The following is a 72089-nucleotide window of genomic DNA, read 5'->3' on the forward strand; positions in this document are numbered from 1 at the left end:
GTTCATCAGCAGGATGAAAAATAAAAAGCATATACGCCTAAAGTGTAACCCATAAAAAACATTTATTCAAAAAATAACATTGAACTTGCAAAGGGAATCACACAAAGCAAATACTTGGGCAATAGGTTTAAAAAACTCTCATATAGCAATAAAAACAGATACAATTGTACTCCGTAAAGCAGCAAGCTTGGTGGCTGCACCAGATTCTGCCAGCGGTCAACAAGAATGTGTGATGACAAAGCATCATAGCCACCCTTCGTCATCACGCACTCTTGTTAGTACCACTTTAACCACTTAAGCCCCGGAAGATTTTCCCCCTTCCTGACCAGGGCCTATTTTGCGATTCGGCACTGCGTGACTTTAACGGACAATTTCGCTGTCGTGCGATACTGTACCTAAACGAATTTGACATCCTTTTTTTCCCACAAACAGAGCTTTCTTTTGGTGGTATTTGATCACCTGTGCGATTTTACTTTTTGCGTTATAAACAAAAAAATAGCGTCAATTTTGCAAAAATAACAATATTTTTCACATTTTTTTATATGAAATTCCCAAAAAAAATGTAAAAATCAAAATTTTTTAACATTTAAGGCCAATTTGTTTTATGCTTCATATTTTTGGTAAAAAAAATCCCAAAAAGCGTATTTTGATTGGTTTGCGCAAAAGTTATTGCGTTTACTAAGGGAAAGATTTTTGTCATTTTTGGTGTTTTTTTAACGCGTAATGGCGGCGATCTGCGTTTTTTTTTTGCGGTACTGCGACATTGCGGCGGACAGATCATCGGACCCTTGACTGACATTTTTGACACTTTTGGGGTTACCAGTGACATTACTACAGTAATCAGTGCTATACATATGCACTGTTACTGCAAAATGACACTGGCAGGGAAGGGGTTAACTTTATAGGGGAAGGAGGGGTTAAGTGTGTCCCTAGGGGCGTGATTCTAACTGTGATTGGACATGGCTACTGGTGTAGGAACAGTGATCAACGGTCCTACATAGTAGAACCGTATGATCACTATTCATACACAGGGGAGAATGACAGGCGGCTTGTTTACATTAGCCGCCTGCCTTTCTCCCTTCACGGCGGACGATCGCGAGTGACCGGCGGACATCGGGTCCGCTGGTCACACGCACGGACTTCCCAGGGAACGAGCCGGGGCGGGAGAGCGCCTCCATGGGCGCGCGCGCGCCCGCTATTGGCTCACAAGCAACTGACAGGCTAGTGACGTACCGGTACGTCACTTTGCCTGGCCGGGGCTGACCGCCGCAGTATATGTACTTGCGGCGGTCGGCAACCGGTTAAGCAATTATTGTAACCATGACGATGTGAGTCTCAACCAAGTCAATAGTTATGTTTGAATGGATAGACTAGAATTTACCATAAAAGAGAGACCTGGGAGAGCTGAGGCTCTTGTGCACATCGCTGGATTGAGATGGAGCTTAGCTACATTTTAGGTAGGAGGAGGGGGGAAGCTGCTGCACACGTTTTTTTACCTTTATGCATAGAACGTATGAAGGAAAAAAAAACCTTCAGCCTTCTCAGCCACATTAAGCAATTATTGTAACCATGAAGATGTGAGTCTCAACCAAGTCAATAGTTATTTTTAAATGGATAGACTAGAATTACAGTACAATAAAGACCTGGGAGAGCCGAGACTCTTGTGCACATCGCTGGATCGAGATGGAGCTTATGTAAGTTTTTTACCTTTATGCATAGAATGTATGAGGGTAAAAACCCTTCAGCCTTTACAACTACTTTAAGCAATTATTGTAGCCTGAAGATGTGAGCCTCAACCAAGTCAATCGTTATTTTTGAATAGATAGAGCTTACCGTAAAAAATAAATTGTTACACCTAAGTTAAAAAGAAATTGTAAAAAGTTGGAAGTAAGATGTTTCTGAGCTACTACAGCAACACATCAGGTTCATGGCATAATTTGTTGCCTGGAACAAAACAGATCAGATTTTCCTGATTGCCATGAGCAACATGGAAAATGTTCATACTTCCATTTTCAGAAGTCAACCCCAATATCGTAACAGCGATGTGATCACCAACAAGGAATAATAATAATTTGTCACCTGCTGTCAGGCATACATTGGAATCATATGCCTGTCTTCTTGGGTATAACAGTCACAATTTAATAGAGAAGTGTTAATGGAATTTGTTTGTATCACAGCACCTTCTATCTACCCACCTTTTTTATATTGAACGTGAAGAAAATAGAACACATTTTTCATTGGCCTGTCTTTATATGAGTAAGACAGTAGGCACATAATTAGCAGGTGCTGAAAGATAAATAGAGCTGCTGTGCTGTAGGAATACAATGTGCAGGGGACAGCCAGTTTGTGCCTTTGTATGAATCGAAGATGTTACTGTGCAATTCATAGGAGACTTTCACACATTCAAGCTATTTATTACATAGATGGCGGGGTCTGTGTACTGCCTACCCAAGGGATGCTTATAAAAAGGGTCGTTTTTACAACAAAGAGTGTTCACTGACTCCATTCAATACAAATATTCCAGAGCTAATGAGGAGGTGATACTGATGTGAATGGTTCTGATTTCTTTGAAAATTGCTGCGGAAGAACGTGTCAGTACTAAAGAATATAAATGAATACAATAGATAACTGAAATGATTATTTACTTAGTCACCATTTGGAATTATCACAGATTTAGACCTGTAGACCGGATGCTATTGGCAATGTAGACTATATTTAACACATTCACACCTAAGGCTAAAACAAGCCTAAATTCCACAAATTTGCAATTTTGACATGTGTTGGTAAAATTGTACATATCATCACAACTACTTTGTGCATCAAGGTGGATTCTACCTTGGAAAACTGGCCAAAAATAGTAAAAAAAAATCATTTTTTTTTTAATTTAGCTGTATATTTCTTGTTACTACCATAACTACCACCAAAGAACAACCCAAAATAAACTCTCCTGCTCCTGATGATCACAATGATACCATATACAGCATGTGTATGTTATTTGTTGTTTGTACCTGTAGTGCAACCCAGAAGCAATAGTACGCATTTTGCTTTTTTTTTTTTGTCCTACCTAAACCACACCGACACTAACTGACACTGATGCTAATTAAAGGAAAAAAAACTATCCTAAATATACTGACCCTGACCTTGGACCCTGACCTTTACCTGTGACCTTTACTTTACCCAAACGCTAACCCTGGCACTGAACTAGATCAAACCTTGATCTAGGTGTTTTCTTTATTTTTAAATTTTTTATTTATTTATCTTAAATTTCTTTGACTAACACTTTTTTTTTCTTTCTGCAAGGAATGAGAAATATACATTGTTTCCTTCTTCTCAGTTCACAGAAAGAAAAAACAGTAATTAGGTGACCTGGAATCGGGAGATCCGGGTCTCAATCGTTAATACAGGGCCCGGGGCTTTTGGTGAGACCCCGGTCTCCCAGCACAAAGGGAGAAACACACACTGTATTTGTGGCCCCACGTAAAAAAGTCCAGTGCAGTAAGGCCACATATATGTCTTACGTCGAAGGTGTTAAAGCCATTTCAATAAATGATAATCTTACCAAAGTGAAAACAGTTAAACTTTTCTTTTCCTCAAAAGTAATGACTCCACTATGCAGGTTTAGTGCTCACCCTGGTAGTGGCTGCTGAGAATATATCCAGGCCTCCTGTGTTAGCACAGAAACTGCACACATGCATGCCCAGTGACAATACAAGCTCAGTCTAGGGGATGTATTTTTAGAATTTTATGCTGAGTAACTTAAAACAGGAGAGGGGTTCAGGGGTTCAGGATACTGCAATAGGAGGACAAACTTTTTATAAGAATCTTTATGGATGGGAACACGTCACAATGTACCAGGAACTGACTGCCATACAACTTCCACAAGTAGTTCCTCAGTTAGGGAGATAAAAGATCATTCTCCAGATCAGGACTTCAGGACAGTGCCCTCCAGCAAAAATCCTTTCATAATCTCCAAGCCCTTAGCTCAGCACCTGCTGAGGCCCAAGCTGTAATTCTTGTCTTATTATAGCTGCCTCCCAGGGACAGCAGCCCCAGGAGAAAAGGAACCATCCCAGAGAAGAACACTCTAGAAAGGCCTCCACAAACATTTTATCACCTCCCTAGTCACCCCACTTCTAGGGATTGGCTAAGTCGTGATAAATATTGTTATTACTGAATATCTGACTCTCCCTGCCTTATATTCTGGAAGCTTCTCCCAGAAGCAGATAGGAGAAATCAAATACCTAGCTAGGAGGTCCTGACCAGGCAGAAACAATAGGTCACTACTCCGCTGACTATAATGAGGCAAAAAACTACATTTACAAAAAAAAAACCCAGCAGGGTGCAAACGCCTAGTGCATTACAATGCACAGCGAAAAGTATGTAATGTGTGTAATGTTTGTCCTTGTGTCAGTTGTGTTTGTGAAAGAAAAAATTTCCCCTGCTCCGGTGGTGTCACAATAAGAAAATAATGGAGTTGGTGGTAACATCGAAAGGAGAAAATGTACCTGCATGAGTGGTGCCACTGAGAGGGAAAAGGTTACCCTGTTTCGGTGGTTTCACTTGAAGGAGAAAAATGCCCCAGTGCTGGAGATGTCACGGAAAGAAAAAAATATATTCCTGCATCAGTGTTATTGCAATTATTAAAAAAAGTTGCTACATTGCTGGTATTAGTCTGAGAAGCACTAAATTGCATTTATATTAGTGGGATAAAAGAGGGGAAGATAAATAGGAGGTGGGCTCTGTGGGGTTCAGGGAGATAAAGGGTTCCAGGAGAGCTCTGAGGCAGTAGGGTACTCCTCATTCTGGGCTCCCACCTGCTTCATCTGGACTAGCCTGGCACCTGCCCATCTACCCACTACCCACCCACCAATTGGTGGGCTCCTCTCAATTGGAATATTCATTGGCAGAAATTTGCAAGCACCTCTTCTTCTGCCATAGGGGTGCCCCCCCCCCCTGTATTTGGGAAAGTGTGTACCTATAATGCCAGACATGTATTGTGGCTCCTGTCTGTGTACAATTACATGTGCATTACTGTCAGGACATGCCAGTGCTAGTAGAACACTAAAGTGTGTTCACAGTCTTCGCACTTGCTGTCCCACAGCTGGCTGCTGTTCCTTCTGACAGGTGATGCTGTAGTCATTCACCCCTGTCAGGGAAGAGCAGGACAAGTAATCGAATGTCCAGAGAACCTCTCCTCAGCACAGCACCTGGGGCACCTACTCTTTCTGCCTCCACCCTTTGCTTCCACCCCTCTCCTGCTGGTAAGTTGGAATGTTTTCTTTTGGGTTTAAATACATTTTAAGGGGTGTATTTAAAAAGCAGGGAATCTGACATTCAGAAAAAATGTGCTGCAGGTGAGCCTTACAGGTGCATGTGCTTTAAATTACAGTGATTGATTCACCATTAAGGTCCCTTTCACACTTGTGCGACCTACAACTTGCGCAATTTTCCTGCTATTTTTGTTCCTGCTATTTTGCTGTGATTTTGACTGGACTTGAAGCAATGCCTGTGTAATTCTGAGGTCTATAGACCTCAAAATGCATCAAAGTCAGACCAAAGTAGTTCAGGGACTACTTTGAAGTCGTTGCGACTTGAAGTTGCACAGATATTAACGGCACTCATTGGAAATCATTGAGTACTACTTGTCTTGCGACTTTGCAGTCCCAAGTCACAGGACAAGTCACACAAGTGTGAAAGGGGCCTAAAGAATGTTTGTAGAAAGTCATATTCACTGCTTTATAAACAGCAGCAGGATTTGGTCTCATTAAAACTACAACCCAATTCCAAAAAAGTTGGGAGACTGTACAAATTGTGAGTATAAAAGGAATGGACTAATTTAGAAATCTCATACACTTATATTTTATTCACAATATAATATAGATAACATATCAAATGTTGAAAGTGAGACATTTTGAAATGTCATGCCAAATATTGGCTCATTTTGGATTTCATGAGAGCTACACATTCCAAAAAAGTTGAGACAGGTAGCAATAAGAGGCCAGAAAAGTTAAATGTACATATAAGGAAGAGCTGGAGGACCAATTTGTAACTTATTAGGTCAATTTTTGTTCTGGCTGAACCTCTTTTCATAGAAACAAATAAAGCTTCTCTGTAGCCAGCTTTAGCATTGATTATTAAGATGTAAAAAATATCTTCACCCAAATGTACATATTATCAAAAACGATCACTGATAACTCAAACTGTGTTTTCAGGGCTTGATTTGGCTTTACATACATTTCTTGATTCAATAAAATCATACTTATGTTTGATTATCCTTTGGTGTGTTCGAACTAAAGGTCACGAAAATTCAATTTTGCAAAAGCAATGATTAATGTAAAACACCTCCTGGCAACAGAAACTATTATCTTTATTGTATGCATTGACCATGTAGAGGCAAATCTGCTGTTGAATCCTATCTATAGCTTAAAATGATATTACAGGAATGTGCCGAATGTATATTGACCTTAGCATGCCATGCTACAACCATTATAAAAATGTAGTAGTACAAAGATACAAATGTCACATTACCACTATACACATTTTTGGTATAAGTATATTTTTAGTTTTAAGGGTGAGGAGTTCTGACTCACTAGGACTTCACTTGCTGCATGCTTGTTCCAGGTCAGTGACTCAAACTTTGCTGAGAAATCAGGTGCAGATCATTTCAATTTCATTTCATTCTCATTTTTATGGTTTCACTTTAAGCATCAGTAAATCACTGCTCATTTACAAATTATGCTTTTACAACTTATTTTCATTGATACATGTCCCCCAGGGAAGTACCCAGACCACCATAACCATTGTATGCCCAATTACTTGCATATAAGCTTTCAAAATTGGCACTTTAGATTTTTCCAGTTTGGGTCCCTTATACTTCAATGGGGTTCGTTATTCAGTTCTGAACGTTTGCGATGTTCAAACGTTCTGCCGTGAACCGAATAGTGGGTTGTTTGGCCCATCTCTATTCTAGTATTAGTCTTTACTGATCACACAATACAAGAGGCAAAACCTGTAAAAAAAGAGGCCCCATCCTTCAGGTGCACCTAGGACAGAATAACGTTTAAATAGCATCCTGCATATATATACTTTAACACTTCTTAAATAAAAAGAATCCTTCATATGTGATATTTTATCCATATAGAACTTTTTACTGCTAAGCCAGAAACATAATGTGAAAGGATTATAGAAAATTTTCATTCAAATTGGGCCCGCCTTGTTTTAACATTAATCTTTCTTTTCAGTGGAAAGTGTCATATTTAATATTCTCATCTGTCACTCTTTCAATCTCCAAGCTTTGCATTTTTATTGTTCTTTTATTTTTATCCCTTGGCTAAGCACTGGGTACAATTTAGAAATGGTAATAAGTAGCCTAAATTTTACTACCCACACACAGATTCATTTCACACATTATAATGCAGTTCTCTAACCACTCTAAATAGAAAAATCATTTAGATCCTGCAAATTAATATTTTATATTTTCCATTTACTGTAATCATGTCTTAGCTGACATTTTCTGCAACATTATTTTACATTTGTAAGCTGTCACTTTTTATATTAGATGTAAAATTTGTTTACATCCATCGTAACTGTTGCACTCAAAATTTTTTTGAATGTATTTTTAATTTACTATTTTTGCTCTTGGGTTCTTTGTATTCCCAGCCAAAACTTTTTCCCTTTTGGTTTGAAAAGAGAAGGAAAGGGGTACAACTTCTGAAGCTGTACAATCCTGATTTTTTTTTTTTAGACAGCAGAACAAGAAATGAGAGGTATGGAACAACAAGACAAATACAGCAATTAATACCTAATGCAGTTTATAACCACCTAACTAAAACATTTGTTTTTGTTGCTTTTTCTGTCTAATTCATGATTTTTTTTTCCAATCACTTCCTGTTCTTTTGACCCCTGATCCCAAAACAGCAAGTGAGGAGAAAACATCCTACTGAAGAAAAAAGACATGGCTGTCCATGGGGATGAGGCAGCCATGGAGAAAAGGATGTCTTCAGGGACTGAGGAGGGGGGCAAATGGGGGGGGGGTTGGAGGATTAAAAATCAGAGAGGGGAGATGGGGTGGTCAGAGAGAGTTGTGTGTTGGGTACAGGGGGGTGTGGTGGCTTGGTAAGGATGGATGTCAGTGCCAGTTAAGGTGACCAGGGATAGATGGATGCCAGTGGGGTGTTGGACAGCCAGGAGTAAGATGGATGTCAGTGGGGAGGAGTGAGATAGCTAAGGAGGAAATAGCCTCTCTTGTCTATGCCTTGGCCCAAAATTGTTCCCACCTGCAAACGATCTGGGTCTTTATTTTTGCTCTTCCTACACAATTTGTGCATTTGTGTTGGTGAAATATTGTTCTATGTACTTACAGATCACCCAGTTTGGATCTGTACACCTAGAACTGAATGACAAGCAGAATAGGGAAACGGTTTGCCTAAACTAGTAGGTATTGATTTTCAACCTTTCTGACCCAGCCCCAGCATGCCTTTTGTGGCTATGACATCTAGTTTGCTAATAGTGTTTGCTAAAGGTATCAAGCTGAGTGGGGTTAGAGGGGGCAGCACAAGAGAGTTGGCCTAAGGCAGTAGAAAATGGAAATCTGGTCATGCATAAAGATATTCTAATGTCCATCACTGGTCATTTTACAACAATATTTTTCAAAATGGACAGTCCTTGACAATACATGAAGCACTTATCCCCAAAGGAGCTGCTGTCATGTTCCCTGTTCCTGTGCCCACAACTCTGCAAATAGCACAACATACTCTGACACACCTGGCTGGGTGCGGAATATTTATTGCAGATGTATATGCAGTACCCCATTTGCAAAATATATGGACAACTGAAATGACACAGCAAACAATTAAATAATAACAGGAAATCTACTGCAAATGGGTGACCGGTAGCAAGAAATATATTGTAAAAACAAACAAATGGTAAAGAGAGCAAACCCTCCTAAACGCTTTTCAGATTAATCCAAACTTAGGAAAGTTACACCACCACAACAGTTCAGCATCCTGCAATAAACCCTCTATCTTCTGCGGTCCAACTTGTTGGGTCCCACCTCTTATATCAGAACGCTCAGGATAATGTCCCTTTAAGCTCTTATATAGGCCCTAGCTCTGTGATACCTGCAGGCAACACTGTTCCTCTTTTGTCAAACTATAGTGGGTTCTGGCCAGCTGCCTCTCACAAACTCCTGTGGCAGTAGGTGATCTCCCTCTGTTTCCTGATGGCAGCACAGCTTGTAAGTGTCATTGGCATCCTTCCCTCCTATCAGGCCACTTTCCAGTCTTCCATGATGTCTTTCCAGTCTTCCAGTCTTCTCCCTCTCCGCTGCGTTGGTGTACGATCTGCTGGCAGTCTGAAGCACTCAGTCCCTTTCAACGTCCTTCGCACTCTCCTTTTCCTCTGCCCAGGAACAACAACACTCCTCCTTTTTCTTTGGTCAAAGAGCCAATGAATATGATATCTATAGTTTCCTTGTTCAGTCTTCACAACCAGCTCATTCTGTAAAGAATCACACGTCCCACAATCCCCCATTCCTCCTAGAATTCCTAGTAGTTCACATCCTCTTCCTCTGTGTATAACTATTGGGTAGAGGGAGGGATTAACACTGGTTGTACACAATTCTATAATAGCCTCATTCTATAGCTGTGCCTGTGAATAGTCTTCAGAAGAAGCTTTTGTCCACTATATCCATCTGCAAACATGAACAAGGGCAGCATCAGACATAATGAAACTGCAGCCGGTCCTCTGTGCCAACATTGTGGACTGGGGGCTACATACATTAGTCAATCAGGTGGTAATATAGTATAACTCTGTGCATGGGAAGCAGAGATTAGGTTTTCATATTTTCTTCTGGTCCCTTCAACATGCTGCCACCTGCCTGTTACCCTAACTGAGAATACTGCAAAAAAAAAAAAAAAATGGCTTGGCTTTCTTGCATCCAGTATGTTACTGCTCAGTTATCCAACACTGTCAGAGAATCATCACTGAATTCTGATTTTTCTTAGCAGACGTCTCCTGTGAAGAGTTGTGTCTGCTAATTGCTAATTGACATCTTTAGTTGACATTAAAAAAGGTATAATGGTTAGCTAATCTTTGTACTGAAGATACACAATGCTATACAAACTAGCTTAGTGTTAGTGATCTGATAGGATCACTTTAACTCTTTGCAATTTAAAGTGACTCTGTTGCTAAAATATAATTTTAGAAATAAACTGTTCCCTGCAAGAAAGACATGGAATACTCAACTTTTCTAGTACCCACATCATTGCTCTCCGCAATATTGAATAAAAAGTGCATGCTGAAGATTCTGCAAAATCTGGCACTTCCGAGAGTGTCAGATTTCTGGTCCCCCATTGGGCTCAAAGGTGCAATCCGCAGAGACATTGAGGCCTTTTTAGTCACTACTGCATTTTCTAGTAAGGTAAGGATCTGTAGGAGGAAATCTCTCCAAAATGAGGCATTGACAGGTATAAACAGAGCATGTACCCCTATATTGTAAAATGTCCTTTCTATTCTTGTATCAGGAACAACAAAAAATGTAGGATTTTTGCTCAATTTTAATCTGGGTGGCAATAGCCCCAGGAAAAAAAAAGGGCTGAATCTCCACAGTGGAGAAGGCAATAAGACATGATGTATGTTATAAATCCTTCTCTACTCAAACCAGAACCAAAAAAAAAAAAACTTTTTGGCTTTAGATACATTTTAAAGCTGAACTCCAGGAAAAAGGAAAAAATGTGTAAATACAATGTACTCTTACTTAAAGCTTGGTGTGCTTTGGGTATTTCTGCAATAATCCACCATTAAACGTTGCCTTTGCACAGCTGCTGGTAATAAAAGATACCAGTCAGTTTTACACTTTTATCTAGTGAAGGGTAATTATTCTTTTATATGCCCCCTCCTGTAGTTTTCCGCAGGCAACCCGTTGTAGGTACATCTGCAAAAATCATGCTGCTACCCCAAATTAGTTTGTATATGTGTATGGCAACTGACAGTGATACATTTTCATTCATTAGATGAGAGAGGCTAATGCAGCTGGAAAACCATTGAAGGGTTAATTTACCTGGTCTGAAGACTGCCTTGTCCATGCCTCCTCCTTGCACCTGTGAATTTTAGTATTTAAAACCTGCTTTTATGTTGCAATTTTATTATGACTAAGGCCTATGTAAGAGGCTGAAACACGTCAATAATTACAGATATTGATTCCTTTTTTATGTTTTATTTTTGAGACATCGTGGTGTCGGATTGTTCTCTCTTTGACCCCGTTATGGGTAGGCCTAGTGGGTCCCTCCTACAGCTCTCTTCTCTGCACAGATTATTTGAAGTAATAATGAAGTCATTACTAATTTTTCAAGGTGATATCTTGGTTTGAAAAGGCATTTGGTGCACACATAATGTATTTATATCTTTTGTGACTACTAAGGAATATATTTTAAATTATTATTTTTGTACTCTTGAGCCTTATGTGTAGTGCTACACATTTCATAAACATCAATCGTTTTTCCATTACCAGTGTAATGTTATTTACTGTGATAGGATGGTGTTTTACAGTCAATTGGTAGTGCTAAAGGTAAAATTAAAAAGCAGATACCAAAAACAATAGCAATCAGTGTTTTATTTTTGTTCAACATTTTTAAAGGGCAAGTTTATTTTTTAGAAAAAAAATAATAAATGAACATTTTGTTTGCAAGTAAAAAAATGTGCATTTATTTATTTATTTTGAGCTTGTAAAGCATTGTACAGCAATCAGCATATCGTTGGTGCCATGCAGGTCTCCAGCAGATCTGCTAGTGTATATGTGCGCCCGTACATCCTATACGGGCAAGCAGATACAATCTGACAGGAAGAGAGAATGAACTACTATGGCACTCCACGGCACTAGCTGTCAGATCGGGGAATCGGGGAGGTGCGGGGGCCGGTGCATTCGTAACATTACATGTTACACCCTAAATATGGGTGTAACATGTAACATGTTACGAAAGGTGAACTTATCCTTTAAGTTAAAGCCCAACTTCTCTCAAAATGTATACTTTCTCCATCTCTACCCCCGACCTCCTTCTAACCCATCTTGCCATCTGTTCAATTTTCCTTACCTGATGAAATCAGTTATACTTACATGACTCCCCCCATCCCAAGTCCCTTGCTCACACCATTTCCGTCTACAGAAAATGCTAATCAAGCAGCTATTGCTTCTGGATCCTAAGAGAACTCCTCCACTGGCCAGCCAGTGGGAATTGTCCAAGTCACTCAGACAATGATGTAGATACCCAGAAGAAGGCTTCCATTAGAAAATAAACAGAAAGGAGAAGGACTTGGCACTGCATGTGTAGGTGACTGTGACCTGTAAGTTCAGGTAAATGAAAAAGGGGACATAGAAATATTATTTTTTCTCAAAATTGGACTTTAAAAAGTTATTTGTTACTTCACTTTGCACATTCTTCTTTATGAAAATAGAAATATTAAATGCAGTGTCACCCATCATTTTCAACATAATGTCACACTGAACTCAACAAATTTGAATAAAATATATGGTGCCAAATTAAAGTACTCAAAGAAGTTATTGAAAAGTTCAACACATTTAGAAAATATAAAGTCTTTTAACTAGATAACTTTATAGAATGCCACTTAAAAAGATCTATTTGTGTATATTCCCAAGGTCACAAAGATATGACAAACATTACAACCCAACTTGAAATGCTATGCCAAATGCAATATACTCCATTATGGTGATTTCCTATAGGACAGCTCACCTTCCTTTTGTAAATCCTCTAGCTGCATACATGCCAAATAAAGGTTTAAATATATTATCAGGGAATGCTATTTGTAATGCTGTAAGATCAAATATTCAGATGTTCAGTCAAAATGAAGAATTGTTATTTATTATGTATTCCGATTAAAATTACAAAACCTTCAAAATGGCTCCCATAATTTAAAACTTTTTTAGATTGATCTCTAACATAAAACAATACAAGTATTGCTATACTTAGAGTCCCACAGCAGCTATATCCTAAGACTACAACTCCGTGCCTTCTGGTTGCTGGCTGCGCAATGGCCAGCATATTGGACTAGTTTACAGTGCCAAGAAGACGAACAACAGTTCCTATCTTTTGAAGAGGATAGTAATAATCCTTCTAACTGATTTTTTGTAGCATAAAAATACATTTTGAAGATTGTGCTCCTGCAACACTTTCCTAGGTTGTCAGATGTAACATAGTACAATAATAACCTTCAGACTTCCCAGACTATTGATGATTGATCTAGCTACTAGCAGAGGTCTTCTTCATCATATAAACACTAGCAAAAAATAGAATTGCTAGGCTTATTGAATGTGATGTCTAGCCTGTATGTCTATAGTTGTGAATGGTTGCCTGCATACTGAATAATGATTGACCAGTAATCTATTTCTTTTTTGTTGTTCCACTCCTCATTCTTACACAGGCCATACTAATTCTTGAACCTCATTTTGGAATTTAAATACACCATTCCTCTTTATTTAAAGCAGAATTTCAGCAAATTGCAGAAAGAGTTAAATGATTGTAAACCTGTCAGCTTTTAATGCTGTCTAGTCCCAGAGACAATGGCCACCACAACAGAAATTAAAGAGAATATCTATTACAGAAACAGCAATTAAAACACATTTTTAGTAGAGTAAGGAGGATTGGATTATTTGCCAGTGTTTTTTATTGTCTTTGCCCAATTACTGGGATTTTCTTCACTTCCTATGGCACTATTGACTAGACATGAAGTAAATGGAAAAGGTACCAACAAGGAAAGCCATTTATGCTCTATTGTGCTGTCACTCTCACTCTCCATATTACTAATTAACAATGCCAAACACAAGAGAGGGGTGCAACAGATGGGCTGCATGCAATCACTCTACCTTCAACTATGGTGGAAGCTCCCATGTGGACAATGTAATCTGCCGAAATGTGATAGATAAAGAATAAACCTAAAGGACTGGGCAAAGAGAATTATAAATACCATATGGGCATACAACTTTCCTTATAAGGCAAATTAGGAAGTGATACTCTATGCAACAAAAAGAACAGCTCAAAGGATTGTTCTTAATCAACCAATATACAAGGCAGCTGCTCTGGACAGTCATCAGGATTATGCTGAATATACAGTTTGTAGAGGTTTGGGATTACCAGACTTTTTTTAACAACCATCTTATCAACAAGTACAAGATTGCTGGTGGCAATCCGGGAAGAAAAAGGATGCACCACACCCCATGATAACAACATCAGTGTGTATGGGCACAAATCCCTGTTCCTTTAAATATTTTGATCCCTGGTATCAGGCCATACCACAGGGTAACAAAGAATTTTTTTAACAGTATGGCCCAATAGTGGACTCATAGGCCAATGGCCCATTGTTTATTGCTGCCTAGTAGTCCATACCCTATACTGTCTCCTAAAATTGTAACTATATATGATTATTTTATGAATTCTGAGGGAAGGTATTCAGTAGAAAACTGTTGGTGTAATGTGTAGCCTGTTCCTGTGCATGGTGTATAAATAGAAAGAGTGGCGCTTCTAAGACCCAAGTGCAGTAACACTCTCAGAAAAGTAGTGTAAAACAAGCTCATCATCCCACACAGATATGACAGTCAGTCTGCTGTCATGGTTCTCCTGGATCATCACTAGCTGACCAGCAGCAGAGGGAAAGACAGATGCCGGAAGCAGGATGGCTGACCGACTTCCAGGACCGTGTTGGAGCACATGTGCGGGACGGGACATCAGAAGGGGAAGGTTAAATGTTTCAGGGCATGTGCAGAAGCTTGTTTATCAAACCTGAGCCACAGGACAGGAGAGCTTAAATAAATAGGGAAAATGGATGGGCATTGGGTGGCATAACATGATAAAGAATAATTAAAACGCAACAAAATTAATATGGGGCAATATCAGTGAGAAATATAAAGGGGATCTCACAGAGATATCACAGCCAATATACAATCAATTAGTAAGTTAATCAATAGGTAAATATACACTCAAATGATAAATTATGAAATATATAAGCAGATATGGGAACTATACAGTGTTAAAGACAGGGGAAGAACTACAAGTCCCTACATAATTACAAATATATTCCAAAAACGAAAAAGTATATATATGAATACATGGAATAATACAGTGGGTAAAAAACCAATAACACATCAGAAGCATATAATAAGGCATACAATATATGAAAAAAGACATATAATAGCCCTTTACAACCCTTTACAATTTACATTCAGTGTACAAAAGTACACTTCACTCATGTCAATGCACAGCAGTGCGCTGCGCTGTGAATGCATTAGTTAAACCCTCATCAAAGCGTTACAGACATATAAACTAGAATACCAAGTGCCCTGTGCAAAAGTCGTTGCAAATATTCAATCACAGTTTAGGGAGACCTTATGGTTCTCTGTGCCCATTCCTAAATCAGAATATTCAGCAAGCCATTGGTTATAGGCCTGATTGTGGCATTACGCCTTCTTCAACCTAGTGACACCCTACTAACACTCAGAGTTGTTAGGTTGCATATTTCCTGGCCCTGAGAAAGATACTGCTAGGCCCTGACTAGGGCTAATGCCTAGTATACATGGACCGAATGTCGGCCGGCATTAGTTGGTTCAATAGAAACCAGCTGACATTTGGCCGATGTATATGACAGCAGCTGGTCCGAGAAAATCTGGCTTCTGTCGAAGGTTTATGACAGCAAAAGGTCTGCTGACCGGCTCCCGATCAGTGCTCTCAGCCAATGGCTGGGAATACTGACAGGACTGTTGTGGCGGGGGGCCACCCCCCTGTCGGAAAAAAATAGAACAGCAGGGGAATTGCTGCACTAACATTGGATTGTTCATACAGCAGCTCTGACTGGAGCTCTCAGTTTTTTTAGTTCAATCTGCTGAATTGAATGAAAAAACTAGTGGTGTGTACTATGCTTAAGTGGGGCACTATTGGGGTGATATACTGTAACCTGTATTTTTAGTTGCACAAAAAAAAATTGAGTTGTGTTATTTAAAATAAATTTATTTTATTGCGAACTAGCGTATATAAGTATATAAATATGTCTTAAAGAGTTAGTAGACCCAGGACCCTGAAAAAGGTATGAGAATCCGCTAAGGTGCTATAAAAAAAAGTGCTTGCTATCTGTGTCCGTTTTATAAACCCAAAATATTTTTTGAAGCTGCTGCTATAAAAAGGTATAATACCTTATGTAAAAATAACAAAAGTTAGAATAAACTAGCGCTGCTTCCACATATAAATAACGTATAGTAAGTATTGCATAAACAGTGCTGAATAAAAAGTGCCAGTGCATTAAATAAAGTCCATAAGTGCCATGAAAGTGTCAGTGCTTGATGAGTTCTTCTGGTGAATTCAGAGTGCCACTCCGTGCTCCCCTCCTGAAATCCTCACTCCCCAACAGTATGATTCATATAGTTACATAGTTAGTCAGGTTGAAAAAACACACAAGTCCATCTGGCTCAACCAATAAAACAAAAAACAGTAAAGAAAACCCAACCATACAATCCCATATACACAATCCTATAGCCCCAGTTGATCCAGAGGAAGGCGAAAAACACAAGCAAAGCATGATCCAATTTGCTACAGCAGCGGAAAGAATTCCTTCCTGATCCCCCGAGAGGCAATTGGATATTCCCTGGATCAACTTTAACTACCGTATAAATATATAATTATTATCATTTATATAATGTAATTCAGGCTTTTTTTAAACACTTCGCGCCCGCCCTATAGGCAATTGACAGTGGGAAGGTGGTTACATTATCCTAACCAGACGTCATATGACGGCGGCAGGATTATGCGCTCTGCGCGCCCCCGGGAGGCACATAGAGCGGCCATCGGTGCTGTGGTGTGTCACTCTGACACACCGCATCTCCGATCTCGGTAAAGAGCCTACTTACGTAGGCTCTTTACCATGTGACCAGCTGTGTCCAATCACAGCTGGTCACATAGTAAACAGGAAGAGCCGTTGATCGGCTTTCCTCAGTTCGTGCCTGAAAGGCACGAGTAGAGGAGAGCCGATCTGCGGCTCTCCTGACAGGGGGGGGGGTCTGTGCTGGTAATCAGTGCCCATCAGTGCCACCTATCAGTGCCCATCAGTGCCGCCTATCAGTGTCCACCAGTGTCGCCTATCAGTGCCCACCAATGCTGCATATCAGTGCTACCTATCAGTGCTGAATATCAGTGCCTATCAGTGCTGAATATCAGTGCTGCCTATCAGTGCCCATCAGTGCTGCATATTAGTGCCACCCCATCAGTGCCACCCCATCAGTGCCTCCTCATCAGTGCCTGTCAGTGCGGCCTCATCAGTGCTCATCAGTGCAAGAAAAACCATATCTATTTACCACATTTTATAACATAAACAAAAAACTTTTTTTTTTAAACTTTTCATTTTTTTTATTTGTGTAGCAAAAAAGAAAAATCCTTGTAGTGATCAAATACCACCAAAAGAAAGCTATATTTGTGGGAAACAAATTACATAAATTTGGTGTAGGTACAGTGTTGCATGACCACGCAATTGTCATTCAAAATGCAACAGCTCTAAAAGCTGAAAATTGGCCTGGGCGGGAAGGTCCATCTGTTGCTTTTAATATTTTACTCATCTATGTGGTCTTTTATTAAACTCTCCAGTATCTTCCTGACTATAGAAGTTAAACTAACAGGTCTGTCGTTACTTGGCAAAGACTTTGATCCCTTTTTAAATATAGGCACCACATTGGCCCTACGCCAATCCAGTGGTACTATTCCAGTCCTTAACGAGTCCCTAAACATTAGAAACAAAGGCTTGGAAATTACAGAGCTCAATAATTTTAGGATGCGTGGGTGGATGCCATCTGATACAGGTGCTTTGTCCACCTTTATTCTGTCTAAATATTTCTGGACCATGTCACTTTTGAGCCATTGTGGATCATTTGGGTCTGTGTCAATACCATCCTCATTATTGTTATATTCTCCGTGTAGTGAGAGACACAGGACTCTGGTCTGGAACAACGGATGTTTATTCAGGACTCGCTGTACAGCATTACAGGACAGCTCTGCATATCAATGCATCTCTACATGTGTCTAAAGATGGCCACTCTGCCCCTTGACCCTTGTCATCACTCCTGGGTGGAGCCAGCCTTAAAGTGACAGTACATGTGAAACCCTTCAGGTATAACAATTATGGTCATGCGCTCCCCCATGCTCCTTTGTGTACACAGAGCTGAAGAAAGTATTTAATAAATTTGCCTTCTCTTTGTCCCCAGTCTGCCACTCCTGATTATTTTTTAAAGGGCCTACATGCTCAGACCCAACCTTTTTACTGATAATATATTTGAATATTCAAGAGGGCATAAAATGCTTCCTAAAGCAAAATGTATGGATATGACTCCCCTCCTTCTCCTTCAATCACAAGGCTCTCAGCAAGGTTATATTATAAATTTAGAGAGAGATTTCCATAGTGTAATATTGTTTTATTTATTGAAAGTTAAAAGGCAAGTACATTTACAAATTTAAAAGCACTTCCAAGCATGGATAGGTGTTGTGACCGCCGCTGAGACACTCTGACATAAAGAATAAGCATTAAAAGCCATTCAGGGCTTAAGCATATGTCAGCCTTCCTTCCTACAGGGGAGGAAAGGGGGAGAAAGAACATGAGTGGTTTTATTTATAATGTTATTCTTTCTTCTTTGTTTTGTAATAGGCATTGTGTGGGTCTGGGACAATTCTGTGTTGCTTAACTGCTGTGTAATATACAAAGAACTCCAAAATCTGGCTATACTGTCTGACAGGGTTACCTGAATTACAAGAATGGCTAACTAAAATAACAACCTCTTTACAAACAGTTTACATGCACTGTATGTATTTCAATGTACCTTTAGCTGTTAATCTTTATTTCAGCTTTAACTACTACAGCACAGGGAGTATGTTGCTTTTAAACTCCACCCCCTATTTTCAGTCTTGATCAGGGTCGAGAAAACCCATTGTAAAGGAAAAATACAGCCACTTTTCTGCTATAGATCCCACAAAGAGGGACCATTGGCTACCAAAGAGGATCCTGTTCTTTAACATCAAGGGAGATGTCAGGTAACCTAAACCCAATGGCGACTGGTGCTCCATGGGCCGGGGGGGGGGCTTCAGGTGGACCACATACCCCACCAGACCACAACCAGCCCGCACAACCAGCCCGCACAACATACCCCCCACCCCGTCACCGGCTCACTCACTGTAAACATTTGGAGGGCAGGCAGGCAACAGCAACGGCTTCTCCTCAGTCTCCTGCATCTCCTCCCTCCTCCTCTTCCTTGGCCAATGGCATGGTTTCTCCTTTCGGCCAATCTGGAAACGGGTCTCAGGACCCGCTTCCTGATTGGCCAGGAGCAGGATCCGTGTGACAATAGCGAATTATTATTCGCTATTGCCACACAACTTGGTGGGCTCAGGGCGCAGTACTCTGCGCCCCGAGCCCACCCTTTTTTAAGCCTATTAGAGCCTCTGGCTCATATCAGGTGCTTAAAAAAAAAAAAAAAAACCTCATTGGAATCCATGTGTCCGGCGCCCTGCATGTAGATTAGGGGGCCGGACGCATGGATGGGGGGGGCGGCACTTCTGCGCCCCCAATGGACAGGCCGCCACTGCCTAAACCCCTTCAAGCGAGATTACCATTATGTTGTAATGAAGACTGCAACACCAAGGTAAACACAGCCCCCCTTCACTAGGGAAGTAAAGTGTTCTCGTGTTGTAATCTTACACTATTTGACTATTTACAGTCCTACATAGCTACATTTTGTCAGATTAGTGGATAGATACAGTGCTGTTTAAAAGGAGAGGACCTACTTGAATGGAACCTCACATGTTCAGTTGAGTGATAGCAGCTCTGTTTCAGACAACACACTGTTTTTCATCTCATTGTGGCAAATAGAATGCATGGCTCTGTGACCTTCCTGGTCTCACCAAGCACTTGGGATCACTACACTTAGCTGTTCCCCATTTATAGCTCTCCTACTATGTATATACAGAATATACTTACACACTCTGCAAATACACAAACTAAAAATCTATATCAAAGTTCCTGTATTGCACCTAATTTATGCCCCTGACATGTAGAACATCTTCCACTGTAGAATATTTGGTGAGATCATCCAGAGCTGTAAATTTGAAACGTGTAGTATAATTGGAAAGAAATAAATATACTGCAGTTTTCACATACAGATTCATGATACGTTTTATTTGAGCTCACATGATGCATTAATTCATCCTCCTGTCTGAGAAAGTAGATATGTCATTTCTTGTAGGAAATGTCACCTAGTCAGTTCCTCTTAAACAGAAGCAGTTGAGGCTGCAGTTGAATAGTAATCAGTCTTAGGAATTCACATCATTTTTATCCTGAATAATATAGTAGCTGACAATGGAGCATGGTAAAACAGGAATTTTATTTTGCGCAGAATTGTGAATATATGATATGCGTTAATGTTGAATGTTATTAGCATTTAGATTTAATGCAGGACAGATTAGCTGGAAAGAAATTGCTACAGGGTAGGAAAGACTTTGAAAAAATGATGCTGTGATTTACAGGGCATTTGTTGCTCAGATAAGCAGGATGTCAGGATCGGGGGGGGGGGGGGATTGCAGCTTTGGAGTCGTACCTAAACCAAGGGGGTTCATTTGACCCATACCTATTTATGTTAGATCACCCACTGAAACTTCCCTAAAGCGTAACTCCACTTTTGTTGAGAAAAAAACATTCCCCTCTAAGTAATTTATGTACATTGCAAAGATTATAACAACCTTTGTTGCAGATTCCTACCTTTTGTTATTCTGGAGAAATCCCTGTTTGTTCCTCTGTGCCGAGTGAGTCTAATGGGAGTGGTTTCATAATTATCAATCAGCTGTGCAGCTGCGGAGTACTAATGAGGAAAGCTGCTGGGCCTGCATCCCTTTAGACGTGTTCCTATTGGGAGTATCTCACCAAAAATGACATTTTTGTTCAAGGGGATGCCAGAAATCTGACTTGTATCTTAGTGCAGGCTTCTGGGAAAATAAGTGAGCCAATAGCACAATAGCACAAGCAGGAAATGATGTTTATTGGGGGGCGTTCTGTACACATTCTGTGTACAGAACAACTCCAGGTAGCCATATTGCATTGCATTTTCAGAAAATGACAGCAGCTGCAGACTGAAAAGGAAAGGTCTTTGTTAATAACATTCAATTACAATATGACTTGTGGCGCAATTGTATACACTATATTATTTTTTCTTTATTTGCTTTTTTTTTCCCCACGAAAGTGGACTTACCCTTTAAAGGAAACCTGTCATGAAAGCAGCAGAGACTGTCATTGATAACCTCTTTCCCTAATTGCCCATTTCCTGACTGGTATGCTGACCCTGTGGCCGCAGTTACTGCTAAGAAGCACGTGTTAGACATTAAAAATGTAAGTAGCATTACAGCTAGACATGAATTAATAAATACAAACAAAGAAATCTAAACATGGGCCAAATTACTAAAAATTTTCCATGCTAGTCACAGGTATAGTGCCCTAAACAAAACTCACAATAGCCTAAATATCTGTTTTAAGTGGGAGGGCTGGACTGGCATTTGACCAACCTGAGAACCCACTTAAAGCGGAACTCCACCCAAAAGGGGAAGTTCCTTTTTAAGGACTCGTCCCCCGCTCCTCTTGCACAATTAGCACTTTTGAGGAGCGGGTGGAGCAGGTACCCGATATTAACAGGTACCTACTGCCACTCCTGTTCTGAGCACCGCAACGCTCAGGAACAGAAGTTCTCCTCCCTCCCTCCCTCCCCATGCAGTCTTCTGGGACATTGACAGGTCCCAGAAGACTGCATCCACCAATCCAGGATGCGCCGCGCCACGCATGCGCAGTGGGCACCCGGCTGTGAAGCCGCAAGCTGTCACAGCCAGATGCCCATAGTGAAGATGCCAGTGCCGCCGAGGGAGGAAGGAGGATAAAGACAGCTGGGGTGAGCTCACCACTGGACCATGGGACAGGGGAGTGGCTGTTTTTTAATAGTTAGCAGCTACACATTTTTGCAGCTGCTGACTTTTATTTATTTTTTTAAAGGTGCCTGGAGCTCCTCTTTAAGGAGATAAAATATTATCAACCAAATGCTGGCAAGGTACCAAAAGCCAGTAAAGTTGTGATGATCAAAAAGAAAATCAGGGTGGATTGAAAGGGGACCTATCAGACAATAGTTCTCTTGAAAATCAGTGCCTGTACCCAAGCCTACATAAATAGACCCCCAAGCCCATCCCCATATCACCTAACACATTTGGGTTATCTGGAAATCTGCACAGCCACTTAAAGTGCCAGGTTCCCAGCATCCAATCTCCCTTTATCAAGTGCTCAAAGAGCCATCAAAGGTTCTGGCTTCACTTGCTGCATAGTTGAATGAATAAAAAGGTTATATACTGTAGTTCCAACCAAAGCCGAAGAGGCAGAATTTGATACATCATTGTTAAGAAAATGGCCCTTTTTTTTAAATTGGGGTTGTAGGTATTATTATCAAAAATACAACGTTTAATATAACAAAATGTTTTTTTTTGTTTTTTTATGTTGGTCTTAAATGAGTTTCTTTAGATTTAGTTCAGATGCATCTAAATTTTATATATTTGTAAGTAATCTCCTTCACTCTTATTTTTACCTTACTATGCAGTGGCAAGAAAAATCTTAAGCTGACAAATGTCTTTTCATCCTTTCCCTTTGGTGTAAACTATAGCCTTTAATTAGGAACATAGTCATGCGAAGACATTTAGAACCTGTAACCTTCCTGAGAATGAAGGAATTTTAGAAGTTACAGTACTTCAATTTTAGTTGTTCTAATTGGGTGCATGATAAACTGCATAAAAGAATACATAATGAGGGTTTTACTATACACAATAACTCAAAAGAATTTTTATTTTTACTTCAGTATTCCTACTGCCACACCATGGAACCTTGCGAACAGTATACATAAATAATCAATGTGTTTTTTTTTTTTTTTCTTTTTTTTTACTAGGTTATATGATAATTGTTAAACTATTATATGTAAATATAAACAACTTTTATTGAAAATCATGAAGAACAGTTATGACCATAAGTGCATTTTCAAATATTAAACCGTAAATGCATATAATTTGTTACTATAAAAGTTTTCCAATCATTTTTATACATTGGTAGAAACATTTCCTGAAGATGAAAGCCTAAATCCAGGTTTTGAAGACTGCCACCCTTATTTTTTTTAAATTCACATCATGCATGTCTTAAATCCTGCATCCCCCTAGCTAGTCCGGTGATGTCACTGGTCCATTCTGTACCCCTCTGAAATGTGTGTTGTGCTGTCAAGGAGTACTGTGAGCCCAGACCAATGTAAGGAAATTGGTGTGTCCATGGCACTACAGCAGTCTCTAAAAGTAAAATCCACAGTGGATCACTTTTCAGAGGACAGAAGTCAGCATGAAACAACATTTTCACAGGTTTGTGATCACTAAAATTCTGAATAACATTGCACACACTTACGCAAGGGTTTGATGCTCACATAGTAAAGATAAATGTCATCCAGATCATTCAATGCATTTGTTGTGACATGGGAATTAATGCGGATATGATATTTTTTTAAATTATTTTAATAATTCATTACATTTTAATAATTTTTCTTTCTTCTGGATCTAGTCAGTGTAGACCAGATCCAGCTCCTTCCTATACTGCTCTTCAGCAAGAGATCTTTTTTGTTGCAATATTTTGTTATTTAGGAAAAATCAGTACAAGGTATTTACATACTCATTTAATCAACATTTTCAATTAAAAAAAGGTTGCATTTCCTCTTAAGTCACTGGGTACATAAAAGATATACAAATATGTTCCAGGTTTCTTACACGAACAACTCATTGGGGTGCATTTACTAAAGCCCAGTTGCTTCAGAGCTTAGTAAATGAGGGGAAGCTCTTCTGTCCTCCACCATATGATCCTCCACCATATGATCATGTACAAGCAAAAATGCTGTTTTTTTATTTCTTATTATTTACCTTGCAAAGTTAAGCTTCATCTATTTTACTAAGCTCTGGAGCAACTGCACTTGCAAAGTGCACAGTCTTTTTGCCTTTAGTAAATCCACCCTATTGGGTTAATCAAGATCATGGCCGTGTTTTACAATAGGAATATATCATATTGAGCTGAATTAAGAACAAATATACACATGGGATAGAGGAAGTACCTTATTGTACTTTATTATTACAGTTTACAGATTAGTATTCTCGTAATATCTATGTAATCCTATGCAAGACTTATTTGGGTATAGAATACATGTATCTATATTAGAAATATAAGAGAAGATTTTTTATAAAGATCTGGAGTAGTAAAACTAAATAGAAATGAAGGGTCTTTTCCACATGTTGCACAGTACACAGAATGGAACCAAAGAGCGAGAGTAAAGATTAGTACACATGGGCCGAGTGCTGGGCAACATCGGCTGGTTCAATAAAAACCGGCCAACAGCCCACTTGGCTCAACTTTCAAAGGTTTACAGGAAATCAGGCATTCCGGACTGGATAAACCTAGAAAGGTAGTCTGTGCCCGGCCATACATTAGATTAATAATGGCCCCTACCCTCTCTCACTCCTTTACGTTATGGGACACTCTGAGGAACCACACCGGGCTAGTATCCCCTTTGAAATCCTTGGCCCATATCTTCCGGAATCCCCGGTTTCCTCCCGGACTAAATATCCAATCCTTCAAATGGTGGCTAAAACAAGGGCTCTATAGAATCGGCCACTTCCTTTTCCCGTTCTGCCCAATATCGGAATCTTACTGCAAAAATAAGTTAGGTATGCCTAACACAGAGAAATATAGATTCACTCAAATGTCACACTTTCTTCACACACTATGTGGCCCTTGTTCTCAAACTCCAAGTATCTCTCCATATGAAAGCTGGTGTGGCCGGGATGGGGAATGGAGAGGTGGAATCTTGGTCATTTACAACTCTCTTTCAGTGGACCAGTCTAAAACTCAATACATGTTAGCATGGGAGACTGATTTGTCTTTCAATTGACGAGTGGCACAGAGCGGTTAGTAAAAGCCACTAAAGGTATGCTAAATGTGACATTAGCCAAAGCAAATTTAAAAGTCCTGATGCAATGATACCTTGTTCCAGCCAGACTTGCCAAAATGTATCCTTCCTCTAATCCAGTATGCTTAAGAGGTTGCGAGCTGATGGGAGACATGCCTCATATATGGTGGAGCTGCCCCAAATTGAGAAGCTTGCGGAACAAAACTTTTCACATGATCCGTAAAGTCACAGGCATTACCATCACTATGTCTCCGCAAACAGCTCTACTTAATGCTCCGGTTAGCCAAGCTCCCAAAAATACTCAAAGGCTAATCTAGTTTATGTTGACGGGTGTTAAATTAACCATTGCTAGCTCATGGAAAAAAACATATGTATCATTCGTCGGGGCTAAGAGAAAGATATCTTGGATCATGACACAAAAATCGATGGTGTGTAAACTGAAGAACTCCTCAGAGAAATTTGAAGCGATTTGGGAACATCGGGCTACATTTATGAACATCCCAATCTCAGATTGAGTACCTGTTCTCCCCCCCCCCCTAGCGGGTAGGTTGTCCACCCTGGTCTCTATTCTATTATTCTATTATAATTCTTGCTCCCGCCTCATTCAGTGCTATCAAACCTAATTAGTACTCTTTTTCTTTTCCACCCTTTCCTCTTTTCTCTCCTTCCACTGCTGCTTCTCCTCTTCTTCCCCCTTCTCTATCTCTCCAATAAATATGCTACAATATTGATCCATTTTAAACCTTCCATGGGGAGTGACCTCTTCCCCAATTCGTTTATTTTCCTTTCCTCACGCATAAGTATAAGATGTCAACATTGTTATTACTAAAAATTGTTCTTCGCATTCCGAACTTTAACCTAGTTAAATCTATCAGTTTACGCTGTTTAGTTCTCCTGTACCTTGGAGTGTAACTGCAGAACCGACATTCACTTTCTAGATGCATTATGTTCCCATTAGGGGCGTCTGCTGGCGATAGTTGGTTCTCAATTCTATTAAATGACGTCTCTCCAGGCTTGTTATTCCAATCAAGCTAATGATTCATTTCGAATGTCATTGCTGCATGTTATAATTCTCATCTATTGTCGAAATCTGGATTAATCTTGCTACATTTCATGCTCTCATGTATGTTATATTGTTATGTTTAATATTTTGAAAATTTGCTTAATAAAAACCTATTGAAAGGAAAAAAATTCGGGCCATGTGTATCGCAGCTGGTCTGACAGAAGCCGACAATATTTCTTTATTTAAGAAAAATCAGTACAAGGTATTAACATACTCATTTAACCAACATTTTCAATTAAAAAAAGGCTACATTTTCCTCTTAAGTCACTGGGGTACATAAAAGATATACAAATTTATTCCAGGTTTCTTACACGAACAACTCATTGGGGTGCATTTACTAAAGGTCAGTTGCTTCAGAGCTTAGTAAATGAGGGGAAGCTCTTCTGTCTTCCACCATATATTCATGTGCAAAGTACACAGAATGGAACCAGAGAGGGAGAATAAAGATTAGTACACATGGGCTGTGTGCCCGGCGACATCAGCCGGTTCAATAAAAAATGACCAACAATTGACCCCTGTGTATGGCAGCTGGTCTGACAAAAGCCGCCCGTTTGTCTGGATTTTGTCGGACAAGTATGGAAAACCAGCAGCCGACTGGCTCCTGATCAGCACTCTCAGTCAATGGCTGAGAGCGCTGACTGGATTTTTCTGGTCGGGGGGGGGGGGACCCCCTGTCAGAACACAATAGCTCAGCAGGGGAGATTACTGTACTAGGGTTGGATCGTTAGTACAACTTGCTGGGTTGAACAAAAAAACCTGATAGTGTGTACTAGGCTTAACGCAAGGTAACTAGAATTTAGAGAAAGAGATTCAGAAAAATTGTATAGCTGGATAAAAGTAATTAAAGCGGAGTTCCGGGCACAGAGGTCATTTTTTACTAAACATACCCCCGGGACAGTCAGGGCTAGCACATTCCACAATGGCTAGCCTCTGATCTGTCCCGGTTCGCACTTACCTTTTAGAAGAAATACTTACTTATAAAATTTCTTCCACAGCGTTGCCATCTCTCTTGTGGGCAGCTGAAGCCGGAGCAGTCCTCTTCTGTGTCTTCTTCTGCGTCTTCTTGTCCCAGAATGCGCCTGCACCGGCCCCTCTCGTCACTTCCGGCGCGGCGCCGCATTCCTAAACAGCTTCTGGGCATGCCCAGAAGCTGTTTAGCAGGGGAATGCGGCGTCGCCTGGAAATGACGAGCGGGGCCGGTGCCGTCGCATTGATTCCTGGGAGCTATGACGTTCAGCTCCCAGGAATCATAGCGAGACAGGAAGTGACGGGGTGAGCCGCGGCTCCGAGGGAGGAAGTACTCTGAGGTGAGTATCTTCGATCTTCAATTACAAGGTAAGTAAACAAAAAAAAAATAACTATCCAATTCCTTTTCAGGTGAGGTGTACCTAGCGGAAGGGCACAAAAAAAAAAATATAGTTTTTGTGCCCGGAAATCCGCTTTAAGGTAAAATAAAGTTAATGAATAAGTAAAATAAGGTAAAGTTTAACAAGATGAGAAAAGCATAAAAGCTATAAAGTAGGAGAACGGGCCAATTTTCTAAATGAATGTTACTGCATTCAGATAGGCATTAGTTAACTTTTTGTATTCTGCTGAATTTTGAATATGTATCAGCATGTCCAGGTCTTATGAATTTGGGATGCTGCATCTGAAGCAATTCATTTTGTATCCTCCATTCAATAGATAAATAGTTAAAGAGTTTTTATAGTGTTTTATATGAGTACTGTGCAAAAGGCAGCATTCCATAGTTAGAGCAATATTTGTATTTGTAATAGAAATAATTAAAAATTTCATTTGTTTCCAGTATGGGGTAATCTATGGACATTGCCACCAAATATGAAAAAAGCAGCCACCTTCTTGATAGCATCTCGAGCAAATGTCAAATGGGTTACATTTTTTAATATTTGTGGGCCACTGAGTAGGTAGTTTGTAAGAGGTTTCTTGTATTCTGCTATTTATGGAGCATTGAGGTGCAAAGGCATAAGGTGCTGATCATGGCTTTTCATTAATGAGGCCTCACATTGTATGTAATGAGGCCTCACATTGGACCATATGTTTATTCCTTACTACATGGGTTACATAGTTAGTAAGGTTGAAAAAAGACACAAGTCCATCTGGTTCAACCAACAAAAAACAGTATTGAAATCCCAACCATACAATCCCATATGCACAATCCTATACCCGTTGTTGATCCAGAGGAAGTAAATAAACCCCAGCAAAGCATGATCCAATTTGCTACAGCAGGGGAAAAAAATGTGTTCCTGATCTCCCGAGAAGCAATTGGATATTCCCTGTATCAACTTTAGCTAAAAAAAATGTTAATACCAATTTATATTATGTACACCTAGGAAAGAATCCAGAACTTTTTAAAAGCAATCTAGTGAGCTAGATAGAACCACCTCTGGAGGGAGTCTATTCCACATTTTCACAGCTCTTACGGTGAAGAAACCTTTCCATATTTGGAGACAAAATCTGTTTTCCTCTAGACCTAAAGAGTGCCCCCTTGTCCTCTGTGTTGGCCTTAAAGTGAACAACTCAACACCAAGTTAACTATATGGACCCCTTATGTATTTATACATGTTGATCATATCCCCCCTTAATCTCCTCTTCTCAAGAGAGAATAAATTCAGTTCCTCTAATCTTTTCTCATAGCTGAGGTCCTCCATGCCTCTTATCAGTTTGGTTGCCCTTCTCTGCACTTTCTCCAGTTCCCCGATATCCTTTTTAAGAACTGGTGCCCAAAACTGAACTGCATATTCCAGATGAGGTCTTACTAATGATTTGTACAGGGGCACAATGATATCTCTCTCTCTGGAGTCCATGCCTCTGTTAATACAAGAAAGGACTTTGCTTGCTTTGGAAACAGCAGCTTGGCATTGCATGCTATTATTAAGCTTATGATCTACCACAACACCCAGATCCTTCTCCGCTATGGATTCCCCCAGTTCTACTCCACCTAGTATGTATGATGCATGCATATTCTTAGCCCCCAAGTGCATAACTTTACATTTATCAACATTAAACCTCATTTGCCACATAGTTGCCCAATGAAAGAGTGCATTGAAGTCAGCTTGTAAGTTGGAGACATCCTGTAAAGAAGTTATTCCATTGCAAAGCTTGGTGTCATCTGCAAAGACTGAAATGCTACTTTTAATCCCAGACCCTATATCATTTATAAAGATATTAAAAAGCAAGGGTCCCAACACTGAACCTTGGGGTACACCACTAATAACTTTAGACCATTCAGAGTAAGAATCATTAACCACTACTCTCTGAATTCTATCTTTTAGCCAATTTTCTATCCAATTACAAACTGATCTTTCAAAGCCAGTAGACTTTACCTTACACATTAGCCCTGTGTGGGGAACTGTGTCAAACGCTTTTTCAAAATCCAAGTATACTACGTCCACAGCCACCCCTCTGTCCAAGGTTTTACTTACCTCCTCATAAAAAGAAATCAGGTTTGTTTGACAACTTCTGTCTCTCATGAATCCATGCTGTCTGTTGCTTAAAATATTTTTTTCCAGCAAGAACTCATCTATGTGGTCTTTTATTAAACTCTCCAATATCTTCCCGACTATAGAAGTTAAACTAACAGGTCTATAGTTACTTGGCAAAGACTTTGATCCCTTTTTAAATAAAGGCACCACATTGGCCCTACGCCAATCCAGTGGTACTATTCCAGTCCTTAACGAGTCCCTAAAAATTAGAAACAAAGGCTTAGAAATTACAGCTTTTTACAGTTCTTTTAGGATGCATGGGTGGATGCCATCTGGTCAAGGGCTTTATCCACCCTTATTCTGTCTAAATATTTCTGGACCATATCACTTTTGAGCCATTGTGGATCATTTGGGGCTGTGCCAATACCGTCCTCATGGTCATGAGCTCCCCCATGCTCCTTTGTATATACAGAGCTGAAGAAAGTATTTAATAAATTTGCCTTCTCTTTGTCCCCAGTCACCCACTCCTGATTATTTTGTAAAGGGCCTACAACAATCTCCTCCTCACACAGGATCAGTGTGTGAGGAGGAGAACACGGTGACAGCTAGTTACCCTGTTCTCTGTTGACATCCTGTGATTGCCGCGCTGCGCACCCCCGGGGGCGCACAGTAGCGGCCAGACCAGGCCGCCGTCATATGACATTGGCCCGGATCGACAAAAGCTTCCTGCTGCAATCATTTTACAATGACGTGGTATGGAAGTGGTTAAAAAGGACCTGCCCGGCTTATTTCTATTACAATGGATGTTTACATTCCTTGTAATATGAATAAAAGTGATCAAACATTTTTTTTTTTAAAGGGACAGTGTAAAAATAAAAGGTAAAATAAATCAGAAAAAAAAAAAATTAAAGGCGCCCGTCCCTCCGAGCTTGCGTGCAGAAGTGAAAGCATACGCATGGTCCTTAAAGAGGAAGTAAACCCTCCGCTGCAAGTTGTACCTATAGGTAAGCCTATGATAAAGCTTACCTATAGGTACTGTAAATACCTCCTAAACATGTACTGTTTAGGAGATATTTACCTTAAATGCAGCCAGTGACATCACTGGCCGCTGGTGCCATTCCTTCAGAGCTCCGTGCCCTGACCGTCGGCTCCCACGCGCATGCGCGGGAGTGACGTAATCGCGGCTCCAGCCAATCAGATGTCTGGATGCCGCAAACCCGGAAGAAGGGTGACAGAACATGTCAACCATGAGAGAGGTGAGCGGTCGGCACTTCTGGGCTTAGTTTTAAGGTAAGTATTTCCTTACTAGCATACAAGCTCATTGTGTGTTTGTCTTTCAGGTGTTTTTTTTTTCAAAAAAAAAATTCGGAGGTTTACAACCTCTTTAAGTGGTTAAACATGTTCCAATCAAACCCAGTCTTTCGAATGGTAATGTAGTAAATTTATTTTATGAGGTGAGTTGCCATATGGTAATTTCAGAACTCAGGAAGTCCCATAACACCCTGTGATTTGGGTTTAGTGATAAATTTATATTTTATTATTGGTTTGATATTTTTGAATACAAAACATTGTTTTGTAGGGATTGTAGGCTTTTAAAAAACATGATGGTAATTATTGCTAGAATCACCATTCTGATTATTGCTTCTCTAATGAACCAATGAGATATTTTTCAAATGTAATTTCTTCAAATCTGCTTCAATGTCTTTTAGTAAGAGTAAAACGTCTTTTGAAAGATATTTGTTGAAGTAGGTGTTTGCCAGATACTTACATATTTTATTGCCTGTGAGACCTATTTGAAAGGGCATGTGCTGCTGTGAATGGATGCTAGCATGTCCTCCGGAGTAAAAGGTTAAGAGCCTTGGATTTGGTGTAATTTATTTTGAGATTAGAAATATAACCAAGATGATTGATAGCAGAGAGCAAATTTGGAATAGAGACCTGGGGTTAAAATATAAAAATAGCAAGTCATCTGCATAAGCTGCAGTTTTAAATTTCAACCCCTTACTACTAGGCTTTTTACTGAGTTTGTCAGATTAAGTCCTAGTTCACACCAATGCGGCTTTGAAATCGCACAACTTCAGCATGATTTCAAATCCGCACATCAGTGCCATTTGCATTGACAATTTTACTGCAGATTGCAACTTCATTTAACAGAAGGCTATGCAAGCAGTAATTAAATTGTCAAAAAGTAGTGCAGAAACCTTTTACATAATCGCAGCGACATGAGTCACGAGAACGGTTCTATTGCTGAAAATAGGCTGCGACTGGTCATGCGATTTGGAACTGTCAAATCACATGACAAGTCACACCTGTGTATACCGGGACTTACTGTTCTGAGGAATGGTTCTAATATAAGGATGAACAATAATGGTGACAGCAGACAGCCTTGTCTTCTGCCGTTATTAAAAGCCACAGAATCTGAAAATGAGCCATTGATTTTAATTTTGGCTGTGGGATGTTGATATAAAGATGTGATCCAAGACATGATTTTGTTCTGTAAGCCAATAAAGGATAGAGACCTTCGAGTAATCTCACAGGACCCTATTAAAGGCTTTCTCCACATCCATAGACAGGAGAAGGCCTTCAAGACCGAATGTGAATTAAATTTAGGGCTTTTCTGATATTGTCCCTTGTTTCCCCTCCAGGCATAAATCCTACCTGTTCAGGGCTTATTTGTGTTTCAGCAAAAGAGGGTGTAGGCGATTTGCTAAGATTTTTGCTAGTAATTGAGATCAATATGTAATAATCTATTTGGTCTGTAACTTCAGGTCTTCTTAATCTAAAGGGTTGGTCTAATTTCTTCCTTCCTCTAAAGCTGATAGTGTAGCCATTTGACTGTGTTTTTAAATATGAATCAATAGTTTGAACTCTGTCCTCTTTTGCCCTTTTTTCATGGGAGCAGGGGGGTATTGTATACATTTATATAGTAGTGATAGAATTATTCTGCTATTTTCTCAGAGGCATGTTGAATTTTGTCTTTTTTTTTTTTAATTACTTGGATTTCAAGGAACTGCCTATTCCTTTATTTTGGGGGGGGATTAGTGCTTAAACTAACACATTACCCCCTTATCGTGCATTTATGGGTCTCCCAGACAGTCGTGGGAGAAACACCTTCTCGTACATTTTCTTTAAAGTACACAGAGATAGTGTTCTCGATATATCGGTTGGATCAGTAAACAGGTCAGGGTTTAATTTCCAATTCCAAGTTTTTTCATGTTTAGTCCCAAAGAGTAAGGTAAGTGAAACAGGTGCATGGTCTGAAATGGACTGTAGGCCTATTTTGGCCTTTTGCAAGTAAGGTCTCTTTGAGAGCCAAACGTAATCAATTGTCATATGTTGAGTAGAACATAACGTTTTTTACCCTCACATTTGGTGTACGTCAAGAGTCCACTAAGGTTAAGAGTGAAGTAAGAGTTTCAGTTTTTTAAGGACATGGTGAAATGGTGAATTTACATGTGGGATTGTCCTGTAATGGGTCCAAAGTAAGGTTAAAATCCCCTCCTAGGGTCAGGAAGCCTGGTGCAAACCCTTTTAATTTTTCCATTAGGGTTTGACAAAAAGTGATGTGTTTTAAATTTGGAAAATACATGTGGGCTAACATCATCATGGACACAGCATCAGGCTCCTCACAGCATAGATCGGGACAGGCAAGTAACCATGTCTCCCCTTCCCAGAGCCCACAGAAATCCAGGCCCAGACTAGATCCTGCGTTGCAAGCAGCAGAGGGAGAGGCAGATGAAGAAAGCCTCATCTGTTATAAGTGTAATTGGAAAGAGATCCTGGATCACAGTTATAGTCTCATCACTAAGAGTGATTTTCATTGTCCCTTGCTTAAAGTAGGTTTTTCCTTCAGTGGCAAGTTTTCAGGTAGCATATGATGTCCCTGGGGTGTTTCTCTGTCATAGCACCCTAAGCACTCTATCAAATTCAGTGGGGGATTCTGCAGTTCTTTCAAGCAAGTTATTGAAGATTGTTGGTAAAGCTTGTCTTATCTGGTCAGTGGTAACTGTTCCAGTGACTCCACACACTTTTATGTTATTCTTCCTGCTTCTCTTATCTAGATCTTCTATCTCTCTATTAGACATGATAAGATGCTTGCAATGTGTGCCAGCAGCTTTTTTAATCTGGCTATGGCTTTATCTCTCCTCTTCCCTGCTTGTACAGTGTTAGTCAGTTGTTCTGAAAGGGTTAACAGGTTGATTTTTAGGTCATTTTTAATGTCTAAAGCAATAAGGTTCAAATCATCAAGGGTCAGTGGGTGATTTGTGTTTTCAGTATGTCCTACAATGTCCTTTGGGATAGGCTGTGATTTTTCACTAAAGTCCTCCTCATGATGAATAGCGCCATCTTGCCCAGAGACAGAGTGGTCTGGGTGGGGTGGTGTATCTTGAAGATAATTGAGATGTTTCTTAAAGCAGAGGAGTTAGATCTGCATGGGTTTTTGTGCAGTGATGAACCCTAAGTGATTCTGCCCATATTTATTGCTTCAGAGACATAAAAGAGTAAAGAGCTACGGGTGCCTCAGAACTCCCTCAGTGTGCTGTGCTACTCACCTAGCCATGTCCCCAAGAGATCACTACTAATTGAGATCTGTGCATCATGTCTATTCTAGATATTAACTTTTTTTTCTTTTTTTCCCCTGCAAAGAAGCCCGCATTGTCCCTGCTGCCGGCCGCATCCATCTTCACCCGTCTTCCTCTGGGTCTGCGGACTCCAGCTGTATTACTAACCGGAGCCGCGTGACGTCACTCCCGCGCCAGTCATGGCACAGGGCTCTGAAAAAACGGCACAGGCGGCCGTTTCTTCAGAGTGCATGCTCCGATGACGTTATCGGCTGCATAAATATCTCCTAATCGGTGCAAGTTTAGGAGATATTTACAGCACCTATAGGTAAGCCTTAATATAGGCTTACCTATAGGTAAAAGTAATTAAAGTGGGTTTACAGCCACTTGAACTCAAAAAGTGAATAATTGTTTTGTTTTCTTGAACATCTAGAAATGTTAATTGTGCCTAAGATGTATCCCAAAAAGTTACCTTTTTTCTAAAATTCCTTTCCAAACATAGCAGTGCATGTCCTGGTATGCGAGTGTGCCTAGGAGCTTTTGTGCCAACAACCTTATAGCTGTATAACTTCATTCTAAGATAAAAGGCACTGTTGCCTTTGACTGCTGGTCTTGGCAGATTTGGAATGAGATTTGGTGATTTCACTGTTGTGCTGCTCTTTTTTTCCTGCAGACTGTGACATGAGGAAGCAAAGTTCCCTCTACCAAGATGTCTACCCCCATATAGAAGCACAGTGCAGAACAGGGCATGGGGAAAGTTTCAAAGATGGGGAGAGTGTCAAAGATGGGGAAAATGTCAGCTCCTGGCAGACCACAGGCAACACTGGTAAATAGCCTTTTGTCCTCTGCTTGCCTTTTTGGGTACAGCTTCCAGAGTTAGTTTCCTCTTTAAGTATTCAACTGCACCAAAAAATAAAGATTACTCCTTTAAACTCCACCATTACAGCCACCACAACCATTAACAGGTCTACATTTGTTGAAAAGGAATAAAGATAAATTGATAGAAAAAATTGCATTGACTTACATTTTTGAACAAATCAAAGTACTAGCAGTTATACGGTTTATACAGTATTTAGCACATATATCAACCCCCCATGAATGTACAGAAAAACATTTGTTTTTATTAGTAGTTTGAGAATTATGTCGTTTCTTTAGAGCTACCACTGCACAAAAGTTTTTGCCTGGTAAAGAAATCACTTGCTTTTTAAAAAAAAAAAAAATTGAACATTGTCTTTGTTGTTCTGAATTCATTTGAAGATCCATTATTTATTTGTGGTGGATAATGTTAGGTTTACTGTGATGTTATTGCAACACATCTTACACAATATTATTCCTAGAAATGAGTTTATGAAAAATGAAATTCTTAAGTTGGTATGTCAGTGGTTATATTAGATGTTAATCTGCATCTTAGAGCAGATGGTGCACACTTCTTGTCTTTGTGGGTTTTACAATTTAGGTATTTTTTTAAGGGAAACTTGTACTGGGAAAATATGTAAAACACAACTGCAAATGGGAGACAAATAGCGCACAGCCGACCTCGAGTAGTACCGTTTATTAAGAGACACACAGCACAAGACTATACAATTGCACTCACATATTCCATCTCAAAGACAGGCGCATCTGCAAAAGCCTTCTCCTCCTCTCCCTCCCAGGTGGCCTACGGTCTGCCCTGTAGCTTACATCCAGCTCGGGACACCGCTGCTGCCAACTCATCCGTCTGCATCTTCCTCCGGTCTCCCCGCCGAGTTCCTGTGTGCCGGACCACAGTGCGCCTGCGCACTGGTCCGCCAACTGATCTCACCTGTGAAAGTGCGCCAGAGCCTCGGCCGAGGTGGCGCTCGGTAGTAGACGGGAGTGTGAATGACGTATGAAGGGATTCAGCAATGCAACGTGGCTGCCATGATGACGCATTTTGGAGGCGGAGCCTCCTTCAGGTCCTTGAACCAGGGGACCTGAAGAAGGAGGCTCCGCCTCCGAAACACATCGGCCAAGGCTCTGGCACACTTGCGCAGTTGAGATCAGTTGGCGGACCGGTGCGCACTGTGGTCCGGCACGCAGGAACTCGGCGGGTAGACCGGAGGAAGACGCAGACAGATGAGTTGGCAGCAGCGGTGTCCCGAGCTGGATGTAAGCTGCAGGGCGGACCATAGGCCACCCGGGAGGGAGAGAAGGAGAAGGCTTTTGCAGATGCGCCTGTCTTTGAGATGGAATATGTGAGTGCAATTGTATAGTCTTCTGCTGTGTGTCTCTTAATAAACGGTACTACTTGAGGTCGGCTGTGCGCTATTTGTCTCCCATTTGCAGTTGTGTTTTTTGATCAAGTCCGCCACCTAGTGGATAATAGGAGGAGCTGCAACGACCACGAATTGATAGACGCACACCACAGCAAGCTGGGACTGTATAGTGGATCAGCGCCTTTTCTGGTGATATTTCACATATTATGTGTGAATTGATGTTTGTGGGAAAATATGTAGGCTGCCATTTCTGAACTCCCCTTTTGGAAATATTTCTGCTTGCCATGCTGTAGGGGGGATCCAATACCTTCCATACAGTATGTAGGGATCTGCTGCCCTCTACTGTCTGAATTTGTAAGTAGCTTTTGTTTGTTACCACAGAGTCATTTAGTTATGAACAGATGCTTCCTGTCCCTGCTAGGTGTGTCAGAAACCACCAATGGAGGACTGTGATGCTATATAAAGGGGAGTTTTCAGGAAGTGACACAGAGAACTGGGACACATGACCTTATACACACAGGAGGTGCTGTTTTATTTTACATAGGTCAGAAGTAGAGACTATTTGGCAAGTATTCCTACTTTCTAGGAGTTTAACTGCATCTGCCCATAGCTTCTTGAGTGTGTATCTAAATCCTTGTGACAGACATATCTCTGCCTTTTGTTATTATCCCACATGTGCAGTGCCAGATAGCCAGGTCTGTGCTCCTGTATTTGTGGCGGTCACCTTCCAGTGTATTAGTAGGGGAACCTGTTTATTTCAATATAGGTTATATGCATCACCTATTGTTTTAGGTAACCCTGTCTATTCTGGTCTGGGATTCTATATCTAGTTTTAGAATAGGGTTCAATAACCATCATAGGCTAGAGCCAAATTAGACATCTGACAGGCACTTCTGGTAGTTAGAGTTCCAGTTGCATAAAATATTAGAGACTACTAGGTACTAACAGGAGAAGATAAGCGACTCTGAGTTCCAGTGCCACACAATAGTTTCTGCCAGTGAGAAGCTGTGTTTCAGGCTAGTTGGACAATGATTGGAGGCTCTCCTCATCACAGTTGATCTTGTCTTCAGGTCTCTGACACAAAGACAGACGCCAGATCATGATCATCCCAGTAGTTCCTCTCCTCCCAATTACTGACTCCATTACTGGTTAATTTCCTAGGAATGGAATTCCCTCTGTTCACAGAGGCCCTGTCCTGGGTGGAGGCACTACCAATTTTATTATCAAATTCACTCTTCCACCAGAAGGTTTTTGTTCTCCTATTTACCTACAAGTTTACGTAATATCCAATTTGGGGAAAGTTATTTCTCATAACCCCCTCAAAAGAAGGCTACACTTACTTACACATAAAAATAGAAGGATTTGGTCACTATTTTGACTTGCGGAACGGATCCTGTCTGCCAATAGTTTCCTATAAGAGTTTGCCCCTGTATTTCTCTTAGGGCAAGTTTATTTTAAAATTATCACAGTCAGAAATCATAAATGTGATTTAATTTTACAAAGCTAAAGGTGAACCCTCATGAAAACATAGTTTTCCTGGCCACCACATGTCGCTCCTGACCCTAATAAGGACAACACTTTCATAGCATTAAAAAAAGGCAAGACCCCCATCCCCTTTTGCTTTCCTTTCACAGTATCACTCAGGGCCTTTCTAGAGGAAGTTTCCCCCCTACCATTTGCCCGCTGGATTTGGCTCACCTTGTGAAAAATTCTGCTGTTAGGGGTAAATCCCTGATTCTGTGTGCCCTTTTGTGCTGGGGCCCAGTTACTTTGTCTGGCTTAAAAATCTGGTCTATTACTTAGGGTACTTATGGTGGGGCTTGGCGTTGGGATGCTTTTCTGGCCTTCAAGCATTCTTTCTTCTTTCTTGCAGGGCAGAATGGCATTCTGGCTTTCCACACACCATTACCATTTTTTTCTGTGTGGTGTCTGTATATAGCGTAAATAGCGTACCTGCACCTGTCACAGAGAGGGGGTGTGTCAGTGAGTCTGAGATACACTCTTGAGTGAAGGGCTGCAATCTTGGAAGCTGAGTGAGTATGAATGGAAAGAGAGGTTGACAACAGCAAGCAACTGGCCAAAGCACAAGCACCTAGAGGGTTGCTATGGCAACATGTTTCGGGGCAGTTCCCCCTTTGTCAGGCCAAAAATAGATTCCCAGGATGAGCAGCAATATATAGGTACTGGTGTGGCAGAAGCTGTTAACACCCTAAAGATAGTTAAAAAGTGAATGCAAGTACAAACACTGATGTAAACAAGCGAACAAAAAAAAAAATTAAAAATATATAAAAATGATCTGAATAACCCTGAAAGTGTGTTTAAATATAAAAAACACACACACATATATATACATATATATATATATATATATATATATATATATATATATATATATATATATATATATATAGTACACCCCTCACATTTTTGTAAATATTTTATTATACCATTTCATGTGACAAAACTGAAGAAATTATACTTTGCTACACTGTAATGTAGTGAGTGTACAGCTTGTACAACAGTGTAAATTTGCTGCCCCCCCCCCCTCCAAAATAACTCAACACACAGCCTAATGGCTAAACCGCTGGCAACAAAAGTGAGTACACCCCTAAGTGAAAATGTCCAAATTTGGCCCAATTAGCCAATTTCCATCTCTGGTGCCATGTGTTACAAGGCTTCAGGTGTGAATGGGGTACAGGTATATTAAATTTGGTGTTATGGCTCTCATTCTCTCATACTGATCACTGGAAGTTCAACATGGCATCTCATGGCAAAGAATACTCTGGGAATCACAAAAAGAATTGTTGCTCTACACAAAGATGACCTAGGTTATAAGAAGATTGCCAAGACCCTGAAACTGAGCTGCAGCACGGTGGCCAAGACCATACAGCTGTTTAACAGGAAAGGTTTAACTCAGAACAGGCCTCACCATGGTCAACCAAAGAAGTTTAGTGCACATGCTCAGTGTCATATCCACAGATGGTCTTTGGGAAATAGACGTATGAGTGCTTCCAGCATTGCTGCAGAGATTGAAGGGTTGGGGGGGGGGGGTCAGCCTGTGAGTACTCAGACCATACACCGCACACTGCATCAAATTGGTCTGCATGGCTGTCGTCCCAGAAAGAAGCCTCTTCTAACGATGATGCACAAGAAAGCCCGCAAACAGTTTGCAGAAGACAAGCAGGCTAAGGACATGGATTACTGGAACCATGCCCTGCGGTCTGATGAGACCAAGATAAACTTATTTGGTTTAGATGCTGTCAAGCATGTGTGGCGGCAACCAGGTGAGAAGTACAAAGACAACTGTGTCTTGTCTACAGTCAAGCATGATGGTGGGAGTGTCATGGTCTGGGGCTGCATGAGTGCTGCAGGTACTGGGGAGCTACAGTTCATTAAGGGAACCATGAATGCCAACATGTACTGTGACATACTGAATCAGAGAATGATCCTCTCCCTTCGGAGACTGGGCCACGCATGTCTCCAGACCTAAAGCCTAGTAAGCATCTGTTGGGCATCCTCAAACGGAAGGTGGAGGAGCGCAAGGTCTCTAATATCCACCAGCTCCATGATGTTGTCATGGAGGAGTGGAAGAGGACTCCAGTGGCAACCTGTGAAGGTCTGGTGAACGCCATGCCCAAGAGGGTTAAGGCAGTGCTAGAAAATAATGGTGGTCACACAAAATATTGACACCTTGGGCCCAATTTGGACATGTTCACTTAGGGGTGTAATCACTTTTGTTGCCAGCTGTTTAGACATGTGTTGTCACATGAAAAGATATAATAAAATATTTACAAAAATGTGAGGGGCGTACTCACGTTTGTGAAATACTGTATATATATATATATGATAAGTATTTGATCCCCTGCAGATTTTGTTGTTTTGAATATAATTTTGGTTAAATGAATTAATATGTAATTGGTCCCTTTATGATTCGCATTTTTTAGTACTTAGAAGACATCCTACTTCTTGCCAGTTTGTGAGATAATCTTTGTCATCACAGAGATTACAGTAAGTTCCAAACGATCAGAAAAATAATCCCCAGATGACTTAGTCTCGCCGCTATCTGGCTATTCAATAAAAAATTATTCAATACAAAAAGAACCAGGGTTTTGCTCCCTCAGAAGAAGAACTATCAGGTTCAGAAACAAGCTTGACAGATGATGCAGAGGAACTTATAGGAAGCCAGGGAGTCAGTTTAATGGGAACCATGAATTCAATCGTTTGAAGTTAATGGTGCCCTTCAAAGCTTTGAAAGTATTCTAGCTGATAACCAGAGGGTGGCATGTCAAGATGTTTCTGGACATCTTGAACAGAACAGCAGTGGCATACTGCCATTGAGGTACAAAGAGTTTTTTTCTCTTGCAAATTTTATCCATGAAATTCCAGTGGGCAGAAAAAAATGTACAGTATTTCATGGGGGCTTACTTCCCATAGGTATGCTGACATAAGTAGTCTAGTAATTCGGAAAATATCAGCATTGCTTTGCCCCCACTGAGTATCCTAATATGGTGAGGGGAATGGTTATTCTCTCCTTTTTTATGTGCTAGGAAAAGGCTGTCTTGAAGGATCAGGAGTGGAGCTAACCTCTAGGTATGTTGACATGTGGAGATGCAAGGAAAGGAAAACTACAATAAGTAGACAATTTTCCATAATGGCTTCAAAATTTGCTCAATCAGTTTTTAAACAAACCCTTCTTTCCCCAAAACATGCAGCTTTAAGCCTTGTACACATGGGCCAAATTTCGGTTGGCATTGGCTGGTTCAATAGAAACCGGCTGACATTCAGCCCATGTGTACTGGAGTCAGTCCGACAGAAGCTGATCTATTCGGCTGACTTCTGTCTAAGGGGCATGACCGAAAATGGTCTGCCGATCAGCTCCCGATCAGCACTGACCAGAGTGTTCTGGGGGGGGGCGGCGTCCCCTTGTCAGAACACAAAAGAATATTAGGGTAGATTGCTGTACTAAAGTTGGATATTTAGTACAGCGGCTCCTCATGAGCTGTCAGTTTTGTTTTTGTTCAGCCTTGCTGGGTTGAATGAAGAAAAACTACTATTGTGTACTAGTCTAAATAAAACTAAACAGTGCTGTTATTAACATGCAAATGTTTACTTTGCGTTAAAAGTAAAAAAGCCAAGAAGCCCTTATCTCTCTAACCACTCCCCAGACATTGATGTATACAGATAGCAGGGACACATGACTGTCATTGGAAGTACAGAGATGTCATATCACAGATAGGCTGTGATAAACTAGCTGGCTTCACCTTCTTTATGCTATTGAGATGCAAGGTGGCTGCATCCAAAAAAGGATTAAGTGGGTCTCGGGCACAGACTAGGCCAGAATTATTGTTCACTAAAAATGCACTGATGAGTTGTTTATAAGATTGATTGTTCACATTTGGCAGCACTTTCTGCAAACACTGCAAAGAAAAAGGTTGCTTTAAAAATCTATTTCTTTTCTCCCTCTGACCTTGACTTTCCTAATCATATACTGACAATGACAATGAGGGTCATAAAATGCCCTGTGTTTTATATCCTCTGGGACATGTTGGTAGCAAAATTTTACTTTGCTTTCTTGGCAGCTTTACCATTAAAACAGCTTGTCTTATTGTTTTTGGAGTCTTGAGTTACTGTAAAATGCTGTTTTGATTTCAATTTTATTTACAACAAAATGTGTTCCGCACCAACAATTTTCTACTTTAAAAAGGTTTTGAAATATGTAGTTCATTATAAAAAATCTAGGTCCACATTTGTCACAAGGAAAACACCTGTATTCTGCATTCATCTGGATACTCATTATTAGGGAGAAAATTTGTTTTCATAGCATCACTATGAATAAAATAGTAATGTTTTAAATTATGAATGCTATCTTCTTGGCTCACAGAATCACAATGCCACATTATTTTAAAATGTATATATCTGCATTTTTATATGTAAGAAAGTAGTACCAGGGCAATTTATTACTAATATTGACTATTTATAGTGATCCTTTATAGTATGAAGCATTTTACTAGGGGTATTTAATTATTGGCATCACTCCCTGGCAAATAGAACACAAGATAACTGTACCTTTAGAGTACATTTTTCAAACAGCCTTCCACTGCCCTCCTAACCACCAGTCTTGGTATACAATACACACACTGTAGATGCAGGTTAAGTAATGTTGCTCCCCAAGGCTTGCACGCTCCATAACAGAGTTCCCCCCCTTGTTTTTTCTCTAGCCCTGGCTGTCTGCTATTAATATACACCCCATACTGATCAACCATAGAGACTGCTATCCCAGGATGGCCAACATTCGAAAAACATTACCAGGGAAGCCATTGTTAACAGTGAATGCACTTTATTTATGGGTGGGAGGTTCATTTAAAATGAGTGTGGTTCTACAAGGGACATATCATTAACCTTTTGAACAATTTAATTTCAAAATACTGTATAGACAGAAACATTTTTCATATAAAAGATATACTGTATATAAAAAAGTATTGTTCATTAGTCAAAAATGATTTATATATTTATTTATTTAGCTAAAACCTTAAGACCCCGTTCACACAGGGGTGACCCGACTTGCTGGGGCGACCTGTGAAGTCACGGTGCACAGCGTGCACCGCGACCTCGGCGCGACATGCACGGACTTCATATAATTGAAGTCAATGCAGGTCGCCTCCAGGTCGCCCCAAAGTAGTACAGGACCCTTTTTCTAAGTCGGAGCGACTTGTGACGCTCCTATTAGAATGGGTCCTGTGCTGATCTATGGCAGGCGACCCACCGCGACTTGTCAGGCGACCAAGTCGCCTGACAAGTCGCGCTAGTGTGAATGGGGACTTAGGCTGGCCATATAAGACTCCTTCCCATTTGGCTCAAATTTGAGGAATTGGTGGCCCTGTTGGTACCATCCAGCTCAACAAAAGCCAGCTTCAAAAACAAAGGAGCCATTTGGAGATCAGCCAAACACGGCTGCTGCGGCTGTCTAAATACAACTAGTTGGAGGCAGTACACTGTGGCAAATTCTGAATCATGTAAGACAAACCCGGAAATCTTTTGCATGTATTTATTGGGGGATTCTACACTGACCACCATTTTAACATGTTTTTTTTACACTGACTGCCAATTTAATGGGGAATTTACGCAGACCACCAATGTAATAGGAGCATTTACACTGATCACCAATGTAAGGAGACATTTACAACCACTGCCATGTAGGGGGAATTTACACTGACAACCACTGTAGAGTGGATTTTTTTCTGCTCACCAATGTAATGGGGCATTTCTACACTGACCACCAAAGTAATGGGGAATTTGGACTGACTGCTAGGGATGGGCAGAACACCCCACCTGTTCAGTTCCAACCTTAACAGCAAACCCCAATGAAGTCTATGGGAGCCGAACAGGAAAAATAAATCAAAAGTGCCCATTTTGAGGGCTTATATGCAAGTAATTGGCCATAAAGTGGTATGGGGGTCTGGGTACTGTCCTGGGGGACATGTAACAATAAAAAAAAATGTAAAAACAATCATTTTTTTTAGAAGCAGTGATTTTAATGATGCTTAAAGTGCAACAATAAAAATGAAAAATTCCTTTAGATATAGTGCCTGGGGGGGTCCCTTAAGGTGCGTGTAAAGTGGCGCATCTGTAGCATGTATAGATCCTACTACAGCAAAAAAAAAAATTTCTAAAGGAAAAAAAAAAAAACAAGTCAAATCCCATTTAAAATGGCTTGCGGTCACAATTGCCAGGCTCCCAGCTTTTAAAAAATTCAGGAAAAAACTGTGTGCAGTTCTCCCCCAGTCCATAACAGGCCCAAAAAAAAAGTTATGTGGGGTTCCCCCCAAAATCCATACCAGACCCTTATCCTGGCAGGTCAGGAAAGGGGAGTAGGGATGAGCGAATGCCCCCCCCCCTTCTGAACCATACCAGGCCACATGCCCTCAACATGGGGGGGTGCACCTTGTCCCCATGTTGATGGCAACAAGGGCCTCTTCCTGACAACGCTAGGCTGTGGTTGTCGGGGTCTGGGACACATGGGGGGCTTATCATAATCTGGAAGCCCCCTTTAACCCCTACCTATTCACCCAAAAAGTGTACAAAAAAAGGCCAGTTTTTGACATGTCCATTATTAAAAATAAATAAAAAATGCCCCCCCCCCCCCATGTAAATCGATCATCAATCATGCCGCCCTCTGCCCCGCCAACCCCCAAAAAAAAGCTTCGCTCTCGTTGAACGCTTCCCGCGGTCTGCCTGTTCTGTGGTTTGACAGTTCTTATATATGGAATGGGCGGGGCCACACCGGTGACGTCACTGGGTTGTCCCACCCCTCATGACACCTGGACTGATGCATACTGGGTTGGTGATGTCACGAAAGGTGCCACCAGGTGGTGTCACCGGTGTGGCCCTGCCCATTCCCAGAACTGTCAAACTGCAGAACAGGCAGACCGCGGAAAACATTTAACCAGAGTGGAGCTTTTTTTTTTATTTTTTCAGGTCGGCGGGTGGAGTGATTGATAATGGATTTACATCAGGGGACACGTTTTTTTCATTTTTGTTTTTGAATAAAGGACTGTGTGCGTGTTTATTTTTTTTGTACACTTTTTTTGGTAAATCGGTAGGGGTACGGTGTACCCGATACCCATTCACATGGAGGAGGGCGGGGTCTGGTTGCCCCCTTGCACCAGAGCATTCCCACATATTTAGGGGGGACTGCACGCTGTTTTTTTTCTTTAATTTTTTATTAGCCGGGAGTCTGCAAATGTAACCGCGGGTCATTTTAAATGTGATTTGACTGTTTTTTTTTTCCTTTAGAAATTTAATTTTTGCTGTAGCATGTTTAATGCATGCTAAAGATGTGCTACCTTACAGGCAGAGTAAGAAGACCCCCTAGGCACTATATTTTAAGGAATTTTTATTTTTTTTTGACAGCTGATAACTCATCGGTTGTTAAGGACATCACAGCCAGCTTCTCAGCCCCGCTCCTTAACAACTAGCTTATACTGCGCCCTGATTAAGCAAAGCATGGCCTAATCAGGGTGCAGCATTGCAGGGTGCTCGTAGGGGCAAACACCTGGGAAAACACCTTGCAAATTTGGGTGTTCGGCAAATGCCCGAACAGGCAAATGTTCGGCTGGAACTCATGCTTGGGTTGAATTGTTCGCCTATCCCTACTGTTTGCCAATATAAGGGGAGACCATACACTGACCATCAATGTAAAGGGGAATTCACACTGACCATTATGTAATGGGGGATTTTATACCAACCACCAATATAAGGGGGATTTCTACACTGGTCACCAATGTAAGAGCCACCAATGTAGAGCCACCCAGATCACTTTTACTGAACAGACAAATTCCAGCTGTGAAAAAAATATTTACCAAGACCATGGTTGCAGCTGCAGCCACGAGTTTGTTATAACCACTTGCATCCATTGTACACATTCATTGGACAGCAAGTGATTAATATAGCTAGTCTCTGGACTTTTAATTAAAAATTATTTAAAGGAATTTTACTTGCAGATTGCCTATGTACTTGAATCTTTCTTAATATCAATATCCTGCTATATCCAGCAGAGCTATAGACCAGAATATAGTGAGATTCAGCATTCTGAGCCAATTAGGACTCTAATGCAATAGGCAGTGCTCTCACTTACTCATTAAGTCATTACTCAGAATATGTTTATAGGCATCAAATTGTGCTGTTACTCCTAATTGTCCAAATAACGGGCCTGAGGCATGCTGGTGACTAAGCTACACTGCTTTAAGCGGAGATCCACCCAAAAGTGGAAGCTCCACTTATCTGACTCCTTCCCCCTCCAGTGCCACATTTGGCACCTTTTGGGGGGGGTGCAAGTTTTTGACAGGTACCTGTCCCAACTTCCAGATCAATCAAACATTCGGCCCCCCTATTCCATCCCCCGCCTCCGGGCCATTCAGAAAGCACAGCGCACGTTGCGCATGTGCAGTAGAAAACTGGCAGTAAAGCCTCAAGGCTTCACTGCTGGTTTCCCTTACAGTCAATGGTGGCAACAGCAACTGAAAGCCGATTGAAGTATCAGCTGCGTTGCCAACATTGCTAAATTCCAGGACAGGTAAGTGTCCTAATATTAAAGGTCAGCAGCTACAGTATGTGTACCTGCTAACTTTTATTTTTTTGCTGGGGAGAGGCAGAACTCTGCTATTACTTAGATACTTAGATTCTCTGGCAGGAATGGCTCTATCACAGGGGTAGATGAACAGAAAAGTGTCACTTTTTCATCCCAATGTTGGGAGATATGGAGCACGCATGCAGCAAACTAGCAATTGTCCTCTTTGTTTCTTTCCAAGTGCTTTTTTCACTCTATTGTCCCAGTCTCACTATGCAATGAATGAGCATTATGTAGGGGGTTGATGGTGAAACCTGATTGGTTGGCTTTGGCTAAAAGTAAAAAAGAAGCACTTGCAAAGCATATGCAAGAATCACCAAAATTATGTAAACTTGTGAGAAGCCCCAAATTTTTCAGATGGCAAATTGATGAATCCAGAGTGGATACAGGCGAAACAAATGTTCATTCAGCGCTAATGTGTGCCAAAGTATTTTAAAGGATTTGGATGCTTGAAAAATACATTTTATTCAGTATTATCAGTTGAAAAAGTATACACCCAGTAAATGACAAAAAGTTACACTGGATTATTGAATTTTCTCCCTTGCCATAAAAACACAGAATAGGTCTGCTGGATAATTACATTCTACTGGCAAATAATGTTATGAGAATAACCTTTCCACTTGGTCCTCATATATAGAGGTGATGCCACTCACTATTAATAATGCCCATGATTCGATACGCTCAGCGCAAGCCAATTAAAATTATCCAGAGAGGCTGTCTGGGTGGCTTCTTCCTTAATGAGGTCATTTGTTTTATAGATGTTTGCATATTCTGCGGTCTTAATATGAAAAAAGTGTTCAATAATTTAATTTTGTTCACAAACTTTAAATTGCGTTAATAACACTTTGGAAAATCTATCATACACAATAAGCCTGACAAGCTCTTGTCATCCAAAAGCATACAAAGTCATTTTGCACTCTTGATGAAGATGCATATTAACAGGCCACCATGATACAATGTAGCACATAGTCTGCTAGGATCTTATTAGAATTCTGGAGAACTTCAGTGTTTATAATGAATAAATAATGAATTAAAGATTGGACAAGGCTCTAGCCTTGATAGATTTATACATGTGTCATGCCGCCTGTGAAGTTCTGCTATTTAAGCTACATGCATAGTGTATGAGGGCCAGAAATACAATGTGAATAAATATCCTTTCCCAATTTTTATTGGAATAAATATCACGTTTATTGCTTTAGACAGAATTCAGGAAGATCCCCGATTAGGGGGCTGGAACAAAAAAATCCTACAACGCAAATCCAGATGGATTCACTGGTTATCTGCAACTATACCACCTTGACTCAATGAAATCAACAGTGCATGAAGTGGCACAGGTGTCTTCCAAGTCGCACCTGAAGTAGCAGTGAATTGCTGTGATCAAGTAAGTAGTGTGATTTCAATGTGGTGATCTTTGTGACCACGGTGTAAAGGTATATGTGCAATATATGTGACAAATGAAGTCCACCTTTTGAATGTTTTTTTTAATACATATGGACTTTTGATATTTATACTCCTCACATTCCTATAGGGGATCCTCTGAGTCTACCCTTTGTGTGCATCCCTGCTGCCACTAATTGGGTGGGGTAAATCCTGGAGAGCAGTAAAGGCCCGTACACACGTAGCGATTGTCGGCCGTAAATATTCGGCCGCCAAACGATCGGCTGATTGTCAGCTTGTTAGTATGATGCTTCCGACAACCGACTGCGACTTTTTGGCCGAACAGAATCGGGTGTGCAGGCTATAAAATTTTTGTTGGCCGTCACCAGAACGGCCTATTGTTCGCCAGTCAGTACAGAATTCGGCCAACTAACAGCAGATGAGCAAGACTGGGCATGCTCAGAGAAGAAAAAACACACGGAAAGTTAACCATCACATGGCATCACTTCTGCAGTCGGCTGTTGTTGGCCTACAAAATTCGTGTGCAGTCTTTAGCACTTTTCAACCGACAGGACAGCACTGGACAAAAGACGGCCGATCGTTCGGCCGACATTCGGTACGTGTGTACAGGGCTTTAGTGTTTTTAGTGTGTGGCTGACTTAGTCTACAAATTGGTACTCTTTGTATTTACTTACCGTAAAGTCTTGAATTATTGGATGACATATATAAGTTATAACTAAAAAGTTTATATACTTAGGATGTTCTCTATATGAAAAAAAATGCTTCGAAACACGTTGGTTTTTCCATAAGAAAAATGCCACATGCCTTATTATATAAAGATATATTAGCATTATGATGTTTAATGCAACAGAGGGTGTGTAACTTTATCCTCTTGTATGAGGAATGTGCAACAATTGTTTGGGTGGGGATTTTACATGTAATTTGTTTTTGTACAATAAAAATGGAAAAATTTAAGATGTGTTTGTTTTTTTATAACCTACAGTCTGTGTTCGAAATGTTGGTATGCATGGTTCCGAATTAATCACTTACACGGACCTGTGCAAACTTCATACTAGAATTTTTGACCTACATGAAAATTCAGAGTATACTGCCCACACCCATTCAAACCCACATAGAGACACCTGAACCTATAGCAACTTTCTGCTTTTCGATGAAGTCGAATCGCGGGGGTATTAGCCTCTTTTACTCTAACATGCAGGATAGACTAAAATTTGTAAAAGCAAGCCTGTGCCTGAAATGGGAAAGGGACCTGGGCCAAACATTCACTGAGGCACAGTGGAAATCTGCAGTCAAACTAAACTACTCCCTTACTTGTTGCTCCAATTTCAGAGAAGGCTCGCAGAAAATTCACTTGAGATGGTACAGAACACCTTATATTTTAGCCAAATTTCACGATAAATATTCCAATCTTTGTTGGAGAGGTTTTGGCCAAATTAGCACCCTCCCCCACATCCTATGGTGCTGCAAATCCCTAGGAAGCTTTTGGGCCTCGATAAATCGTCTAATTGCTGAAGTGACAGGTATTCTAAACAAACTGAGAGTAGAACAGGCTCTGTTAGGTATAGGGGTGGATTGGTATCCTCCTTCATGCAGAGTGGTAGTTCAACATATCCTATATGCAGCAAGATTAGCCATAGCCCGTAAATGGAAAGATACATCTCCCCCATCTAGGAGGGAGGTGACACAACTAGTGAAAGAATCCTACCAATACGAAAAAGCCTCAGCCAATTTTTGTCCAATACCAAAACATTTGAATCTAGGTGGCTTACTTGGGAACTATTCACAGCTCAGAGGACTTAATGATGACCGTGCATATGGCTTGGTGACCGGTGACCACCGGTCCCCTTGGGAAGTAAAAGTGCTCCCAGTTGGGTATCCCGGGGGGAGTTGGCTATGTGGCCATGACTGTACTCTGTATGATATTCCTTTTTTTTTTCATATTACCTCTATAACGTATATCGAAGTACACGATTACCTTTATGCTGATGCTTCTCAACTGGTTAAACTTGTTCTTTACCCTCTTTACATATGTATCCGTATGAACAACCCAGAAATGTAAATAGTTATTTTGTATACTGTATGTATTTTCATACCGTATTACTGTTATTCCTGTTTAAAAACTAATAAAAATATTTTTAATAGAAATGTTGGTATGCATTGGTGCCTGAAATCCCACCACAAAAATGAAGTTCCTAAATAATGTTATTAATAGGTATGTTGGCACAAGTTCCTATACCCAAGTCATTATAAAGGCTGTGTGCAACTGCACTCACAGCTTGCTGGTCTCCTGCAAGACCTAGACACTGGGTTTGAGATTTTTTCCTCCCTAAACTCTTCAAAATCTCCAAACTCCGGAACCCAATCCAATCCAAGAAACACCAGTTTTCTCCTCTCATAACTGATACTCTGGATATTTGCAAACCTTCCCTCTTTCTCCCTCTTTTTCTCCCCTCTCTCTTTCTCTTTTCCTCTCCCCTCTCTCTTTATCATTTTCTCTTCCCTCTCTCCTTCTCTTTTTCTCTCTCCCCTCTCTCTTCCTCTCTCTCCCCTCTCTCTCTCTCTCTCTCTCTCTCTCTCTCTTTCTCTCTACCCCTCTCTCTCTCTTTCTCTTTCTCTCTCTCGCTCCCCTTTTTCTCCTCTCTCTGTCTCACTCCCCTCTCTATTTCTCTCTTTCCCCTCTCTCTTTTTCTCTCCCCTCTCTCTTTTTCTCTCCCCTCTCTATTTCTCTCTCCCCTCTCTGTATTTCTCTCTCCCTCTCTCTCTTTCTCTCTCCCCTCTCTCTTTCATTCTCTCGCTCTCTCTTATATTAGGTAAGGGTGAGGGGAGATGGTGGCCAGGATCTAGCCTTAACCAATAGATAGTATTGCTTTGGGTAGATACAGTAACATAACAGTTGGTGAATTGCTGCACCTCAAAGAAACCAGATTGTATTAATCATACAGTGGTAGGCTTGCCACCGATGATTTGGGGGATCCCATACAAAGTAATCTAAAATCTATTAGGCTGCAATTCACATGGACTAGTAATCGGTGGAACCAGAATGGAAAAAATAAAACACAGGGGCATATTGCTAAGTGTGCGCATATCAATCAGTCCAGGGCTACAACAGCCCTGCAACAGACACCAGCAAGTGTTGAATCAAAAATTGTATATACCTGTATAATGCTAACAAACAGACCTTGTTCCGGCCGGATAGTAAGAGCTGCTGATGGTGGAGGCATTTGGCACCATATAAGCTCACTGGGAGCCATATATGTGTGTCCCAATTGATGCATTGGCACCATGGCGGCATCGGTGTCACCTGACCTGGCAGGGCGGAACTGCACATGCCCCATGACCTTGTGCATGTGCGCGGACAACCAGGGGATTGTCGCTGCCAAGAAAACCAAGGAAAGGAGCATAGAGCAATCCCAGGAACAGCGTGACGAAGGGGGTTTGCCCCCTGGTGTTGCCTCCATATACCGCATGCCAAATGACAGCCACCAGAGCTGGCACTGACAATCCAGCTGTGGCTACCCGGCCACACATCTGACCCCAAAACCCAGCATGTAGTCCAGCACTGGGCACCCAGACACAGCTCAATAAAATACACAAAAATCAACTATAGACATCATATGGTATCAAAGAACATAGAATGACATAATGTTTAAAAACCATAATGTTTAAGAAATATATTGACCATTTAACCCTTTAACAGCAAAAGGTAGAGGTTACATACCAATTGGCTTCAACAATAGAGCAGATATAATCTACATAGACATATCTCTGTTCATTAGGGCCATTAGGGAGCTTCAAGTTAGGAAAGAACTGACATCAAGATCCACAACAAATTCATATCAGAAACAATAAAGAATAATAAAAAAGAAATAGTCATAAAAAGGACTTATATGAATGTACTTTATTAATACCAGGTGGATAGGTGGCATTAGGTCGCTCTATCCAAAGGGTTTCTTTTTATAATAGTCTCCTATCCCAGTCTCCTTCCCTAGGATCCTGGGGAATAACCTCAAGGACTAGAAAGGAGACCATGGAATTATTGAATTTGTGGTATAAATCAAGATGCCTACTCACCCGGAGCAAGCATTTTTCCATTTGCTGAATAGTACACATGATCGTTCAGTCTCTGCCTAAAATGACGAATAAGCTTCCCAACATAAAAGGCTCCACACTTACATAACATTAAATAGACTAAGCCTTGGGTACTACAGTCTGCCACAAAATGAGGATAAAACTTTTCCCTATTTGGGAGTTCAAAATTTGAGCCCGTAAGTATACATGGGCAGAACATACAGTGTCCACATCTGTATATTCCTTTCATTTATGTTTGTGTTTGTCCTATCGGAGCAGTAACATAGTGACTACTGGTCAGTCTATCCTAAAGTGATGTAGCACATCTGAAGATGATTTCATATCAGATGATATACTTTCTGAGGCTAGGATCATCATGTAGAAGGTGCCAGTGGTTGGAAAAATATTTTTTAATTATTGTTGTTGACCCGAAAATGTAGTAATAAATTTAACAGTTGAATTATTGTTTTCCTTACTGTTGGATTTGTAAAGGAGTGAGTTACAGGTTTGTTTGGGGGCTCTATTATATGCCTTACGTAAAAGTGATTTGGTGTATCCCCTCTGTAACAATCGTTGACATAACACGTTTGACTGGTGTTTAAAATCTGGCAAATGTGTGAAATTTCTTCTTAGTCTGATATACTGGGCGTTCGGGATACTTCGAATTAGTGCAACTGGATGTGCACTGTGCGCTTGTAGTATGGTGTTTCCCGCCATTTCCTTGTGGTACAAACTTGCGGCCAAACAACTCTTAGGATCTTTAGATATCTGAAGGTCCAAGAATGTAATGGTATTGGGATGACTGTTTACAGTGAATTTTATATTAAAGGTTAACATTAAGAGTCCTCACAAAAGTTTTGAGGAGTTGGCTGGTCCCTGTCCATATGATGAATATATAATCTTTGTAACATAGCCATACCAACACATGACTGATATACTCCCCCAGTATTGTTCAAAAAACTCTCGTGCTCCCATCCCCCAAGGTACAAGTTGGCGTAGGCCGGTGCACAATATGTGCCCATGGTCACGCCTTGTACCTGGAGGTAATGGGAACCAATTGTGTGTAAGGATGTACAAAATGAGCTTAGGGATGAACTCATTGATTGGCCACTGGGTCCGTTCTTGTTCCATGAGGAAGGTGCGTGCCATTCCGACGCCCCGCTCATGAGAAATGCTCAAATATAGGGCCATCGACATTCAAAGTCACAAGCATAGCGTCAGACGGGACCACCATACCTTCAATCTGTACTTAACAATAAACACATAACAAACCCCACCCTACCTCAGCCAATGAAACAAACTCCTACAATATTCCAGCATTCTGAAAAGGTGGAATTTATTTATCTTCATAGATTTCTTCACGGATAGTGTTGATAAATATTTCTGTCCCCAGTGAAGGGGCCTCTCCAACCCAGGCTGCAGGAGGGACACCGTATTCTCTCTGACCATTATCCTGTACAGGAATAATATTACACCTTTCCATCCACTCCAGAAGGGTAGCTTTATTGTCCTTATTTAGAGAAGTAATCAAAAACACGCTCTCAGCGTCCATTAAGTAGCTGTCCATCATTATAGAATGATCTGTGTGGGCCATAATCAGTGGGTAGGAGGCTTTCCCCTAGTCCTCTCCAAAACCCCCTGTCCTGGTTGGGTTTGTCACAGGGTGAATATCCCTAATGGAGACACAGAAAGCATTAAAAATCCTACAGATGTTCCAATCCTTCTCTATTATATCCAAACGTAAAAAAAAAAAAAAAAAGTTTTGCATTTAGTTTTAATTTAGGAAGGGGATGGATACTCAGCTTGGAGCTGAACAGATTGAATTTATAATTTATGGTGGTATGGATAGGCCTGTGCCCCTAAAGCTAGATCTATAACATGTGTTTTTAAGTCGTTGCAGTCTTATTTAGATTTAATTTGGTAAATCCTTTTAAAAAATTAACCACAGCCTTTTCTAGCCCAATAAAGGTTCTTATGTTCTTTCAAGTGTGTGTATATTATGTCCTGTATTTCATCTAAAGAGAGAGGGTTGGTTGCTGATAAATCACTTACTGCCATCAGTAAGCATGCCTTGAAGGAGCAGGTAAAAGAGGGAGCATCCAGCACCAGTTGTGAACTCTGAAAGGGAAAAGGAGCCAAGGTGAAGGGCCACCAAGCTTTCCCTGGGTGAAGGGCCAGCAAGCCCAAACAAGACTGTGTGTAATGAGCTAGGCAGTAGACAACAGTGGTTGCATCTAACTCCACCCTATTTTCTTAAAGGCCTGCTACTATAAGAATAATATATGTTTTCCACCAGAGGGTCTGTCAGTAAGAAATGTGTTATAGAAATGCTACTGTTTAACTGCAGCATAGATAGTCTATTAGTGGTAAACACCTTGGATTCCAGACAACCTGTTACTACTGGTACTAATATATTCAAGCACAAGTACAGGATTTGTGTTTATGGACCCCTACACCACATAGGCCTTACCAAATGGTAGTATGGATAACAAAGAGACTTAACTAAGAGAAAAGTTGAGCTTTTTGGGCATCAAACCCATGCTAGCATATGAATCATTGTAGTATGTAGTTGTAGTATGCTTTTATGGAATGCAATGCATCTCAATGTGTGAATAAAACACCCCACTCTTCCCAAACAAAATGTACACAACTTGGGCAAAATTTCCAAATATTATGCAACTATGCTAAGTGAATTGCTGCAGCTATTATGCAGCATATGGTAATATTTTTAACATGAAACAGAAAAGACTGTACCACCTGATGGACTAGATTTGTAGCTGCTGTATAAAAGAATAAAATCAATAAATAAAATTGTGGTTTACTATTAACCATTATTTGAGAGTTACATTTTTTCTACATCCTTTCTGCTAAGAGAATACAGAAAAAAACAATTGCATTATTAATATTTTAAAATGAAAATCCATAGACCCATACTCAATTTAAAAGTCTTTAAAAGTCATTATTTTATATCCACTAATAAAATGTAATGAAACAGTATGGCATTTCAGTCACTTAATGAAGTTGTAATAATGAGTGAATTTTTTCCCATAAAATTTTTCATTGAAGGATATTTTACAATATGAGAAGTACATAGTATGAGATACATTTGTAAAAGGTTATAATTTCAGGTACCTATAAATGCAGATAAAAATGTGTCCTTCAGCTTTTTGTTTCTTGATTTAGTCATTTTTGTATTTCTTCAAAAAACATATATTATTGCAAACACTGTTTAAGTGCAACATGTGAACAACAAGAGGTTAACAAAAGGAAATGTGAATGGATAGCTTACCTAGTGTATGAGCTCCAAGTTAGGTAGAAACAAAGTTAGCAATGGGAGGGGTGCATGTAATATTCCTTAAATTCAGGTGTATAATGTGTCAGAGAGCTGATGTGTGCATGATTGGCGTGAGAGTGTTGTTTTTCACAACTTCCTTGGGGTATTTTGGTTAAGGATCTCTGTGGTTGAGGCACAAGTCTACTGCACTGAGTGTGCAGATGAGTTTTTTGTAATTGTACCACATCTTATTTTTGAAAGTGGTTACCAATTGCCTACATGTTTCTACAGACATGGTATGTACTGTACTAAAAAATATTTGAGTATTCACCCGTTCTTCTCCAATCTGTCCATAAGCGAAATCTTGGAAAGAATGGAAAGCAAATCCTGTTCTGCAGATGAATATGGTAGATGCAGTTTTGAAATTTGTACCTTTTGACAACCATACATGCATGCTCAAATTTCCTGAGTAGTTTTTCAGTGGTTGTTTTAGGATTTTCTTTAGCATTTGCTTGGATTAGAGTAGCAATTGGTGATTGTGTTATATTAAAGCCATAAATGTATGTTTGTTTCCAAAAAGTTTGAATGATCAGGCCTAGCCACAGATAGTGGTTTGAATCAGGTTTTTCTAATTTAGATTTGAGTCATCCAATAGGGAAAGGAGTGTGTGGCTTCCACTTTGATGTAGTGTTGAAGGCACAATACACTAAGAATAGTTTTTCCAGTGTCAACCCAGCCTTCTGCCAGGATATCCACAATCAAATCAGCTCATACATTTAGAAAAGTAGCCCAGGCTTTTACATGAGAGTATGTGTGGAGGGTTGAGTCATGTAAAGTTGTGTAAAGTATCGTGGATTGTTATCAAAGAATATACTTCTAGAATACTCTGTAAATATTTGTACCTGCACATAACATAAGATATTGGAAGGGGGATAGCATATTAGCTTGAACAACTGGTTGTGTGGTCTTGTCTTGATAGTCCAAGTCTACAAGTTCTCTCCATTTTGCATGGGCTGTGTAGGCCGAGGGCCTGAGGGTTGATTATGGAGAAGATTTTTTCTTTTCTAGCAATTCTTGACGTTGTCAGTTTTGTTTGCCACCGCTAAATGACTCTTTTGAAGTGTCTTTGAAAGGGAGTGAATTGTGGAATGTGAGTCCTCTAGAGTATTGACCCATTGTTTCTGCTTTTGCAGACTTTATAATTTGACTTTGAAAAATGATGTAGTGCTACCCCTGAAGAGGCCCTTGGTCATAGCTGATTCTTCCCAAGTAATGCAGAGGCTGTTCACCCCCACTTGCACCAGTCCATGCACATTGGCTTCAATAACACAGTCTAGGGAATGTCTTTTTAATAATTATTGGATAAAGAAACAGGAAAGAAACTCCTTTAAACAGGAGAGCAGTTAGGACATGGGATACTCCAAAACACTGCACAGAAACAGGAGGACATCCTTCCCCAAATTCCCAAACATGGATTCTGCTAAGAACACAGAGTAATAGCCAGTACTCTAAGAGCCTATGAGAGCAATCTCAGTCCATTGCTGCCTCTGGTACTTACATCCCAAATGCACACAGTCACCAGGGACCACAATTCTGGGTCAGTACTCCCAAGTCCTGGGGACAACTACATACCTTCCACATTCCACCAGACACTTTACAGTGAGGGAGACAATCCTTCTCCAAACCAGATCCCATAAGGTGAAGTCACACAGCCAGCTCCTCAAAAGATTGCTTCAGGTTCTCAGCTCTGCTACAGCTGAGACCTCTGCACCGCAAGCCCCCCCCCCCCCCCAGCTCTCCTAACCCTGTACAAATCCCCCTACCCACAGATCTAAGAATCTCTGCAGAACATCCACAACTTCACAGAGTCTACTCTCTCTGCACATAACCAACCCCCCCCCCTTCCTCCCCCTTTCCCTCTGCAGCTCTCTTACCTGCATTGGTAATCGAGCAGTGCAACAGACTCCGGTCTATTAGGCACATCAGGCTTTTTTTTTCTCCTGAGCCTACTATGCAGCTCCACCTGTCAGATCAGTGTAGCACAGAACCAAGGAGGAGTTTCAGCGAACTTCGCTTGGCTCCTTGCTACACTAATCTGACAGGCATCAGGCTGGGATAGCTGCCTCTGGAATTTCCATTCCCCCATGAATGCCAACATTTGCGACGCCTGGACCCAGTCCCAAGGCACACATCAATCACATGTAGGGCACATGGCCTGGATGCTGGCGCTAGCATACAGAAGCCAGTGGAGTAAGTCAGTGGTATGGAAAACTTCCTCTAGTGGCTTCTGTGTAATGCGACAGGCTGCAGAGAAGAGAGCTGCCAGAGGTGCTTGAACAGTGTTCCACCTTGTTCTGGAACAGTGTTCCGCCACGTTCCAGCAGAAAAAAAGCCCTAAATATACATATGTAGATACAATACGAAGCTTTAAGTATGTGTTTATCAACATCAAATAAAACAGAGGAAGAACGCAAAATAAGAAAAGAATAAGTGTACCAGTGAAAGGAAGAAATAAAAAGAAAGCAAAAGTTTATCACATTACAATATAAAATCTGGATATCATTGATTAGACTCAAGGTAGAAAAGAAAAAAAAGTGTAGTATGCAGAGGTAGGGTAATGTCTATATTGGAGGTTATATCAGTCTGGATGCCAGTAAAGAAACCAAGGTGTCCATTTAGCATCAAAAGAGGTTTGGGAGTCATGTATGATAAGTGTGAAAATTTGGTTCCATCTGCATAATTTGGTCAACCGAGAAATCACTTATAACTTCATATTTATTAGCTTTTATTGTTCATTATATCAATTTTCCAATAAAGAACATTTAATAGAATCATCAAAATTTTTCTCACAGTAACAAAATTATTGTCACTGTTGCTTTTTATAGAGGTTTTAAACTCTGCAAAAAAAAAGAAAAGAAAAAGAAAACCCTGTAAGACAAAGGCATAATGAGCTAGTATGTATCTTAAAACTAAGCTGTTCCAGCGGCGCCTGCACACCTCTGACACGGCTGACATTTTCCCCAGAGTTTCTCCTGGTTTTGCGGTCTCCGGTACTGTGATTGGCGGGAGCCGCCGTTCATGACACAGGGCTCGGAAGGAATGGAACCCATGGCCTTTCCTTCAGAGCGCATGTGCCAGTGATGTCACTTCCTGCATATAATGTAAATATCTCCTAAACGGTACACATTTAGGAGATATTTTCACTATCTATAGGTAACCCTTTTAATAGGCTTAAGTATAGGTAAATGTCTGCAGAGGAAGTTTACTTTCTCTTTAACTATAGAGACCAATAAACAGGAAAGATGGTTTTGTTTCCAGAACTATAGTGAATCTTTTGACTCCTCCCAACATCCCCAACTGTTCATTTTCTTGGCTACAAATGTCAATGTATGACCAAATGAGGAAAAAAAGAAAAAAAAAAATCTTACCATGTTTTGTAAATTTTAAAGGAAGCACTACCGTTTTACCCTGCTGTCCACAAGTGCCATCATGGTAAACTGCCCTGATGAGTACCGATATGCAAACAAGCTGGTTTGTTAATAGAAAAATGAATACAGTATATAAAGTGTTCAAATTACATAGTGAGTCTTAGAAATTCAGAGCAAGATGAGAATTTGCACAATTAGAGTAGAAAGTGTTTAGAGCACTTTCCTTCAGGTTTCAATCTCCCCATAGAAGATTAAGATGAGCTTGATGGAGAAGATTGTTTCAGGAGGCTGTGTACTGCTGAGAGTGAAGTTACACCTTAAGGAAGAGAAGCTGCATTTCTCCTGGATGACATCTGTTGCACTGCTATTTATGGGGTTGTCATTCTGTTGATTTGGGGTACGATGGTCTTTTGGCTATTTAAACACATCTACAATTCATCCCTCCAACACATTACCACTCTTGAGGCCACTTATCTCATATTTGGTTTAGGTGCTTTACTCTTTTGTGATACCGTAACACCTAAAAAATTTACTTATTCACTAATGCTTTCCCATTCACGGGATCATTCACAAAGCTTTCTTGTTTTCCTTTTGTTTAGTTTTGTATCACTTATGATGATCAAATGGAGAGAGAGAGATAGAGTAAAAGTAATTGTATGGGGCAGAGCAACATGGGTGGTAATCCCCCACCACCTCCCAAACATACCACTCTCTATAGTTATCTGTTCATCTAATGCATGGGTGTCCAACCTCTTGGCTTCTCTGGGCCACATTGAGTGTAGAGAAATTTTCTCGGGCCGCATATTATATATATACTATCGTTAAGGTATATAAGTAATAAAATGCTGCCGCACCCCTTCCCGCGCCGCTGCACCCCCCGAACTAATTTAACACAACTAGAGGATGATTAAATGAAATGGAATCAGTATACAGAGGTTTACTTCTTCTGAGCGATAATAAAGGAACACTCTAACCACCATGACCACTTCAGTGATTTGAAGTGGTCATGGTGGTAGGAGTCAGAAACACTGCATATGCTCCCCTCCCCCCTCTGAGGCAGCCTCTGCCTACCGTTAGTTGGAAGCTGCTGTGGCCATGCCCCCGGCCTGACTTCCTTCCTCCCCAGCAAAAAAAAAATTGTCAGGGGGCAGTGGGCCTCATTGCCTGAGGTTTTGGGCCGCAGGTTGGACATGCCTGATCTAATGAGAATCTGAGTTCATAAATTGATCATTAATGATTGTAAGTGTATGCTTTTGTAGAATACAAATTAATATGAAACTTTTTAAAATAAACCCTGCTGACATGGAGTTAGAATGAAAGGACTTTACATTTTATTGCACATAATAAGGGATATAGAGGTGATCAAGAATTCTATAATTGTGTCTTTTAAAAATCCTTTCTCAGAATATGGGATGCTATTATTGGCAACAATTCAAAAAAAGGCCATTACTAAGTTGGATGAATTCCAGAAAGAGCTGAAGAAAATTTAGTAATAAAAAGTAATCCAGGATATGAATCCATAAAGAAAAAAGAGTAAGTTACATTTAAAAAATGTTTTTTTATTTTGTGTGTGCAAGGTCCACTTGGCAAGATGAGAGTCCTTCCACAGTGTGGGAATATGTAAGTGTCACAGGGAGTTTGTCTTCACTTAGGGCCGGTTCACACCTGACACCCACAGGAACGTGGTCCGTATTTCTGTGTGCGATTTCAGTGCGACTTCATGTGAACGGGCTGAAATCGCATTATGTCACACAAAAAGTAGTGCATGCACTGCAGTACCATGCAATTCAGTGCAGGCAAATGCACTGTATTTGTGATCTGTGTTTAGGAATATATTGACACCTGCAGCAGATCGCGCACCCACTGCATTTTGAATGCAGTAAGGAAAACACGCCTGGAACATGGGTTTCCCGCACCACATTCTGATGTGAGTGAGCCCTCAAGGAGGTTCTGTGGTAGAAATATTACACTGTTTGAGATCATTGTATTCATTTGTTTTTGGATTTATTGAAGGACTAGCCATGGAAATGGTGTCATGAGAATCTTCATACAACTGAATTGTACAGTATGAGCACATGAAGTAGCACATTCAGCGCTTCTTGTTTAATTATATTGATTGTATTAAATCCCTTTAGCAGTTTAACACACGCACTTTTGTTGTAATATGAATGTATAGTGTAAATGAGGTAGTAATTCTACACAATATTTAGCGTGATGGTACAGCACCGCACAAATTTTTACAATATTTTTTCGAGCATATATTTTATACTAAAGTGTGCCTGCTTTTATTGTATTGTGTATTACTTTTTTTCTTACTTGCATTACTTATTTTTCTGGTCATTATGTATACAGATATGGCCATAAATTCTGGACAAATGTACCCCCAGAAGAAGACTTTCAGTTGAAACGCGTAGGCGTTTGAAGTAGGGATCGACCGATATCGTTTTTACATTGCCGATACCGATATTTTGTTCATCGCGTATCGTATGGGCCGATATTTTCGTACATTTAAAAAAAAAATCTTTTTTTTCCTACTTGACAGGTACTCTTGTGGAGGGATCTGGGGGTCTAAAAGACCCCAAACCCCTCCTCTGCACTTAAATGCATTCAAAACAGTTTGGCTGTTTTGAATGCTGTCATTAAAATCTGGCGCCAGTACCTGGAAGTAAAGTCATGACATCACTTCCGGGTTTTTGCATGGAGACCAGATCAGAGCCGAATTCGGCTTTGATCGGGTCTTCGTTGGCAAAGCAGGCTGAGTGTGGTTATGAGTAAGCGACTGGTAATGTCGTAAAAACGCGTCAACCTTGTCTGCTTGTACACTGTCTGTCACTTGATTTTATTGGAACAATAAAGGAAACATCTTTGATTGCAAGAAATATTTCCACCAGAGTGCGGTCAATCCTCTCATATTTTGCAAGCAGGCTGGTTGCCCGGGCCTCCCGCTCCTAGTAATGAAAGCCGAGCGGCTTCTCAGCCGCATTGGTTGTCATTGCAAGACAGCCGGCCGTTGGCTATGGACACCAGTACCAGGGTGATGCCTCTAGCTGCATGCATTACTCCGGCACAAGCACTTTCCGAAATATCGGTAATATATTCCGATATAGCGGGGAAAGTGCCTATCTGCCCTCAATATATCGGCTCTGCCGATAATCGGTCGATCCCTAGTTTGAAGTCCATATACTCGAGTTTTGTCATACAGATATCTTATGTGTTTAATTTTGTTGTAATCTACAGGCATACCCCGCTTTAAGTACACTCACTTTAAGTACACTCGCGAGTAAGGACACAGCTTGTTCAACTTGGCATGACACTACTCCTGGTTTTTAACATTGGCGTCTATAGGAAATCTTGGTCAGCTTGACATGGCACTGCTCCCAAACCATAAGTGACAGGGAAACCAAACTTGGGGAGCACCGAGAGGGGACCCAGGACTACAACATATCCTGTTTGTGGCTGGCCAGCTTGCCTAGGTAATCTACTATGTCATAGTCCTGGATCCCCTTAACATGATCCCCAAGCTTGGTGTCCTTGTCACATGGTTTGGGAGCAATGCCATGTCAAGCTGACCAAGATTTCCTATGGAGCTAGTGTATTTACATGCATTGAGAAGTGAAAAAAGGTATTGCTTCACTTTAAGTACATTTTCATTTTACATACATGCTCTGGTCCCATTGTGTACTTAAAAGTGGGGTATGCCTGTATGTATTTTTAACGATTGATGTACTGTAAGTATTTTTGTATTTGATGTTATGTAATGTCAGTATTGTACTGTCTCTTTATTGGTGTTAAATAATAAAGATTAGACTTTTTTTATTTTTTTTATATTCTTTGTATTTACATCTGTCATTATACTCTTTCTTGGTATCGCAACATCCCTTTCCCAGCTTGCCAAATCCCATTGGGATTTAACTTGTTGTAAAGTTTTGGCTAGTTTAGAAAGGGGGATTACATATTAAAGCATGAAAGTTATTTAAGTTAACTATGCAGCTTAGACTGAAAAGGTGGTAGCTCTAGGAGGGCAGCACAAGTCACATTACAGTTCCAAACAGATTACTTTACTTTATGATTGACTAATTTTAATCACAATGCCAAATATTAAAGCAATTGGATTCAGCTCTGGATCTTCATCACCCTTGTATTTAGTTTTGGATTGGTAGTATTCAACGCCAATAAATAAACAGATTTTTAGGGGTTAAGATTAAAAGTAGTTAATTGCAACTTCTAAATTACGAGAAAATGGGATCTCAAACTTTCATTGAAAACTTATCACAAACACACTATATTACCATAAGTATTGGGATGCCTGCCTTTACACGCACATGGATTTTAATGGCATCCCAGTCTTAGTCCGTAGGGTTCAATATTGAGTTGGCCCACACTTTGCAGGTATAACCGCTTCAACTCTTCTGGGAAGGCTGTCCACAAGGTTTAGCAGTGTGTCTATGGGAATGTTTGACCTTTCTTCCAGAAGCACATTTGTGAGGTCAGGCACTGATGTGGACGAGAAGGCCTGGCTCGCAGTCTCCACTTTAATTCACCCAAAAGGTTTTCTGTCGGGTGGAGGTCAGAACTCTGTGTAAGCCAGTCAAGTTCATCCACCCCAAATGTCTTTTTGGACTTTGTTTGTGCACTGGTCCAAATCATTTGCTGGAGGGGAGGTTATGATGTGGGGTTGTTTTTCTTGGTTGGGCTTGGCCTCTTAGTTCCAGTAAAGGAAACTCTTAAGGCATCGGCATACCAAGACATTTTGGACAATTTCATGCTCCCAACTGTGTGGGAACAGTTTGGGGATTGCCCCTTTCCTGTTACAACATGACTGCGCACTAGTGCACAAACAGATCTATAAAGTCATGGATGAGCGAGTTAGGGTTGGAGGAACTTGGCTGGCCTGCACTCAACCCGATAGAACACCTTTGGGATGAATTAGAGTGGAGACTGCAAGCCAAGCCTTCTTGTCCACATCAGTGCCTGACCTCACAAATGTGCCTCTGGAAGAATGGTCAAACATTCCCATAGACAAAAATTCTAAACCTTGTGGACAGCCTTCCCAGAAGATTTGAAGCTGATATACTTGCAAAGGGTGGGCCAACTCAATATTAAACCCTACGAATTAAGATTGGGATGCCATTAAAGTTCATGTGCGTGTAAAGGCAGGTTCCCCAATATTTTTGGTAATATAGTGTATATTATTATAGAAAAAAAAATCATGGTTTTAAAACATCACCATGAAAACAATAGATGTTTCTTTAAAACGGCACACGTGTTCTTGTCTTGGTGCCCCATGTCCCCATTCAAAGAGCATATCCTTTTAAGTGTAACTGCTATACAATGTTGCACTTCAGACTTCTTTGGAGACATGAAGTTCCTCAATTGCTATGGTCTATGCATTTAGAATTCCACAAGTACAGATCCAGATATCTCAGTCTTGCAAGGCTTATTTCATCTTATAATAAAAAGAGGCTTGATGACTCCTGTCTTAAAATGTTACTAAACCCAGAACCTGCATTCACTATATCTGGTCTCCCACAGTAGACAGAACATGGAAATGTAATTATTTTAGTAAATTGAAATGGATAAATACCTTTTTTAATCAGCAGTATATAGCAGCCTTGTGATTTGTATCAGTTCCTAGTAAAGCTTGTAGGAGGAATTTTCATTCTCCCCTGATCCTGTGTCTGGACATGTCTGAACGATATTTATTGGCCCTGTGCTGATCACATGCACCTCCAAAGAAAAAAAAAAAACTCTCTAGCAATACACACCAAACTGTGCATGTGCAGCCTGTCCCCTGGCTCTGTAAATATCAGGGGGGTTTTTGGAGACAGTGAAAGAAGAGGAAGATAAGAGGAGACAGGATCAAACAGCCTTTATACACAATGCAGAGTATTGACCCCTTAGGTTCCACAGTGAGTATAACAAGCATGCTTTACTGCATAAACAGACTGATTTTACTGTTGCAAGTTGTGTTGTGGGTTTAGTAACATTTTAAGGAGATTCTATCATACTTCGCTCATGATTAGGGTTGAGCGGACTTTTGGGTGTTTGGTACCCGGATACGGACCCGAACATTTTACTGTATGTTCGGAATACAGTCCGTTGTTCGGTAATTTATTTCATGTTTTGGCGCGGTTTTAATGGCGTGGTTTCAACAGCTGCAGGGCAGCCAATCAACAAGCGTTTAACTAGTGTGCCCTTAGAAGCCATCACAGCCATGCCTAATAATGGCATGGCTGTGATTGGCCAGTGCAGCATGTGACCCAGGCTCTATATAAGCTGGTCACTCTGCTCTAACTACTGTAAGAAGAGGTTCCTGATGCTGCTGAGGGAGAGATAGGAGATTATTGTAGAGGCAGGCTGGAGATTGCTTTCAGGGAAAGAATAGGAAGAATCTTCTTTAATCAGACAGCGATCTACATCGATTTTATTGTGTGGAGGTGCAGTGCACAATCTTTTTGCCCTGACCGGAGCCCAGTGAGGAGGAGGGAGAAAAAATGACTTATATCAGTCTGTTAGGTTGGCGGCGTTTAGACAGGGAAAAATCATTGTTTTTCAGTTTTTCATTCAAATGGTTTTTTATTCAATAGCGGAATAGAACAAAAACAGTATCCAACCTGTTAGGTGGGCAGCATGCGGCGTGTAGTGGCCATGTAATGCAAGCTCAGTGCATATGTGTCTGCTTAATCTGGATTTAAAAAAAAAAACATTTTTTCCATCATATTTTACTGTGACATACAGCGTTTAGACACTGCTGTTCTAATCTGCTATTCAAAAATCACCAATTTAAAGGGAAAACATTTTTTTTTCTTTTTTTTCTTTATATGTTACGGTGAGATAAAGTCTTTAGACACTGCTGTGTTCTAAACTGCTCTTCAAAAATCACCAATTAAAGGGAAAAATAAAATTTTATCATTCATACGTTACTGTGAGATACACCCTTTGGATACTGTTGTTCTATTCCGCTATTCAATAAACACCCATTTAGGGAAAAAAAATTTAATTGCGGCCTAGTCTGCATATGTTACTGTGAGATACACCCATTGTATATTGTTGTTCTATTCCGCTCTTCAATAAAAACCCATTTAGGGAAAAAAAAAAAAATTGCGGCCTAATCTGCATATATTACTGTGAGATACACCCGTTGTATACTGTTGTTCTATTCCGCTATTCAATAAACACCCATTTAGGGAAAAAAAATTAAATTGCGGCCTAGTCTGCATATGTTACTGTGAGATACACCCGTTGGATACTGTTGTTCTATTCAGCTTTTCAATAAAAACTAATTTAGGGGAAAAAAATTAAATTGCGGCCTAGTCTGCATATGTTACTGTGAGATACACCCATTGTATACTGTTGTTCTATTCCGCTATTCAATAAACACCCATTTAGGGAAAAAAATGTAATTGCGGCCTAGTCTGCATATGTTACTGTGAGATACACTTGTTGGATACTGTTGTTCTATTCCGCTTTCCAATAAAATTAAATTGCGGCCTAGTCTGCATATGTTACTGTGAGATACACCCGTTGTATACTGTTATTCTGTTCCCCTATTCAATAAACACCCATTTAGGGAAAAAAATTAAATTGCGGCCTAGTCTGCATATGATACTGTGAGATACACCCGTTGTATACTGTTGTTCTATTCCGCTATTCAATAAACACCCATTTAGGGAAAAGATATTAAATTGCGGTCTAGTCTGTATCTGTACGTGTGAGATACACCCTTTTAGATACTGTTGTTCTATTCAATAAACACCCATTTAGGGGAAAGAAAGATATTAAATTGCGGCTTAGTCTGTATCTGTACATGTGAGATTCACCCTTTTAGATACTGTTGTTCTATTCTGCTATTCAATAAACACCCATTTAGGGGAAAATTAATAGTTTTGCAGCATTTGCTGATTATGTTACTGTGAGATACACCCTTTAAATTTGTTTGGCGCATCTCCTTCCACCACCGATGACTGCAGGCCGCTTCAGTTTGCCTCCTGTTGCTAACTCCTCCTACTCTGCTTCCTCATCCTCTACCGCCTCCGCATCCGGAGCAGTGATCATTTCCAAGGCTTTCAGGGCATCCATTCACAAGTGGCTCTGAGGGTGGGTTCCTGCACCCACAAACGCCAGGTGCACAATTGTCCAGCAAGGGCACAGTTCTGGAGGATGACGAGGTGGAGGATGAGGAGGAGGAGATGGATGAGGAGGAACCATGTTCACAGCAGGGTGGCACCCAGATAACAGACAACAACAGATACTACACTTGATCTTAGCCAAAAGGTCGAGAAGCAATGCTGGTGGCATTCCGACCTGACAGCGGGGGCACAGTGGAAGCACAAGGCGAAGGAAGAGGAGGAGGAGGTCCCCAACGCAGCCAGGGCACCGCCAGCACCTCAGAAGGCAGGGTTAGCATGTATGAATTGTGGAAAAGCTTTGTCGGCACGCCACAACAACCAGGATCACCAGCTGTTTTTTTTTTAAGCCCGTGGGGTGTGTGAACACACTCAGACTATCACCCGGTGGGTGCATAAAAAAGTGCACACCAAAAAAAGTGAAACACAAAAAGTGCACAGGGTGTACACATGGTCCCTGACCCTGATTCCCCGGGGCGCAAGGCTCCTGACAGGGACTGGGGTACTTACACTGGCTAACCTGGCCGAAACCAGGCAGCCCCGTTCTTTAGGAGGTCTGCAGAAACAGACCACCCCGAGTACTAGGTGGGGCTCTCCCAAAGAGAGACCCCATGAGAGATGGCGAACCAAGCCAGAAGGCCATATCCACCCCCTCCCAAGACTTTCAGGGACAGGCCCAAAGACCAACACACTACTAATCACGCTGTGCAAAATAAAGTGTACCGCTACAATAAAAAACACAAAACGTGAGACACACAACATATAACAGTGTGGAAAGGGATAGTGGAGAAGTGCAAGGTTAGTGTTACGTTGCAATACTATGGCAGGCCCTTTGGCCAGGAATAAAAAAATTCCTCTGGTTCTGACTCCTGACCAAAAGGCCCGGCCCTAGAGGCAGGTGTGAAAAACGTGTGTAGGAAGTGCAGTGTCCTTGGTGCCATACTCATAGTGTTGCCATCCACCGTGAATTACTGCCTCTCCAGGGGTACATACACCACAGGCTTTTCAGAATCCTGGTCCCTGGCAAGACCAGTGCAGCCCCGTTCCTACCAGAGGGCCTCAGAACTTACACAGCTTTGGGAGAGCCCGGCCCACAACCAGGGACCCATACCTTTTCCAAGGCCAGATTCAACCCAGAAGGGGGGGGGAAAAAAACCCCTGCCGCCATCACCGTTCCTTGCCATATACCATATACAGTTCCTTACTGTTCCTTACGTACTATACATGTACTGAATGACGGGTCTGCCCCCTTCAACTTCTGGGTCTCCGAATTGGGCACATGGCCTGAGCTTGCCCTTTACACCTTGGAGGTGCTGGCCTGCCCTGCAGTCAGTGTGTTATCTGAACGTGTATTTAGCACGGCTGGGAGCGTTATCACAGACAAGCGCAGCCGACTGTCTAGAGCCAGTGTGGACAAGCTCACGTTCATTAAAATGAACCAGGGATGGATCCCACAGGACTTGTCCGTACCTTGTGCAGAATAGACATGTATACCGACCTTACCCAGCCATTGTTGTATTTTTGATCTTTCTCACTCTTTTGGGGTGTACCCTAATTTAAAAAGAAATTTAAAATTAAAAACAAAAACCAGTGTTGGCTACCTCGTCCTCCTCCACCGCCCCTTCCACCTGCACCACCACATCCAACGCCACCTCAACCTGCTACTCCATATGGGCCTCGTCCTCCTAGATCAAGATGATTATTTTTTATTTTTATTTTTTTTATGTTATTTTAAGTTATTTCCCTATCCACATTTGTTTGCAGAGCACTTGCCATGTTCTTAAGAAGATTCTGCTACCATTTGCATCCCTCTAGCCCTTTCCATGTTTTTTTTAGAGCCATTTTAGTGCTCAAAAGTTCGGGTCACCATTGACTTAAATGGGGTTCGGGATCGAGGTAAAGTTCGGGTTAAGTTCGGGTCACGAACCCGGACTTTTTTTTCAAGTTCGGCCGAATCCGCCGAACCCGGACATCCAGGTGTTCGCTGAACTCTACTCATGAATCCATTTCCTCTGGTGATCTCATATTATGTGGTGGAGGTGCATTTGGGTGTTTCAACTTTGTTATGATATTCACTATCAAGGTGTTTCATGATTGGACTAAATAACTTCTTTCCTGGCAGTCTCCATGGCAGCCTACGTGTGGGTTAACCCCGCCTCCTCTCCAATGGTATAGGACCCCCCTCTATAAATTTCAGCTTGCAGGCACAGCCAGTGTTCCTTTTTTGTCCTCCTCCAAGGACCAACTATTTGGATTATTTCCTGTTGGAATTTGGTCGGCTTACCTCAGAATGAAAAGTCGGTGTCTATGTCCAGGGCCCAGCCACGGGCGGGTGAGTGACATTTCAAAATCCCCTTTGGCTGATAACTGTGCGGTGCTTCGGATGGCCGACGGATATCCTGACAGGGTCTGAAGATTTGTCTCCTCCATGGCAGTGTTTTTGTTATGTTTGTTTGTCTCCAAACTATCTTTCTTTGCTATCCCTGGTGGCCCAATGGCGGCTGGAACGCTCCATGCGTTCCAGCCATCTCCTTCCTGCTTCCCCTCCGCTCAGTCCGGCGGACGCATGCGCTGTATGGTAATGGAGCTCCGCTCGCTGCCTGCACATGCGCACTTCGCCGAGATCGGAAGCGAGGCCTGGTCCGCGCACGCGCACTTGCGATCACGGCCGGCCATCGCTGACGTCATCCTGGCGCGAAAATTTAAACGCCTGTCAGCTCCAGAGCATTTGGGAATGCACTGTGGGCATAGCGACGTCTTCCCGGTACCTTGTCCGTTTGTTTACCAGGTATGTGGGGACCGGATGCTGCATACCTTTTTGTGGTATGCAGGGGGGGGGGGAGAGCGGTTGGATGCATATTAGGACAACACCTGAATGTTCCTTATTGCTTTGTAGTGATCCTTGTATGCTCTACTTCCTAGTGAATTTGTGGTTTTGCCTGAAACATGGATCCTGCTTCACCGCCCTCTTGTGGCCAGCCCTCTCACAACAGGTGAGTGCTGGTACATTTAGAGGGATATGAAGGGAGGGATGCTGGCTCATGATTCATGGCTAAATCCTGTGTCTCCCTGGATTTCTCTTTCTCCCAGCTCCTCCAGGTCTGGTCAAGAAAGAGACCCTGTCAGGCCACGAAGAGAATCATCTTCAAGGAAGGTCAAGACGCCGTGAGTCTCCATCAGGGAGCAGACATAAGAGGAGACGCTCACATTCCTCCTCCAGACACCGCACACACCGCCACAGTAGCCATACGGCCCAGAGAGCCTGTTGGGGTTGTGGGGCGCATGTCCCGGAGGACAAGTCCCTTTGCGAGCCCTGTTTCGCTCGTGCAGCTGGTGAAAGAGTCTGAAGATCAGAGATTGGAATCCCTGGTGAAACGGGTTGTCCAACAATCCATGAAAGAGTGGAATGCTAGTCCCACACCTGGATCTGCTACTCCCAGCTCTCCTGCTGATGCTCCTGAAGAGCAAGGTCCCTCTCAGCCAAGCTTCACTTCCGGAAAATCCTCAGAGAGTGATTCGGAAGAAGAGGAAGGTGCAGTTGGGGGTTTTGATTTTGCCCTTGTTGCACCTCTCATAAGAGCAGTCAAAGAGGCTCTGAAATGGGAAGATCCCAGTACCCCACAAGTAAAACAGAGAAGGTTTTTCAAACATTTGGGGAAAGAGAGGCTAAACTTTCTGCTCCTGTCAGAATTGAAGGATGTCATCCTAGAAGAGTGGAGTAAAGGGGACAGCAAGACCTCCTTATCCTCCAAACTGTCTAAGTTGTATCCTTTTAGATCGGAAGAAGTCAGTCACCTGGAATCAGCTCCTCTGGTTGATGCTGCAGTTTCCAGACTGGCAAAACACGTTACACTCCCGCTGGATAATGCGGTGTCCTTTAAAGACCCTCTGGATAGGAAGATGGACTTGGATTTAAAAAGAATTTATGTCACAGCCGGTGCGGCTTGTAAACCTGTGCTAGCACTAGCAGCCATGTCTAAGGCCATGGAAACCTGGGTTTCTGATGTTGAACTAAAATTAAGAAGTGTGTCTGAAGATGCAGTAGAGAACTCTCCTGTTCAGGAACTGAAGTTAGCTTCTGTGTTTCTTGGAGAAGCATCCATTGATGTGTTACGTCTCTTATCCAGATCCATGTTGGCTTCTGTCACAGCCAAACGGGCCCTGTGGTTGCGTCCCTGGCTGGCAGACCCAGCCTCTAAACAGGCTTGGTGCAAAATCCCTTTTGAAGGTTCCTCTTTATTTGGAAACAAATTGGATAATGCAATTACTAAAGTGACGGGTGGAAAGTCAGGTCTCCTTCCCCAAGATAGGCGCCTCTTTGGCCCTAAGAAGCAGCAACCAAGAAAGCAGTTTGCAGAGCGATCAAAGGATGCCCGCTCATATAGGCCTGGGCGAGATTACAGGAGAAATTGGAAGAGCAGCCAAGCATCCTCTCGTAAGCCGGTCAGAGGCTCAGCACCTTCCGGTCAAGAAACCTCAAAGTCCTTTTGAGATTGGGCCCGTTCAGACATGCCAGGTGGGGGCACGCCTGCTCCGCTTTCAGCGTGTCTGGGCGGCCTCAATCTCAGACTTCTGGACCATCAGGACAGTGTCCACAGGACACACATGGACTTTCTCAACAGATCCCGTGTCCAGATTTATTCCCACTCGCTTGCCTTCTCAGGACGAGAAAAGAAATGTTTTGCTCGACTATGTAAGCACTTTGGTAGCTCAGGGCGCAATAATTCCGGTGCCCGTGCAGGAAAGATTCCAAGGCGTATATTCGCCCCTCTTTCTAGTACAGAAGAAGAATGGATCCTGGCGCCCTGTGATAGATCTCACCTATCTCAACAGGTTCATCAAGAACGAAAAGTTCAAAATGGAAACCTTATCTACTATCCAGAAAGCAGTACTTCCAGGAGACTGGCTAGTGTCAATAGATCTCAAAGACGCGTATTTCCATGTGCCTATAGCAGTAAACTTCCACAAGTACCTTCGTTTCGCGGTAGAACATCAACACTTCCAGTTCATCTGCCTTCCTTTTGGCCTGTCCACATCCCCAAGGGTGTTTTCCAAGGTCCTTCTAGCTGTGGTGGCTCTAATCAGAACAAAGGGTGTACGTCTACATCACTACTTGGACGATCTTCTACTGTTGTCACAAGACCGGGATCAACTTTTGTTCCACAGGAACCTGGTCACTACAACTCTCATGGAGTTCGGGTGGTTGTTGAATCTTCAAAAAAGTCATCTGGAGCCCTCTCAACATCTGGTCTATCTAGGGGCTCAATTCAACACCGTTCAGAATACACTTTCTCTGCCTCTAGAGAAAATCCCGGTGGTTCGGGAGAG

Source organism: Pelophylax lessonae (assembly GCF_965119305.1).
Source record: "Pelophylax lessonae genome assembly, chromosome: 2".
Lineage (NCBI taxonomy): Eukaryota > Metazoa > Chordata > Amphibia > Anura > Ranidae > Pelophylax > Pelophylax lessonae.